This window comes from Sceloporus occidentalis, unplaced genomic scaffold (genome assembly GCF_023333645.1).
Source record: "Sceloporus occidentalis isolate IW3139 unplaced genomic scaffold, rSceOcc1.0.p SCAF_33, whole genome shotgun sequence".
Classification (NCBI taxonomy): domain Eukaryota; kingdom Metazoa; phylum Chordata; class Lepidosauria; order Squamata; family Phrynosomatidae; genus Sceloporus; species Sceloporus occidentalis.
The window spans coordinates 9,531,056-9,603,144 of NW_028317013.1; the positions used below are offsets into that span (position 1 = coordinate 9,531,056).

The following is a 72,089-nucleotide window of genomic DNA, read 5'->3' on the forward strand; positions in this document are numbered from 1 at the left end:
TGAGGGCCCAGAACAGAAAAAAATTTCTTATAATATAAAATGGTAAAACCATCCGGACCAGGGCTCTTGCCAGCGGGAGAAGACTTCACAACCTCGGCTACCTCAGCCAAGGAAAACGGTTGGTCAAGGAGAGCTCTGGCCTCGGGCGGTAAAGTAGTGGAAATAAATTCAGATAAATAAGCCGCAGTGGCCGCTTCCGACTCAGAGGAGGGAGATCCCGGACCCGGCAAATTATACAAGGAGGCATAGTACCGTCTGAAACAGTCGGCAATGTCCTCCGAACGAAAGCGAAGACGGCCAGCAGAGTCTCTAATACGCGGAACATAAGTTTGAGCTCGCTTCGCCCGCAGCGCCCGAGCCAGGAGCCTGCCAGGTTTGTCACCAAATTCGTAAAACTGACGCCGTACCAGAAGATAATTACGCCTAGTCCTATCATCCAGAAGCGCCGCCAATCTCGTACGCAATGTAGAGAGCTCCACCTGGGCGGAGGGGAGGAGGGTCAGCTTATGGCGGGCCTCCAGACGCGCAATTTGCTGCGTAAGGTTTAAAATAGTTGCCGCCCGGGACCGTTTAACTGAAGCACCCAACTTGATCAGATGACCTCGCAAAACTGCCTTATGGGCTTCCCATAGAATCGGCTTCGAAACGTCCGGGGTGGCATTCTCCGCGAAATATTGGTTAATATGAGAAGTCAATTGGGAAATGTGGTGAGGGTCGCTCAACAAATTCTCGTTGAGGCGCCAATGCCAAGAAGACCTAGGGAGACCAGAGAGGGCGAGCTTCAGAAAAATCGGGGCGTGGTCACTAATCGTTGCCACACCGATGCTAGCCGAACGCAGGACCGACAAATGAAAGTGAGACAGGAAAAAAGCGTCAATACGCGAATATTTACAGTGGCTAGGGGAAAAGTAGGTGTAATCCCGCACCGTAGGATGGAGGGCCCTCCATACATCAACCAGCTGGTTCAAGCGCAAATGGTGGGATACTTTACGGATCATAGAAAAGGGGATATGGGAACTCCCAGAGGAGGTATCCATCTTAGGGTCCAAAACCATATTAAAATCTCCCCCCAAGATGGTGATACCCTCCTGGAAATCAGCCAATTTAGATAGGGTCGAGACAACAAAGCGGGCTTGGTTACTATTAGGGGCATATATATTCGCCAAGGTGACTTTATGAGAGCCCACAAAGCCCTTAACAAACACAGCTCGCCCCTCGTCATCTTCCCACGTCGCAGAGGGACGAAAGCGGATACACTTATGTATGAGGATAGCTACCCCTTTGGTTTTAGAGGAAGGAGAGCTGGACAGAAAGGAGTGGGTAAAGTGCCTATTTAAAAGAGGAAATTCCCTGTTAGTAGAAAAATGCGTTTCCTGCACGAAGGCGATATGCGTCTTAAAGGAGTGAAAAAACGCTAAGAGTTTAGAACGCTGTTGAGGTTTATTAAGGCCCCTAATATTCAAGGAGACCAAGTTAAGAGACTGAGGAGCCATACAAAATAAGTAGAGAGCACCAGAAAGAGTACAACCTGTACCCGGGACCCTTGGGACATGCAAAAAACATAAGAAAACAAAACATAAACCAAACTGTGTGAAATGTGTGTAAGGTGTGGTGCGATGCAAGGGAAAACATCCCTAGTAATATTGCTGTAGCAATATGAAGGGTGAGCACGGGGACTGCAAGCAGGCCCAAATCAACTGTCCACCTACGGACAGGAAAGCTCTGGGGGGGGGTGCCAAAAAGAGCACAAAGGAAAGGACCGTATCGGTCACAAGGAACAAAGGTGGCGGGAGCCAAACCAAACGACCCCATCTACGGGACAGGAGCTAAATTAAATGAACCGCGCAGAGGAAGGGAGACCTAAGAGCTATAGCGTCCACTGACGGTCGCCAAAGGCAATAAGCGCTCAGCAGGTAAGTATTGCAATATATATGAAAGTAAAAGGCAAAAAAGGTGAGTAAAAAAAAAAAACAAAAAAAAAAAAACAAAAAAAAACCAAAAAAAAACAAAGTGAAGAGCAGCAGAGAAATCACAAGGCCATGAGACAGCAAACCCCACATAGAACAAGGGACCTGACAATGGCAAAAATACGGAGACTGCAGAGTCACGGCGCAACGGACAACAATAGTGTAATGTGGTGTACGAGGGACGGCGTGTGCACAGCGAAGAACCGGAACGAAACGGGCGGGCGCGAAAGAAAAAGAACTGAAAAAACAAAACAAAAATGCCGAAGTCCGAAAAGTCCGAAGAATAGCGTCCAAAGTTCTCCACCCGGAGGGGCGAACAGGAGCACAAACACCAATGCCCGCAACTCCACCAACTCACCACCCGAACCGGCGAAAAGTCTTAGGCAAGGGAGACCGCCGGCCAAGACGCAGGAACCAACGAGGGACGGAACGTCGCAAGCGGGGCCAATCCATCAGGCATCTCCCTCAGGCTGTGGCGCGGCAGACGCGGCCCGCCGAGACCTCTTCCTACGCTGCACCGGAGCCGTCCAGGACATAGCAGGGTTGGTGAGTTGTTTCGGAACCTCCAGAGAGAGTTCCCAATCCGGAAGGCGAATGGCTGGAAGGTCAAGGTGAGCAAGGAAGTCCTCCAAATCGCCGTGGTGCCTAAGGGTAAAGACATCCTTGTCCTTACGAGCAATAAGGACGAACGGGAAACCCCACTGGTAGGGGATACCCGCCTCCCGAAGCGCGGCAGTAACGGGTTTGAGGGCCCGGCGTTTCTGAAGGGTGATCGGGGACAAGTCCTGGAAAATCTTGACCTGTTCCCCCTCGTAATCCAAGTCGCCCGAGAGGCGACATGCCTTGAGCACAGCCTCCTTGACGGAATAGTCATGTAGACAGCAGACCACGTCCCTCGGTGGAGCCGAGGGAGGGCCTCTCGGACGAAGCGCCCGATGGGCTCGATCAAACTTTATCGGGGTATCGTCGGGCTGTTGAAGGAGCCGATTAAACAGGGTCTGTAGCGTCATACGGACATCATCGACCAACACTGATTCGGGTAGGCCCCGGACGCGCAAGTTGTTACGACGTCCCCTGTTATCCAGGTCTTCAAGCTGTCTGCGTAGGGCAAGGAAAAGTTCAGAGTGATCCCGGTGCATCGCGGATAAAGCATCCACCGTTTCACAGGTCTTAGCATGGTCCTCCTCCAGCGTTGCAACCCGATCACCAATATGCTGGACGTCTTGCTTAATCGCCGTAAGATCAGCACGAACTCCCTGCAAGGCCTGGTCCAGGGCGGCGTCAATCACGGAGACCAGATCTGCCTTCGTGGGAAGCTGCTTCAAAGCGTCCTGCCAGGTAAGTGACACCGCCGGAGGATCCGAAAGCGTGGTATCCTGGTCGAGCGAGGCGTCGTCAGAGCACTCGCTCGCGCGGCTCGATGGAGACGGCGCCATCTTGGACACATGGCCGCGAGTCTCGGAGTCTTGAGAGCCCCGAAAGAAGTGGCGTACCGACGACGCCGGAGGTCTCTCCCGAGTGCCAGGAGCTTTAGGGGTACCGGCAGAGCGATTCGACTTCCCCATGATCGCGGGAGCGTAAAAAAAGGCTAATAGTCCCGAGACGGTAGACGGAGCTGCGAACTTATGCAGCCATTTTGGTTCAGCGCCGGCCCCGCCCCCCCCCCGGGTGTTTAATAATACTTCTATTTACCCCTTAAATTTAAGTGGAAGGGTTTCCATCACCTTTTACCCACCATAACTTATGTAATGGTATTTCTTAGTTACCCCAAGCCTCATACTATTAAGCCAGTATCACAACCTCATGCTGACGAGTCCCATGAAGGATGAAACAGCTGTCCATGAGTGGTGATCTGGCTATTGTACCTCTTTCTGAGTTTTGTCTAAAGGCTGTCTTGTACAGCGGGCAATTACTTTCAAGGAATCCATGTATAAAGTGGATATAGAGGCAAAGGTGATAATTGTTAACCTTGTTTGCATGTGCCTACCCAGAATCCCTTGTGGTTGTGAAAGCACCATGAGATTTCTGAGGGAAAAACAAGCCTTCTGGCTTGTCTGGTGTGTGTAGATGGGTGTTTAATAATACTTCTATTTACCCCTTAAATTTAAGTGGAAGGGTTTCCATCACCTTTTACCCACCATAACTTATGTAATGGTGTATCTATATTAAAGACCCCTTTAGCATCCCATGCTTTGCACCAGTAGATTCTGTGAATCAGATGCTCACATTCCAGCTATTTAACACTTCTGACCTGTACAGAAGCCTTCTTGGCAATGCCAAAAGGAAGCTCCCTTGCTATATTGGAAAGAATAAGGATATATGTGGAAAACACATACATCCAGGGAGACAATCACTCTGCTGACAGCTAAGCAGCACCTGTATGGTCAACAATAAAGACTGGAGAATCTGCAACAGGTTCTGCAGCCACCTCAGTGACGTCTTTGTTGTTCTCCAACAGTGGGGACACCATCCCCCAATGTTGGAGGTCTCCCACACTAACCCTCCTGCCACAGTTCTTCAAGGTAGCGCATGCTCCACAGCGAACCTGCTACTTCCTCTGTTTAAGTGCTTTTTTGCAGTGCTGAGCGACAAGGTGACATCGTATCTAGTTGCTCAGCATCAATAGGCGCTGCACAGCTTGAGAAAGCAGAGGTCTGTATGGTCTAAGAGTCCAAGCAACGAGGATAAGGTCATCACACTTTACTGTGATGGTAGACTAAGCATTATTGTCTCTAAAACATGCACATAATGACCATAGACTTTTGTTGAAAAGGTTGTGAGATTGTAGGTCCCTATGACTGTGGTCTTGCCCCAACTATAAACTCTCTTGATTATTATTTATATTCCATTTAATCCCTTCAAGACCGGGACGTACCTGGTACTTCCGGGTCAAAGGTCACCAGCAGACCGGGACGTACCAGGTACGTTATTGATGATGCGCGATCCAGCGTCGCTATAAACGCTGGGATCGGGAGGGGCGGCTGCGACCCCTCAATTCCGTGCAGGTGATCACTTTGCAGCAAATCACGAGCACGGAATTAAAATATTTTTTTAAAAAAACTGCGGTCTTCAAGGGAAGACGCAGTTTGCCAACGCCAGTCCTGAAGGGGTTAAGAGAGTTTCTGTAGAAACTCTCTTAAAATAGCTTAAATGGCTTTAAATAAAGAATAGGTAAATTACGAAGCAATGTCTTTGCATTATGAAAATCTGTGTATGTATTATTGGTACTATTAGTGACTAATTATTTTTCTGACCTTAGTGTGATTATTACATTAGGCCTAAGTGCATTTTCCAGTGAGTACAAACTTCATAGCCATTTATCTTACAGTTATGCACTTACAAATAACATCATATATCTAAGTAGCTTCTAAGGCAGGGGTGTGCAAGTTTTTTCTGTAGTGGGCCACTTCATCAGAAATGTATGTGCGCATGGGCCGCACTAATTTTTCACTGACAGAAAATATTTCCTTTTAGCTTTTTAATGGATATTAATACAGGGTTAATTTGGCGATAATGAAAAAAGCAGTGGACAAACAGTTTTTTGATCAACCTTTATATATTCCATCAATATTAAATTACTTAAACAGTTAAACAAAGTCAGTCCACAAACCTATTTAAAACAAGTTTAGCCAAACAAAACTACACAAGGCTAGAGCACACTGTGGGTACAAACTGGATTTAGGATGGCGCACACTGGAGGCATGTCTGGATTAAGATACCCAAACACACACACCAGGGCAGGCTCTGCCACACCGACACCCAAACACATGTAACCCTGGTATCTATATACCAGCACTGGGCATGACTTGGGGCCAGTGGCAACTCTAGAAACAATATATAGGGGGGGGCACACGATACCACAGTCAAACTGGGGGGGCATTAATAATTTCCCTCACCGGCACCGCGACGGAGGTAGAGGCCTCGTAGAGGAGACCGAGGGGGGGGGCCGAGCGGTTGCTAGGCGCCCCTCTCTCTCCTCCACGTCAAAAAAGTCCCATTGCGGGCAATCCGTTGGGTGGTTCCAAATTCGGCGGGGAGCAAGGAATAACCTAGGGGGGGCAATTGCCCCCTCTTGCCCCCCTGTAGCGACGCCACTGCTTGGGGCAAATAGGAAGTGAAGACCTTCCCCCAGGCTGCTTGAGGAGTGTAGGGAGAAAGACTGAAGGTGGCTGCAGCTGGGTGAAAGGACCCCAAGAGATCTCTGTACCTTCCCTGCTGCTGAGGATCCCACAAGTCTCTGCTATTAGGAGCTGATTGATTCCTGTGCTGCCAGGTGTCTGAAGGCAGATGTGCTGCAGTGAGCTTGCCATGTGGTTCCAGTTGGATTACTGAATCCAGTATACAGCGGAAGGCCTACAGATATCAGAGGAATGTACTCAGGATTAGTTACAGGCACTGAGACCATGACTACCCATTTCAAGGGAAGTATTACCTCCATCAAGGGCCCCAACATCTATGTGCACCAATGTTACCCCAGGGGACTGACAAATATACAAGGTTGGGTTCCTAATTATTTGGGGAGACAAATGATTTGGACTGGGCTTGATAACTATATTTTGTTTGCTGTATACCTCTTGATATTATTGAAATACTCTTGGTTCCTTATCTAAACTAATACATGAGTACATCTGTTTGACAACTTTACATTCTTTGTGTTTGAGTTATATATGTGTCCTAGTAACTACACTCTAATTCCCTGGAGTAATTACTAGGTGGAGGCACCGCCAAACAGCCATATTAACCCCTAGCTGTCCACTATGCAGAGGCCAGGATCTCCTGTAGGCGCCAGCCAGGATGTACACACCATGATGGATGTCAGGCCCAAAGTAAAAAGTGTTACACACACACACACCAGGACAGGCTCTGCTACACGACACCCAAACACACACACAACCCAGGACAAGCTCTGCCACAACAACACCCAAACACACACCAGGACAGGCTCTGCCACACTGACACCCAAACACACACACTAGGACAGGCTCTGCCACACCGACCCCCAAACACACACACCAGGACAGACTCTGCCACAACGACACCCAAACACACGCCAAGACAGGCTCTGCCACACCGAACCCCAAACACACACACCAGGACAGACTCTGCCACACCGACACCCAAACACACACATCAGGACAGACTCTGCTACACCGACACCCAAACACACACACTAGGACAGGTCTGCCACACCGACCCCCAAACACACACACCAGGACAGGCTCTGACACACTTACACCAAAACACACACACCAGGACAGACGAGGCCACACTGACACAAACACCAGGACAGGCTCTGCCACACCGACACCCGCATCAGGATGGGTTAAGTTACACAAAGCATAAAAAATGCTTTCCACACTGCTTTGTTGTTTGTGTGTTTGCCCCATTGTGTATTGATGCCCCAGCCAGGCCCCCTTTAGTATTAATGTACCCCCCCACACCCTTGTATACTGCCCCATGTGTATTTGTGCCCCCAGCCAGCTCCCTTTGTGCATTTATGCCCCCACACCCTTGTGTATTGATTTGTATGTAATGCCCCAACCCCCCCCTTGTGTAGTGATGCCCTAACCCCTTTTTGTACTGGTTAATGTAATGCCCCCCATACCCATGTGTAAACAGCTACCTTGATGTGTGCTTATAACCCTCAGCCGCCCCCTTTTTTTATTATTTAATTGTTGCCCCAAGGCAGCCCCCCTTTGAGTATGGGTAACCTTCCATCTATCACCCTAAGTATTTTTAAAATACTTACTGTTTTACTTCCTTCCCCTGCAGACTGCTCTCCTCCAACATGCTCTTCTCCCCGTCATGAGGGAACTCTTCCCTGTGAGCCCGCCCCCTTGAGTGTCACATCGCATCCTCAAAGGGGTGGGGTGAAGAGCCTCACTGGAGGGGCATGGTGCCTGCACGCCGGCCGCTTCAAAAGCATAAAGCGGTCAGCATTGGTGGCTGGCCCACCGGGAAATCTCCTGGTTTCTCGAGGGCCAGTCTGGCCCTGCTCACCCGGGCTGCACCTTGAAGTCCGCATTTTGCGTTGGATGCCCCTGGTCTAAGGTAACTTACAAACTTATTACAGAGGGCTTATATACAGGAATATTCACACTTAATTTGGTTTTAACTGTCCAACACTTAATATATTCCTGAAAGTGGATATATGATAGATAACACTTATACTGGTATGCTCAAATTCATCTTCAAACCTGCGAGTCATAAAGACAAACTCCTTGAACAGGAACTGAGCTAGGTGAATGATCATGCTCTTATATAAAAAAGAACAAATACTTAATATTATTATTTAGGACAATTTGATAAAACCTAATAACATTAATAGACCTAATTATCAATAACTATTCTTGTTTTAATTTGGTACTAATGGAGGACCAACCTGGATAGATTTTCTTTATTTGAAAGGTTAAGTTAGTTTACCATAATGTATAGTTAATGCTATGAGTTGAAGTTTTTCTTCTCACTGACACTAACCTTACCTAGAACTCACATCAGAAGAAATGGGTATGTTTCAGTATGAAAAAGACAATACAATATTGGTTACTCAAACGTATTAAGAGGGCCACTACAAACCATCCCATGAAATCCAGAAATATAGGTGAACAGATGTCTGACAAGCTGGAAAGATTTTTATCAAGGAAATTTGCCTGTGTAGGACTGAGCTGTCAATCTGAACTATCAATTGTCTTTATGGAAACCCTTTATTTGGTGAAAACATGGTGCTCTAACATCTCCCTACTTATCCTTCAATTAAAAAAAAAACACAGTAAATAGAAACAAATGGAGAGAATGCTTTCTAATGTAAAAAAAAACAAAAAAAAACAACATAACATGCAAACAAAAGATTAGCAATCAATTAGGAGGTCCTGCTATCATATAGAGCTGATCTCTAGGGACATTACAATACAGGATTGGGAACAAAAGTGCAGCTTTCCCTTTTTAAACTATATGAGAAAAAGGTGTGTATATTATTAGTGAGGAAAATAGTTTGAAATCCTGATCTGCTTCAGCAGATGGGGGCACAAAGATTAGCGTCATCCTCACTGTTGTCAGTTGACCCAATGGAAAGAATTGAAACAAAGCAATATGGAAATATGTGGAAATCCACAAAAGCATGGGTGTGTAAGGCACAAAGAGGAAAAGGGTAGAACCACAGAGGGAAGACAACTAAAAGCCACAATGGAAGAGACAATAAGTGCTAAAATGAAACAGCAAATACATAAGAAGCATATTTGTTATTACTGATTATTTATTTAACAAACAAATAGATTGGTTAAAAAATGACTGGTTCCTAGTGAGGTAACAGTGAGGTGGGAAATAATTCCTATGAGGAAATGGCTTTTGCTATCTGTGAGTGGATAGACTGAACAGGTTGCCATTTAATGTGTGGTTGTTTCTTTGTCGAGCTAATACTAATAGTATGCCAGAAAAGTAACAGAAGCTAAATAAGAGCGGTAAGAGCTAAAAATGTGATTGATGTAATGTAAGCGATATAATTGACTCTTGTAAAGCTATAAAATAAATTATGAAAATGAAATTCAACTGTTATCTTATTAAGGAAATAACTGTCATTATGAAATACAGAATCACAGAAGTCAATGGAGTGGATTAACATGGATCCAAGCCACGTAAAAAACAAAGTTTTTTTTCCAACTTAATTGACTAACTTTTGTTATTTTGTTCTTACTTCATGAAAAAAGCTTAGTCTTGATTTTTATTTAATATGTTACTTAGAGTAATTATGCTCCAACAGTAACATATAATTTCACTATACTACTGCCTACTATATTCTTATGAAGATGATATAAAATGGAGGCTCTAAATTCAGACTTTCAGAACATTACTTATCTTTGAAGGCTTCTGAATATGTTTCCTTTGTTAAATCCTTTCTTAGGAGGATATAGCAAAGTTATTGGCAAGAGAAAACAAACAAAAGATAAAAAAACACATTTAAGTATGTTAACCCCTTCGAGACAAAGGCTGATTTTACTTTTTGTACCCTTCGTGACAATGGCCTTTTTAACATTTCTGCGCTGCTTGTGTTTAGCTGTAATTTTCTTCTTTCCCGTTTACTGAACCCACACACATTAGATATTGTTTTTTTCAGGACAAGAAGGGCTTTCTTTAGATGACATTGTTTTGATTGTATCATATTATTTACTATTAAAAAAATTATAAAATATGGTGAAAAATTTAGAAAAAAATGACTGTTTCTAACTTTTAGTTGAAAAATCTTTTACTCATCTATAAAAGGTAATGAAAAAACCTGCTAAATAGATTCTACTATTTGTCCTGAGTTTAGAAATACCCAATGTTTTTATGTTTTTTTGCTTTTTTCTACCCATTATGGGGCAATAAGTACAGGTAGCGTTTTGCTATTTCAAAGCCATTTTTTCCAAATCTGGTAATTCTTCCCCCCATGTGCCATTTCGGGTATCTTTGAACCCGGCCAATGCAATTTACCCCATCAAGTCATATATTTTTGAAAACTAGACAGCCCAGGGTATTCCAAATGCTAGTATTTTAACTCTTTCCATGCACCATATCTACCACCAGTCTTTGTCAAACTTTATGGTAGTCATTTTTTTGCATTTGTTTTGTCATACACATTTTACTTCAGGTATGAATTAAAATGTTCTAGTTTATGTCACTATCACAAAACACCCCAATATGTGTTCAGCAACATCTCCTGAGTACAGCGATACCTCACATGAATGATTTTGCCTGGCTGTTTGGGGGCAAAAGGGCCACATTTGGGGTATGCGCTTTTTTCAATGTTGAACTTTGGCATTTGGGATCCACTGCCCATGCCCTATTTGGTACATCTTTGAGCCGGGCCATTTCAGTGTGCCCAACAAAACCATATATTTTTCAAAACTAGACACCACAGGGTATTTTAAATGCTGGTATTTTAACTCTTTGCATGCACATATTTTACCACCAGCATTTTTTCAAAGTTTGCAGTAATATTTTTGTGTGTGTATTTTTCCCACACACACCTACTTTATGTATGAATTTACAGCTCCTGGTATATGCCGCTGTCACACGACACCCCATAATGTGTTCAGCAACATCTCCTGAGTGCAGTGATACCCCACATGCATGGGTGTGTCATTTTTTGGGGGAACTAAAAGGCCACATTTGGTACGTGTGCATTTTTCTAATTGGAAATTAGATGTGTGGCCATCCTTCCCCCCTTGTTAATTGGGACGTTGTTGAACCTGGCCCATTCAATTTACCCCATCAAATCATACATTTTTTAAAAGTAGACACCCCACGGGCATTTAATATGCCAGTATTTTAACTCTTTCCATGCGAGAATTGTTTTAAGCTAATATGCTAATTTTAGGACTTGCTCACAAAAATATATTTTTTATATATATATATATTTTTTTTGTCTTTTTAAAAAAAAAAATTTAACATTTTTTTTCAACTTGGAGGTTCCCCTGATAGTGACATCAGTGGGAAATGATTTTTACATTTTACTAGTTTTTTACTATTTTTTTTCTAATTATTATAAATTTTATTTTATTTTTTAATTTATTTTTACTAATCACACTGTGATTAGAAAGCTGGCTTCCATTGACTTGCATGGTGAATGCAGTACCTGTATTCAACCTGCAAGTGGAGCCAAAGTTCTCTAGATGGTCTGGACCATCTAGCGAACTTTTAAAATTTGTGGTTCCTGTTCCAGGTCGGCGGCCATCTTCCTTGATGGCGAAGATTGCCGGCAGCTGCGGCTGTGACCGCTCTCCGGAGCGGTCACAGCCCATCAAAAGGTTAGTGTTTGGTGTCGCTGGATGCCTCCTGATCGAGGCATTCCAGCGACACCATTTAAGTTTAGGAGGCGATCGTCGATCGCCTCCTAAACGCTTTTAAAACGGGCGTCCGTATGGCGGATGTTGACGCCCCGTGGAGGGGCCAGAGATGGCCCCTTTGTGCCGATCGCGGCGTTGCTGAATGCCTCGAGGTCGAGGCATTCAGCAACGCTTTTTGGGTGCAGAAAGCGATAGTAGATCGCTTTCTGCACCCGTTTAAAGACGTGCCGGTCCTGGCACGTCAATTGTCGTAAAGCACATGCTTTGCCGTGCCGTGCCAGGACCGGCAATTGTCATTAAGGGGTTAAACATTAAAGGATACAAGATTAGCGCATGCAAAGATTTTATATATTATGCGCTAGACGTGCAAATGGACCAAAAGGAATTCAGACAAATCCCTCGTTCCTACAATCCTGGAAGCTTCTCCATTTTGAGGAAATTCACCAGGAGGCCAGAATAATTAAGACAGATTTGTTAAAAAAGGAGGAGCAGCAACTATAGAAAGAAGAACAAGAAGATGCAAGAGATAAAGTTAAGCTGTGGGCAAGGAGACAGGGACACCAAAGCACTCAGCTGAGAAGGTAGGGAGGCATTCAAAGAGAGTGTGAGAGAGAATGAATAAGAGTGTCAAAGAGAGTGGGTAAGGGAGCATGAGTGAAATTCAAAAGAAAATTCTGAGCTCTTTACTTCATTTTCATTTGTCTTGTTCCCTCCTCGCTTTAAGAGATTTGTACGAATTGACAAAATTGGTAAAGTTTGCTAACCTCTTAAGGACCAGGCTGTTTTTTTTTACCTATTGTGTCTAAGTCTGTTTTACCATTTTTGCAGTGCTTGTGTCTAGTTGTAAATTTGTACCCACACAAGTTTCGGGATAAGAAGGGCTTTCTTTAGATATCATTTTTTTGACTAGATCATCTAATTTCCTATATAAAAAAAATATGGTGACATTTTTTTTAAAAAAGGACTTTTTCAGCCTTTTATTTGAAATACTTTTGCAAATGATAGGGCAAAGTAGTGTTTTGCTATTTCAAAACTGTTTTTTTTCAAATCTGGTAACCCTGTCCCCGTGTCCTCTTTAGGACATCTTTGCAGCCAGTCAATTCAATTATCCCCATCAAACCATATATTTTTGACACCCGAGAAAATATGAATTGCTGTTTTTTGTAAAGCTTTTTGTGTACTAATTCTACTAGCCTTTGTCAAACTTTGTTTATCTTGTTTTTTTTCCACACACATTGTAATTCAAGTAAAAATTCATATGCTCCTGTCATATGTCACTGTTAAACAACACCCCAGTGTATGTTCAGCAACATATCCTGAATACAGCATTGCCACCCATGCATCAGTTTGTCGGGTTGTTTGGGGACTAAAAGGCCACATTTGGAGGATGCGCATTTTTTTACTTAATTTTGACATCTGGTCAGTCTGTGCCCACCCCCTATTTAGCACATTTAGCACATCATTCAATTTACTCAAACCATACATATTTTTAAATAGATATCCTTTGGGTATTTCAGATGCTAGTATTTTAACTTCTTCCATGCTGTGATTTTTGGGACGATTCTACACTAGCACTTGCTCATAAAAAATAAACCTTTTCTTTCCTTCTTTTAATATTTTTGTACTTTTTTCTTTACATTGGATGGTTCCCTGATTGTGACATCACCAGCATCCCAGGCAAGTCCTTGGTCGTTAAGGGGTTAAAATTAATTTACCGTACAAGTCTAGTATCTGCTGGCCAGATCATGATAATAATAAATGTCTGGCATATATAAAACATATGTAACTTACTAGTTACCTTATTACTCATTTTCTTAAATATTTTTTTCTTGTATTATCCCCTTCAGGAGAGGGCTTTTTTACACTATAGGATCAGTGTTTTTCTTTAGGTGCTTTTCTTTTCTTTCTCATGTAGTGTACCCACACAAATACATTTTTAATGATATTTTTAAGTTATTTAAGGACATTTAAAAAAACAACAAAAAAAAACATTCTTTTAAAAACCTGTGCTGCAGCATGGAAATGCTTTTATTAATAATCCCCAAGAATGAAATGTTTCTTTACATAAAATGGAGTCGTGAAGGAATTCCTTTAAATTATTATTGTAAACATGCATAACAATTATGACTTTTATAAGTTATTTCAAATAACATATTTTCAGGTAAATACACAGAACTGGGTCACGTCTAGGAAAAGGTAAATTGGCCAAAGTGCAGCATACTAGGAGGTATAAACACTGATTGAAGAAGGTTGTAATCTATAACATCTGACACAGAACAAGAAAAGGTTCATATACCTTAAGGCCTTAATTAAAAAAAACACTGACCAAGCCCCATTGCAAAGACCAATTAGCCCAGAAGAGTAGAATATGATCATAAAGTAAAAAAATATGCTTATGATTTCATACTAGACATGAATACGTGTTCTATGATCTGACAGTGTGTTCTCGTTAATATTAATACATTTGATGGGAACTTGTTAGAGAGTGCCTGAGAAATAAACAAGGAAAGGTTATTTCGTATCTATAAGCTGGTAACAACTTGAGGGATCTAGTGAAACCAAACTTATTAACGTAAGAGGCACTGTAACAGTTCCATAGGAAATATTATCTGATGAGCCAAGGTTTGGTAATACATTTTACAAACTGAATCATTAATATTATCATAAACAATCTGAGCTCTGCACTCTCCTCCCCCATTACAACAAATGGGCAGCCTCCTAAAGACAACTTTTTTCTATAAAAGTCGTGAGGGAAAGTTCTCTGAGGAAACTTTGAATTTCTTTAATTCAATTTGGACAAGGCCTTTAACATCTGGAAATTCCTGCAGACTTCCATTAGACTAACTGGTAATTTTATAGCAAGACAGGAGGCTTCGTATTTTGCATTAACCTTCTTTACTGTTAACCTCCAGCAGCAAAACAGTTAACAGAGAAACAATAAAACAACCAATAGGAACACAGGAAACAGTCTATAAGTCTGCACAACTAGAAACTCCTCCTCTTTCTTTACTGCTTAACCTCCAGGTGAGAACATTCAATTATATTCTTATATTGTCTAGGTACTTTTTGGTATTTAATTTTATTCTATCTTTGTGTGTTTATTTTTTCCTTAGTACCTTTGCAGCTGTGGGTGGGTTTTATCCTACCTCCTTTTGCTGCCTTTCCCTGTGTCCCTACGGGTATCTCCGTGCCCTCACTTTGCGTGGTTATCTTTTTTCCTCCCATCCTTTACGCGGCCGTTTGCCGCGTTTTTCTGTTCGGCGACCTGCCGTGTGTATGTGCGGCAGCTTGCCGCGTTGATGCACGGCGGCCTGCCGCATTGACGTGTGGCGACCTGCCGCGTTTACTTTCACTGCCGCGTTACCTTGCGGCGGCCTGCCGCCTTCTGAGCGGCGGTCTCCCTCGGCCCGTCTTTTCCCGCGCGACGGCCTGTTCTGTGACCGCGTCGCGGCCTGTATTTTGCCGCTCTGCGGTCCGTTTGTTGCCTCGTCCGCAAGGTTTTTCGTTTTCCTTCGCCCGCGGCGTGGTGGTGGCCCCGGCGTTTTCCGGCGGTCTTCACCACGCGGCGCGCCGTCATTTTGTTGTTTGGGCCTTATCAGCCGCATGGCATGTTTTTTTCCTTTAGGTTGTTTTTTCTTTCTTTCTTTTAGGAGTATTTTTGTCATAAATCAAATTGGTATCTGATTCCAGGGTAACCCCCTGCTGCCCTCCCCATGGGTGAACCCCACTGCCTATCACTGTTTATGGCCCTGATTCTGAGTGCTTTGGGTGAACCCCCTTCAGCCCTTCTTTCTCTGGGGTGACCCCCTTGCTAAGCTTTGCTCCTAGGGTGACCCCTTCCAATCTCTGCTCGGGTAGCCCCCCTGCAGTTATCACGCGTGGTGAACCCCACTCCTCTGGGCACATTATTGAGATACTGCACCTACCTTAGGTTTGCATTTTACCGTACGGGTGAACCCCGGTTATTTGGCCTGTGTCTGGACTTTGCCCCTACTCACTCCTTGTTGTTTTGTGTTCCCATTAGACACACTTGGAGTACAATGGCCGAAGATTTCCAAAACCAACTTCCGGCGGCCGTTCAGGCTTGGCTCCGCTCCACACTGGCTGTGTCGCTCCCTGACGCCCTCGAGGAGCTCCAATCTGCGCACCCAGCTCCTCCTATCGTTTCTCCTACCGGGGTTGAGGAGACAGACGCGGGCGGTTCGTCTTTCCCCGCGGGCACAGCGGCTTCACAGAAGCGTACCTGGAGCGAGCTGCCTTCCACATCGGCTAAAGGAAAGGCTCCATTAAAAAAGTTCCGCAGTTCGGTCCTTCCCATGGTATCCCCAACTGAGGACCTCACAGACTACGAGGTTTTGGATGAGAACTGCGCTGGCTCTTCTGGTTTAGCCTCCCCTGCCCGGGAACAGGACTTCGCTCCCTATACTCCCAAGATCCCACTCAACCCGTCCAGCGCTCCCGACCAACCATTCGAAGTTACGGATGACCTCGGCACAACGTTGTTTGACCCCAGAGCCCTTCGCCACCCTCGTTCTTCAGAGTGGACTTTTTTGGCGCACATTGCCGAGTTTTTGCGGTTCTGGATCCGCCGTCCTCTGGACAAGGACGTACGTCAAAGGCTCCGCTCAGAGTGCCCTCGACCTACCCGAGGTCCTCAATACCCCCCGAGTTCGACCAGACTTTCGTGACTTTCCTTACTAAGAACGGTAAAGACCCTCGTAAGGGCATTGAGCTGGGCTTGCGCTCAGCGCAAGACAAACTTTTGGACGTCTCGGGCCCTTTGACAAAAGTCTTCCAAATGGCTGACGAAGCCATAACTGACGGCTCTCCTCTGGATCCCCAGTTGGTTCGTGACTGGACTCAGCGAGCCTTATGTCTTCTGGGCAACGCCAATTGCGCTATCTCCTCCGAACGACGCAAGGCGGCGTTATTTAAGCTGGGCGCCAAGTTGGCTGAATTGGCCCCTAAGGAACTGGGCGCTGAAGCCAAGGGTCTACTCTTTGGCGAAAAATTTATTAAAGACCTGAGCCAACACGTGAACTTGTTCACCTCCCTCACCAAGGCCCAGACTAACATGAGGGGTGTTTTTCAGTCAGGGAATCGTTTTTCCTCCAGGGCTGGCCGGCAGAGGGGTCGTGCCACCAGCAGAACGGCCTCATTTGGCTCTAGACCCCGGTTTCCGGACGCCTCCACCGCCTACCGCTCCCACTACCGGCTTTCATTCTCCAGAGGTGGCTCCAGGGGCAGAGGATTTTCGTCCACCAGAGGAAGATCAGCCTCAGGTAAGACTGTTTCAAATTCTTCCTCACATTCCTGTCGGGGGTCGGCTCGCCCTTTTTTTCCATGTCTGGTCTCGCCTTACGTCCGATCCTTGGGTCCTTCAGACTGTGGAGGGTTTCCGTCTAGAGTTTCTCTCTGTTCCTCGGCAAGCCTCTCTCCCTCCTCTCCCCAGGCTGTCTCGCGACGCCGCATCCCTGGTACACTCCGAACTCTCCTCCCTCCTAGAGAAGGGTGCCAAACCCTGTCGGCTTTATCAGCAACATTTTCTTGGTGATCAACCTCCGGGCCCTCAACAGGCACGTCGTGTACCATCACTTCAAAATGGAGGGTATGCATCTCCTCCGCGACCTTCTCAGGGAGAACGATTGGTTATCTCGCCTCGACCTCAAGGACGCTTACCTCACCGTCCCAGTCCATCGTGACGATCGGAGGTTTCTGCAGTTTTGCTGGCGCGGCCACCTCTGGCAGTTCACCTGCCTCCCTTTCAGCCTCAGCTCCGCGGTGCTTCACCAAGCTGTTGAAGCCAGTCATGGAGTTCCTTCGGGCTCGCGGTATTCGCTCCATCATTTATTTGGACGATATCCTCCTCATGGCCCAGGATATCGAGTCCCTGCGTCTGCTTCAGGACTTGGGTTTTGTCATCAACGAGGCCAAGTCGGTCTCAGTCCCAACGCAGACCGTTCAGTTCCTCAGTAGATTCGGTGGCGTCAGTCCTCAGGCTTCCCCGCGACAAGGTCTTGGTCATCAAGAAGGAGATTCGCAGGCTCCTTCGCGGTGGCTTGGTCTCGCTCAGGAACCTCGCCAGGGTTATTGGTCTGCTGTCTGCATCCATTCAGGCCATATTCCCGGCCCCTCTCCACTACAGAGCCCTTCAGCGTCTGAAGACGAGGCATCTTCGTGAGTCGGCCTCCTACTCACACGATGATCTCCCTGTCGGACGAGGCCCGGTTAGAACTCCATTGTTGGTTGGTCCACATGGACGCGTGGAACGGCCGTGCCATTTTCGGGTCAAGCCCAGATTTTGTCTTAGACTCCGATGCAAGCCTGTCTGGTTGGGGAGCAGTTTGCGGGGACGTGGCTACCGGGGGTCCTTGGACCACGGAGGAGCGTGATCTCCATATCAATTGCCTGGAGCTCATCGCTGGTTCGTTCGCGGTTCGCAGCTTCATGAAGGGCGTCACCCATTGTTCACTGGTGCTGCGCATGGACAACGTCTCCGCCGTCCGCTACATCAACAGCCTGGGGGGCTCGAGATCCAGGCTCCTCACAGAGCTCACCAAGGAGCTTTACCAGTTCTTCATGGACAATCATTTGTCCATACGGGCAGAGTATCTGCCCGGCAAAGAAAATCTTGTGGCAGATTGGTTCTCCCGACATTGGAGGGACGTGAGCGACTGGCGCCTTCTTCCGAGCGTGTTCCACTCCACCTTTGTCGAGGTCCTCTCCGTCTGGACCTGTTCGCGTCCAGGTCGAATCGTCAGACCGATGCGTTCTTCAGCTGGCTCCCAGATCCGCTGTCCTCGGCGGTGGATGCCTTCCTGCATTCGTGGCCTCTCCAGGGAGCGTATGCCTTTCCCCCATTCAACATGATCCTCCGGACTCTCCATTCCGTCAGTCGTCAGGGTGTCTCAATCCTCTTGATAGCACCCCTATGGAGGACTCGGCCGTTGTTCCCGTTGCTTCTGGAACTGTCGTGCGCGGATCCCCTGATCCTTCCCTCGACCTGGGATCTGCTTCGGGATCCGGAGGGGAACCCTCATCCTCTTATCCTCCAGGATCGTCTGACGCTGGTGGCTTGGTCAGTTTCCGGGGATCCAGGCATGTGCCGGGCTTATCGGAGTCAGCTAGAGACCTGCTCTGGGGCTCTTGGGCCCCAGGCACCAGGAGATCTTACCTCCAGGCTTGGAACGCCTGGAGTCACTGGTGTCTGGTTCGACACCTTGATCCCCTTATGGCACCTGTGACGGCGGTCCTTAACTTTTTGGCCCATCTTTTTTCCATGGGCAAGTCCTACCACACTATTAATTTGTTCCGTTCGGCCATTTCGGCTGCTCACGTTCCGGTGCAGGGCTTGGGTGTCGGTAAGGATCCGGTGGTCTGTCGTCTCCTACGGGGTGTTCGGCTCTCTAGACCCCCGAAGGCTCGTTATGAGTCCTTTTGGGATGTCTCCCCGGTACTCCATTTTTTTGGAAAATTGGCCGGACAACGATGGGTTGTCTTTCTGTCAGCTTTCCGCCGTGTTTCGTAGGACGAAGTCCAACTCCTCTTCGGTGTCTTACCCTTACTTTCCCGAGCGGCCACGCCTTTGTGTGGCCCGTTGTGTCCATTCTTATCTAGCCAGGTCGGCTCCGTTCCAGTCGTCCCTCTCAGGTCCGCTCTTCATCTCCTACGTGCGTCCCTTTCGCCCTGTCTCTGTCCCCACACTTTCCAGGTGGATTCGTTGGCTTCTCCTTTTGGCTGGCATTGAGGCCTCCTTTGGGGCGCACTCGGTTCGTGGCGCGGCCGCCTCCGCGGCGTTGTCGGCCGGCTGTTCCCTCTCGGACCTTTTGTCGGCGGCGGATTGGTCCAGGGAATCTACTTTCCGGACCTTTTATTTCCGGGCCCCGGCTCATGCTGCCTTGGCGTTGATTTAGGGGCGTTAAAACTGCAAAATACGAAGCCTCCTGTCTTGCTATAAAATTAGGGATTAATCTAGCCTTGGTGCAGTATTAATCTAAATTTTATTAAAGACAGGAGGTGAGTATTCCCCCCCTTCTCTTTGTTCTGTCCCTCCCTTCTTTGTTTTACTACGGTTGCATGTTTGGGAGGTTATCGGGGGGTTGTCTATTATTGCACTTGTGACTGTTGCTTTTGTGTCATGCTTCGCATGTATTTTGCATGGTACTGTCACGTTCTCTGTCTTTCAGGTCGTCCTCCGGTGGTGTGAAGTGTTGGTTCCATGGTGGTCCTTTTTCTGCTCTGTTCCTGATGGGATGTTGTTGCTGTCATTTTCAGCTTCGCAAAGAAAGAGGAGGAGTTTCTAGTTGTGTAGACTTTTATAGACTGTTTCCTGTGTTCCTATTGGTTGTTTTATTGTTTCTCTGTTAACTGTTTTGCTGCTGGAGGTTAACAGTAAAGAAGGTTAATGCAAAATACTCGCCTCCTGTCTTTAATAAAATTTAGATTAATACTGCACCAAGGCTAGATTAATCCCTAATTGAATAGGATTCTGTGTTTACTCCATGCTTATTTTTGAATTGGCTCCTACTTGTTCATTTGTATGTCTTCGTTTTTAGCATCTTTGAAAAAGCATTGTAACTATTTTTAATCAGGGTAAACAAAATCAGTTCTTTGTACTGTAAATTGAAATGTTAACATGTTTCTATTGTTTTCCTGGAACAATTGTTATATACTGGTTTGATTAAATAGTATAGCTACCAAAGCCTCCTTAGATATGTTTTAATATAAATATGTGATGGCATTGAGTTCATTTGGGGTTTTAGGTAGGGTGAGCACATCAGCTATGCTTTCCAGGACACATTTAATGTTTATATATTGTTGACCAGCACATGTAATGTACTGCCCTGCTGTATATGGGATGTATAACTAATAGAAAGGAATCAATTACCCAGTTATACATCTCCAATACTGCAGTATTTTAACTCTTCTGGTAAGCAATACATGAAAATTAAGTGTCCTGAAAAACAATGCCAGTGTGGTCACCTGAGCGGGATGGTGAACTCTTTGTAAAAATGTGTCCTGCAAGGAGAGTGTGACTGGTTAACAAGAGGACTGGTTAGTGTTAACACCATCATCTCCCCATGTCTGGCTGGTCTTTCACAGACCTGGTCTGAGCAGATCAATAACAAGGTGCACCCTACACTTAAGCAGGGTTTTCTGAAGAAACATACAAGATTTTTAATGTGATCCTAGTGGCGTAGTGATCTCTGTTACACCACTAAGTCATATTGAAACTGCATGGTTTCTTCACTAAAGAATGAGTTAAAAGGAGAGTTGCAATTTCAATTTATAGACTTCACTATCCACTTTTAACATCTATCCTGATTTTCCCAGCAAAATACCCTTGCATTATGCATAGTTCACTCGATGATTAATATTTTGAATGCTCAGGCCATTTAACAAAACCAACCAAGCTCTTCTTGTAAGAGAAGTTCATTATGGTTAGCCATTTATAAAGTGTAGTACTACGAGACAGTTCAAATGTTCATCTCTCCTGCAAACCCCTGTTCTGATATTTAAGTCCCTGTGTGAGTATCTTCTCTTGCTCCTTTGGACTGCAGTAAAACTATAGTGTTTCAATGTATATACATGTCTATACGCCCAATCAATAAGAGCACTTGATAGCACAGGGGGTTCTGACTGGTGCTTATGCACTGGAGCTAACTGGTAGTGAGTACACCACATGTTTGCAGGCTGCGGGACACGTGTCCGGCAGAACATACCGTATTTGCTCGATTATAAGACGAGGTTTTTTTCAGAGCAAATGCTCTGAAAAATACCCCTCGTTTTATAATCGAGGTCGTCTTCTAATCAGACCTCAAAATTTTTTTTTACATTTTAAAAGGCATATCATGGGGCAGAGTGGCATATAGGAGGGTATAAGACATTTCTGGAGGCAGAGTGGCATATAGAGGGTTAAAAGGCACATCATGGGGCAGAGTGGCAAATAGGGGATATAAGGCATTTCTGGGGGCAGAGTGGCAACCCTGGGGGCAGATGTGCATAACTGGGGGGGCAGGTTGGCAAATAAAAGGAAATTTTAAAAAATATATTTTTCTCAATCATAGCTTTTATTAAATATGAAAAAATTGTTTACATGAATTAATATTTACTAGTAAAACTTTTTTTCCTATAGGGTAGTCTTATATTCAGGCTTTTTGGTTTTTTCCTAAATTAATATTTAGATTTTGGGGGGTCGTCTTATAATCAGGGTCATCATATAATCGAGCAAATACGGTATATCCTACAAGCCATGCATGCATTATGTAGCATTCTGTAACAATTAACTAGGACCATTAATCTATTACATGAATTAAAGTGCATATGATGGCTGGTATTAAAGTATTCTGCAATTTCAGATTTTACCTCAAAGCTTTTAATACCATAAAACACATTTACTACAGGCAATGGAATTTAAAAAATGTATTTTATTGAGCATCACCCTTAGATAGAGGGTCGGTTCTAAACAGTAGGATTTACGGTGCCTATCTAGATTAAAAGAATACAAATAATACTTTTATATACCGTATAATACTTAATCACTGAGTTATTTTTTTAAACATAGGATGTAGATATAGCAATTAATTTTGAGGTGTCTGCTACATTATTCCTGTAAAAGGGGCTAATTGGTGCCCTAAGCAGATACTTAGACCAATTTCCCTTGTTCTTAGGCATTTTATTATGATTTTGATAATACAATGTGACGCATTTATACCCAGCAAACACTGTGAGCGTCTCCACACGGACATTTGGCAGGAATAACCATAGCCATAATAATCTTTTTAACACTTGTATGCATTCTTATTGAACATTTATTTCGGTTTCTGAAAAAACAAAAACCGTAAGAATTGGCAGCGCATACCGCTCTAAATTATTAGCAAGAGGTTCTGAGTTATGTATCCCAGATGAAAGGACTGCGCACGCCCGGTGAGTATAAAATAGCCTGTGACGTGAATCAGTCACGTTCAGAGGGGCCAGCTGTAGTCTGTATCTCCGCCTCCTGTGGGTGAGGCTGGCCTGTGATACGTTGTAACCAGAGGTGGGTTGGAGTGGAGTCATTGTGGTTTTTCAGCCCGGGGGCTGAGCGGAGCTGGTGGTATCGTGGCCGGTTGCTAAGCGTTCGTTTGTGAAGCTTTCTTTGGTAAGAGGTTTTCGCTTTGTTTGAGGAGATTAGAGTGGATCTGGTAATGCGCGGCATATGTTGGGATCCACCGTTCTTGGAGGACATGTAGGGGTTGCTGAGCTCCACGTGTGAGACGAGCCCACGTTTTTGCTTGAGAATGTGATGTAATTTATTCACCATAGGAAGCCGGGGCTTTAATTCGCTCTCCCCCGCTCTTTAAATCGTGTGGGTGAATGGGCGCCGTAAGCGGCTCTTTTAACCCTGTAAGCTTTGTTACAGGAGTTGCGTACTTAGAGATTACCTGGCGTGTATCACGTGTGTAGCGAGTGATTCACGTACCTTAATGCAACATGGATGGTACTAGTGATGGTTCTCTGTATTTCACCATTCAGTATGTGTTTTTATGTCTGCCAGGCTCCCATAAGGCGCATTTGCAACAGTGGGGTAGGAAGTATGTGACCTCTATCAGTACATTTTGGGCTGATCAGTGCTGAAGCTCTTAAACATGTATCTCATGTGATTCTTTTATATAGCGCCATCATATTCAGCAGCGCTGTACAATTTTTTAATTTGTTTTTTTGGGGGGGGGAGGCGTCCTGTAATCTCTAATGGCTGATCTAGAATAGTTTGCCTTGATTTGTAGCCCTATGCCCTTACTTTATACACGCCCCCCCCCCCGTGGTAGAGCAGATGTGCTCCATAGTAAGCGTATTCAGTGATATAACAGCCTGTGTAAATGCCCCACATGTTTCCATTTACTCCTTAGTTTCCAACTTCTGGCTCTGAAGGAGTTGTTTTGATGGGCTCTATCTATTCATTATATATGGTGTTCAAACATTACTTAAGTTTTAAAAGGTCTGTCTGATATGGGCAAAAAGCAAAGTCTTCAAGGGGATGTATTATGTTGCTGGTTGGGACTTCTCTGATTAAACTGTTAATGAGCGCAGCCTAATACAGTGTTAAAATGGGCTCACTTGACCTTGAAATCCGTCTTGATCTAATATCGTAGAAAATTAGACTTATATATAGAGCTCTGAATGTAGTGTTTCAATGTCTAAATGGTTTTGGGATTTGTTGATAATCTTCAGAAACTTAACATGTTATAATCGCGAGCATCTTTATCTCGGAAGGTCATCAACCTATGCTGAGTGTTCATAGAAATATCAGTCTGGCAAATACCCACGTGCCTGTTTTTTCTCTCCCTCCCGTTACACTGTAAAGTTCTAAGTGCATCTGTGAAACATCACAAAAAAAATTACACATACAGCTTTTCCTGGGCTGATTGGTTAATAAACCATTTTTAGTCTGACACTTTGGTGCTTCTGTTCTCTAATGGAAACCAGCATGACTGTACTGAGAAATCCTTAAACTGTCCCTCCAGAGCATAAAAGAAACTTGTTGGTTATCAGGCAAACATAAGATTTACACCCCCCCCCCCCCCCCCAGCATTTCATTGAATTGGTGTGTACGTGTTTCTGCATCACTACATTATGGAACAGCATCCAGGTAACATGGCAACACTGTCTATGGTGTGTGACGGTGTCTGATAAACCTGTTTTATCCGACCACTTCTTTCCATTACTATTTAAGAAGTTAACTGTAAGGATGTGTGACTCACAAACTCTTTCTATGCCGAATACATGTATTGCGTCATGTTTCTCATGCAGGAGGCAGCAATTTTTTATTTTTTATCTGATCCGTGGCCCAAGTTTGCAAAATGTACGTAACACCCCACATCTTCTGAAGCGGAAAGGGTTATTATTTGGGTTCCCCTTGTTCCTGTGATGTACAGTTGGTGCTTCCTGTAATATGTCTGAGCTGTAACGTTAATAAACATTTAAAAAGCACCAGCATGCATACTATTAAGACTTTTTAAAGTAGGTTCTTATTCATTTGCTAAATTGGCAGCCGAATTGCAAACTACCCGTGCTACGCTATTATATGTTTAGGGGTAACCTTGACAGTGGCCTCCTGCTGTTTAGGACAGAGTCTCAAGTCACCTTGTTGATTGACTATATTGTCCTAGATTCCTGAAATGCTTTCCATTTGTATCACATGCAAGACCTGATTTTGTGAGTCCATTATAATGCATACTGCTAACTGCTTTAGCAGCAGTTAATTCTATTGTAGCCGCCCTTTCAATAATTGTTAAGCAGACCAGAAATGTGACCAGCCAGTGGAGACTTCTTCGCCCCAAGCTTTCAAATCATCTGGAGACTGCAATTTTTCCAAAGTCATGCTGATGGTACAGAGGGGAGGGAACGTACCATCATGATGAATTTTTGTATTTTATTTTTTTCTTAGAATCCCGAAGCGTCTTCAGTGTTATTGCCAGCAGACTGGAAGGGTATCCTTTCATTTCCTTTTACCTCAGAATTGCTTTTGTACTGCATGTAAAGTGGCCATTTTAACATGTGGAGCTCCTCTAAGGAGTCTAAGGTAGATAAGTCTGCTTTGAAACTGATGTCTGCATCAAGCTGCATGACCAGATAGGGTAACTGCAGTAAAGGCCCTGTCAATGGCTTTCAGAAGGCAAGAGTGCTTGGGTTGACTAATAGTCTAGCAATAATGAATCCAGCTGTATCATTAACTCTGACTTCTGGAAACCTTTGTGGGTTATACCTCTTCACTATGAAGTGCCAGTGCTGGTTTCTCCATCAATATAAGAAGGCAAGTTTTTTGTTTGTTTTTTTTTGTCGCCCCCCCCCCTTCACCTTGTTGGAACGGCTAACCTGAGTCTGAGTTTATTCCAAAATACTATAGCAAAGCTGTATTTATTTACTTAGAATTGCTTGACAGGTGAAGAGTGTTAAATCGGAAAGAAATCTCAATAAAATTAGTTTTGGTTTGCTTTGTATATCTTGTGTCTATACGCATGCAGTGTATTGTTTATCAGCGGCTAGAAAAAAAGTTCCTTGGTCATCTTGGTGACGTTGTCCGTTGGTGTAATGTTTCTAAAAGATAAGACATGTTTTACATTTAAACAAGGGGCTGTTTAGTGATCCTCTGGAAACCATCTTTGTAACAGTCGAACAGTACAGCTGCAGTTACTATCGTCACTGGTTAACAAGTGTGTGTGTTGCACACTACATGGAGAAAAGTATTGGGACACCTGACTGCTACTCCAACAGGGACTTTTGTGACATGACATTCTAAATATATACATTAATATGTAGTTGGTCCTCGCTTTCCTGTTCTGGGAAGGCTTTCCACAAGATTTTGGAGTGGTTCTGTCTGAATTTTTGCCTTCTAAATTGCAAGGCTATATTGGAGCAGCACCCTGCTTGCTTGTTCTGTAAGTCAGTGTTATACTACTTCTCATCTTATGTCTACCCATTGTATACTGCTATGGAATATGATGGCGCTATATAAAACAAATTATAATTCATCCAGTAGGGCATTTGTGAGGTCAGGCACTGATGGACGATAAGGCCTGGCTCTCGATAGCTGTTCTAGTTCATCCCAAAGGTGTTTCGATGGGGTTGAGGTCAGGGCTCTGTGCTGGTCAGTCAAGTTCTTCCACACCACTCATCCAATCGTGTCTTTATGGACCTTGTTTTGTGCACTGGGGCATAGTCATGCTGGAATATAATATATAAGGGCCTCCTCAAACTGTTTCCAAAAAGTATAGCATTGTCCAAATGTCTCAGTATGCTTCCAACTTTTTTTTTTCCAAGTGTCACAATACTTTTGTACGTATGTGTGTGTGTGTTTTATGCTTGGGTTTAGGGAGGACAGATCTGTTTTTGTTTGTTTAAAATGCCTATTGAACCTTAGGGTCTTCAGGCATACTTATAAGTAAAATGAGTGGTCTTGTCTCACAATGTACTTTAAAAATGTGTGACCTATTAACTCTGCCTGTTATTCTTTGTCCTTCCTTTCCATTTGCTGACTTGCAGCGGTTCTGTGAAATAAGCTGAGCATGCAGCTCCAACTGCACTTTTGTCTTACCTTAAATATCCCATCCCTTTATTAGCTACTTTATACATAACTAGCATTTATGTTTGGCTATTTACAAACCTGTCCTTGTCACAAGACTTGCTGTTGACTTGAACAAGTACACAGATTGTTTCCCCCTCTACTCTGCTCTTTTGGGTGCCAGCCAAAACCTGTTTCAGCCAGAAGAAATGTGGGAGGTATCCAGCCTTACTCTCTAAAATATTAAGTTCTTTGTCATACATCCTTTTATTAATCAGAAAACTTTTTTGTTTCCATTGACTACCATTGCTTAAACTCTATTTTAGGTCTAAATTTGCCGGCTCAATGGCTTTTCTGGTTTGGTAACTGGACGTACCGTTCTTTATTACTAACAAAGGTTCCCGTACGCTGCAAATTCCCTGCAGGTTCATGAAACAGTTGGTTACTAATTGTGTGGGGTTTTTTTTTTTTTATTTATTTTTTTTTTTGGTAACTGTTTAGTTTTGTTGCTGACTGTTAAGAGCACTGATTAACACCCATAGTTGGCAGACTTTTTTTTTTTTTTTTTTTTAGTGTACTCTTTTAAAACATTGGTAAGCCCATCTTGCCAAAGGGACCTATGTATATGGCATGCCTGCCATCCATACTGGTACAGTTTGTGAACACTAGTTGTAAAGGTCAAGCAGGAATCCAGTTGTGGGACAGAGTAACATGGTGACCACTCTTGGCAGCTGCCGGCAGTAGTTCTGCCAGGTATCATGTCCAGGCCAGTAGTGTTGGGTCGGATGCCGGGAACACAGTCCAACATAGTACAGGGCTTGACAAATCCCAGGTCGCCATGGCGACAGAGAATTTTGTCCTGGCGCCTAGGTTTTGTCAGCCTCTTACATCCATAAAAAAAAAATGTGGATGTAAGAGGCTGAGTAACCACATGGGGCGCTGCTGCTTCTGTCTGCCCAGGAGTCTGGGCAGACAGCACAGCCACTCAGAGCCCGCCCCCGAGCCTGAGATCACTCCCACGGAGTGATCCTGATGGCTGAAACCGCGGTTGCTGCAAAACCAGCAATCGTGTTTTCAGCTGCCACAGGCAGCTTCAGGGAAGAGGGTTGTGTGTTGATTGGTTCCCCACACAAGTGTGGGGACCTGACCCAACACCCCCCTGCTGCCTGATCGCTCCATGAGAGCGACAGTGCAGCGTTAACCCCTTCAATGCCGCGATCGCGGCATTTAGGGGTTAATTCCCGTATTGTACAGGGCTCTGCTGCTCAGCAACAGCAAAAACGAGCCCCCACAAGCCCTTTGATGATCCCTGTAGGCATGGAAGCCTACAGCAGTCATCAATGACTCCCCTCCCTGCAATGGCTGGTCTATAGACCTGCAATTGAGTACCAGCTGCCAGAGGCAGCTTCAGGGACAGGGGAGAAGGTTCTTTGGTCTCCACATGAGTGTGGACACCAGCCCCAACACCCCCCCTGCTGCCTGATCGCTCCATGAGAGCGACAGTGCAGCGTTAACCCCTTCAATGCCACACTTGTGTATGACACATTCGTGGCATTGCAGAGGTTAACATTTTTCCCCACAAGCTTGTGGGGACTAAATATCAGTCAATGGAACATCAGCATCGAAAGAGTTAAAAAAAATAAAATTAAAAAAAATAAAAATAAAAAAATAAAAATAAAAATAAAAAAAAAACAAAAAAAAAAACCCAGCACTGACCTGAAAGTCCAGGGTGCTTCCAGGTCAAACGCTGTGAGTTTAGTAAGTGGGCTGATGATGATCGGATCACTCCTAACCAACTGTTAGTTTAAAAAAATCCTGTATCCTAACTTTTTTACCTGGTGCCTAGATTCACAACAAATTTGTCAAGCCCTGACATAGTAGATGGCAGCAGGCAATCTGCCACATAGTGGGCACACAAAGCGGTTTATACTGCTACCAAAACCTTATTAATGTGTTGGGAGGTGCAATTAAGCCTCCTCCCAATTAACCCCTGGACAGCAAGCTGCAACCAGACTGATGACGAGCCAGCAACCTCAAATATGTGCAAACGGCGAGAAGAAAAAATGTTGGTGCGTTAAGCTAGTCTCAGGCTCAAATAATACAAATGTATAATACGAGGCCTACCAGACAGTGTGAGCATGCTGCAAATATAGTGTGTTGGCTGTACGATGTATACAAAAAACAAAACACTGTCTGCGCTTCTCACCCTAATAAAGTTGGCAACAAATATATAAACATAATTGAGAGGTTTGGGTTATATGAATTGGCCAAAGCATAATTAAGCTCACCTGCCACATCAAGGAACACTCTCAATTGGGCTTTGTGTGCCCACTCTGTAGGAGGGGGAGAGTAGGTTCTCGCCCTTTTGAGTGTGCCTTGACGTGGCGGGTGAGCTTTAATTATGCTTTGGCCAATTCATATAACCAAAACCTCTCGTTTATATTATGTTTATATAATACAGCCAATCCTGCTGGAGTATTTCACTGTGTAGAGGCATCTGTATCTTGAGCTTTGCCGTAACATATATAGAAGTTTTCAACATTGTGCTTTGCATGGGACAGCCCACATTCAAAAATTTAGCCACATTATATGAACATGCTAGTTGAAAGCTGGCTAATAATTTGCTACCCTTTTAGAGTCTATTACGTCTATAACTGGCAGTTACAAGTTAATTACAGCAAACTTGAATAGCAACGATACACATCAAATCATTGGCTCGTCTTGGGCATTCTGCCTAGTGTCTGAATACTTGCTGTGGCTCATACTCTGTCTGTTGCTGACTCGTGTATGTGAATGCAGCTTTCTCTGTTTAGGAAGTTGTGGCTTCAACTGCCAGCTTTTTACTCCCCGTGCACGTCCGGCACGTACCACTGCAACAGTGGTGTCATTTAACAGCGCCAAAAAGCTACTTCTCTCTGTCCTAAGTAAATGGTTAAAGACCTCACTCATTGTAGACTCTGAAATGCTTTTCGACTAAATTCCTTGCGCTATTCTATTTCTATTTTAAGCATACCTGTCATTTGTGAAGTTACCATGTGTTTTCCTTAAGTATTCATTGTATCTATTCCCCAGGGTGTTGTTTTAAAGCTAGTTATGCACTTTGTACTAGAACAATGTTTGACTGGACAAACGTCACCCTTTGTGTTTGGGTTTTTTTTTTTTTTTCTGTCTGTCTTTATTATATAGTCAAGTGTTCTACTCCCTAAATGCTTGCCAAATACACTTTATCAGGACTTTTTTTTTTTTTTATTTATTTTTTTTTTTTTTTTTGTAATGGCAGCTTGCTTTTTAACCTGTTAGTATATGACCTCCTGAATATCATCAGGACGCCTATAATACCAATGACATAACTGCTGCCTCATTTAGAGCACATGACAACGTAATGTGATCTTCGGAAACGTGGTTGAGACACCGTGCCATCCAGCCATTTTTTTCCAGTATTCTAAATTGGGTTTCCCTGAAGTGACCTTGAACTTGTGCTTCAGAAGTGGCAGCCTATGCTGGTGATGGTACTTTGTTCTAATTCTGTTAAGCAACTATGGTCCTATTAATTCAAACTTGCACTGAACATAGTAGATAGATCAACGAATGCATATACTGTATTTGCTCGATTATAAAATGACCCCCCCCCTCCAAAAAAAAATTGAATATTAATTTAGGAAAAAGAGCCTTAATATAAGACTACCCTATAGGAAAAATGTTTTACCAGTAAATATTCATATAAACTATTTTATATTTAATTATGATTGAGATTTGCTCTGGGGAAAAAACCTTGTCTTATAATCGGGCAAATAAGGTAACAGTGTTTTTAGATTAAAGTAGGGATATGTACTATGCTAGAATCACACCTTGTTTGCACCAAGAGATTATTCCTCATTCCCTGGATTAAAAAATATCCAGTGCTAACATATTAAATCAAAATCTGTGCATTTTGTCCTTGACGCAATCTGGTGGAAGATTTATACTACAAGTTTGTTTTACAGTGTCTAAACTTAAAACACACCAACAAACTAACCTTTATCTTTTTTTTTTTCTTTTTTTCCCTCCTAAAAAAGGAGTCTTCAAGAACTCAAGAAAATGCCACCTGCAATTGGAGGTCCAGTGGGTTACACCCCACCCGAAGGCGGCTGGGGTTGGGTGGTGGTTGTAGGAGCATTTGTGTCCATTGGCTTCTCCTATGCATTCCCCAAATCAATCACAGTATTCTTCAAAGATATTGAAGTGATCTTTGGAGCGACAAGTAGTGAAGTGTCCTGGATATCTTCCATTATGCTGGCTGTGATGTATGCAGGAGGTAAGCCTTGTTGCTAGTATACCATTTTAATATTAAAAGCTTATGACTTAATCTGGTTTTCAATAACAGCCTGCATATGCCAGGTTTACGTAGAATTGTATTAAATGGCTTGTAAAAGTAAATTAAGGGATACCCGAACTCTCAATTTTCGGAAGATGAAAATTTAAAGATTGTAACCCAAGCAAGAGTACATGGAAATTAGTTTAATTCTTGCCAAATTATTCTAGGACAGTAGCTTTATCATTTTATTAACTTTGCATAATTCCTTTGACACTTGACGGAGTGTCTTCTGGCGCACACTGCAGAGATTCTAAAGCCCTCTCATCTTGCCTACACTGCCCCATAGCTTGTGTAACAAGCTTCCATGCTAGCAGCATGGGCTGTTATTCTGATCTTTGTTCAACCCAACATCATGGGTAATGCCCTGGTAACGCCTTTGCCGTGGCCTGACTGTCCATCCCTGTACAGTGATGTCAGATGGCAACATGAGATAAAGGTAAGAGCAGTATTCCTTTATGCAGGCAACATCAGTGTAACAAATGGTTTGCTGTACTGATCCATTCAGCCAAGTGAATGGCTTGCCCTTCATTAATATAATGTCTCGCAGCCACTGTTTCAGGAGGTTTTTTTGTGCAATGCAGGAATCTGATGCACACCAGTTGCCTGTTTATCATGTAAATATAGCCTTATTTAAAGGACTGTCGCCCTTTTTCAGGATAAGTAAGCTTGACTACCTTTGCAGCTGAGCACGTTAATGTGAAACAATGCTGTGGAGTAGGAAGACTCGAGCCATAAAGAACATGGTGTGTTCTCTAACCTTCTGTAGGGTGGTGTTTGTAGATGTAAACTGGCTTTGGCAGTGCTACACTTCCATCCTTGCTAAACGTTTCAAAAGTAAATAATTGCACACTTTTCTACTGGTAAGCTTATAATGGCAAACTAAATTTGCGGACAACAACTTTTTACATTGAAGAATATCCCCTAGTCAGTAAGTTAAAATGACTCTCACATTCTTCCAGCAATTGACCTTAGCATGCACCTTTTCATACGTGCTTAATTTGAAAGCAAAGTGGGTTTATTGGCCATGGCTAAGAAAAGTGTGTATCGACAGTGTTGCTATTTGTATTGTACCTAGAAAGAAGTGGTCACTGTAGCTTGGTATTATGATTTCACCTTTTAGTAATCATATCGTACTAGAAAAATAAGCATCAGTTGTTGATCCCTTTCCTTTGTTAGGCAAGTTCATGCTGCTTTCGTGGTATTGGTCCCAATCCATGACTAGCTGTGTTTAGCATTGGCTTTCCCTCCCCTTGGCAAAAATTGCACAGTTCAGCTCCTGTCAGATGGAAAGCTATTGGGTTGAAATCAGACCTCAAACTCTGATTATCTGTCTGACCTGAGTTGCCACTGATTATGCTGAGCTGTTTTGTTAACTGTGCATGATTAACAGACTGTTGCTTTTACTGCTGTGGGAGATCTTTAGAAGGCTGCTTTAAAGATAACAAAGCTCTATGTTCTCCATACTAATGAATAGTAGAGTGTCGCCGCAGCTGTGAAACACAACCTTTGACAATTGCATGAAAAAGGAATACAAAGAGTTCTTCAGGTACGAGTCCTATCCATTGAATGCAATCCAAAGCCCCACACAAAAATCAGACCAAAGTACTATTTCTTACATAGGAAATTGGCATCTTGGCCTACAAGACAAACGGCTCTTCTAAAGAGATATATATATATATATATATATATATATATATATATATATATTACTCAATTATAAGATGACCCCCCCCCCCCCCCATCTGAATATTAATTTAGGGGAAAAAATAGCCTGAATAAGACTATACTAGAAGACAGTTTCACTAGTAAATACTAATTTACATGTAAACTTTTTCATATTTACATATTTAATAAAAATGTTTTTTTTTCCTTTTCAGTTGCCAACCTGCCCACCAGTTATTCACATCTGCCCCCCAGAGATGACTTATTCCCCCTATATGCCATTTTGAGACCAATGGATGGGTCAAAAATTAACCTGGTTAACCTTAGTCTTAGACACTGAGAAATGGCAGACTGAGGCTCACAGTCTCATACAGAACAATCTCACTCTGGCTGCATCTGAGCATTTTACAAACAGTGTCACATAAAGCAGTCACAGTGAAATGAACTGATGCACTGCCGTTTGTGCTGCTATTTAGGCTGTCTTCTTAGTGTAGTTAAAATGTCAGCAGCGGCGATGGAATGACGAAACAAAGGAAAATTTTTGGTCTGATGTTGCATTTATTGATTTATTTGGACGAAATGGTAAAATGCATTCGTACGGAAACAAATGCACTTTAGAAGGCACCATGCAAAAAGCGCCAATAAATGAGTTAATATTTGGCTAAGAATCATAGTGGTGCTCCATGAACATCAGGCAGCAGTGTTTATTTGAAGCTGTTCTCAGACTTGGTGTAAAGAGTTAAGTCTCCCTAGTTACTGGTAGCACCTGGTCCTGATTGGTTGATTGGTAGCTTATGTGTGATCTAAAAAAATGTTTGGTTCACTTGTATACTTCCGGTGTATAGTAGAAACGGCATGATGTTAACTTTGCTGTTGGCAGAGTCGCTTAAAAGCCCTGTTCTTGATAATTTGGAAGATGTTTGAAGATGACTTTTTGTACTTTAACACTCAATGTAAAACGTTATATATATATATATATATATATTACACTCGCCAAATAGATGACTGTGTATTTGTAAGTCCACCAATACTACCGTCTGAAATGCTTTTCTTTCTCCCTAGGTCCTATAAGCAGTGTCTTGGTCAACAAGTATGGAAGTCGACCTATCATGATAGGTGGTGGCTGTCTTGCTGGAACTGGATTAATTGCAGCCTCCTTCTGTAACACTGTGACAGAGTTGTACTTCTGCATCGGTGTCATTGGAGGTAAGTTAATTTAATTTCCTAGTCATGTTATGGCTACATAAAACCTCTTCACATGACTCGCTGATATCTTGGTTTCATCATTTTATAGGATGCAATTGGCTGAAAGGCACAATATAATGTCCCTGACAATTCCACTATAGAAGAATGCATATTAAAGCACTCTGTGTTCTTAATTCAAGGGGGGGGGGGGGGGGGACACAGAAGAAGCTGCCTTGCTGCTGCAACAGCAGCTCTCCGCTATGATCTGATTGCTTTTGCCACTGATTGGCTGCTTGACGCAGCCAAAGTCTTCCCATTAAAATTGCAGAACTTTCCACACGTGCACTTTGGTCTCAGCAGGGTTTACAGAGCCAGTTCTGGAGCTGACTGGAGGCAAGTGTACAATGCTCAGGAAGATCTGTCCTGATAATAGCATCTCATGCATGCCACATACATAGAATCCACTTAAATGCATTTGACCCTTTCCCTGAGAGCTTGCCGTTAGTTTCCAGTAAAGAGTTTTAGAAAAACTTTGACTGCATTTATGATTGTTAACAAGGTGAAGAAAAGGCTCCAATTTAAAACATGTCCATTCATGACTTATGAAACATGTTTAAATGCATACATGTAATTTTTTTTTTCTCTTAAAATAGGGTTTGGACTTGCCTTCAACCTAAACCCAGCCTTGACAATGATTGGCAAATATTTCTTTAAAAAAAGACCGATTGCAAATGGACTGGCTATGGCAGGTAGCCCTGTATTTCTGTCCACATTGGCTCCTCTGAATCAATACTTCTATAGCATATTTGGTTGGAGAGGAAGCTTTTTGATCCTTGGGGGACTCTTGCTAAATTGCTGTGTTGCTGGGTCCTTGATGCGCCCTATCGGGCCAAAACCTGATCCAAAAAAGAAAGTGACCAAAGAGGTTTTGGAAGAAGCTGTAAAATGTACCTCTAAAGAAGATGGGGATGCAAACAAAAACCTTATTCAAGGCAAGGCAAAAACCAAGCCAACAGTCTTCCAGACTATCAACAGATTCTTAGATTTAACTCTTTTCCTTCATCGAGGCTTCTTAATATACTTATCTGGGCACATGATTATGTTCTTTGGACTTTTTGCCCCCTTAGTCTTCCTTAGTAATTATGCAAAGAGCAAGGGCATTTCCAATGAGTCGGCAGCCTTCTTGCTTTCCATCCTTGCCTTTGTTGATATGGTTGCAAGGCCGTCCATGGGCATGGTTGCAAACACCAAATGGGTAAGGCCAAAAATTCAGTATTTCTTCGCAGTATCGGTGCTGTACAATGGAGTTTGCCATCTATTGGCTCCTCTGTCAACCTCGTATGTTGGCTTTTGCATTTATGCTGGGTTTTTTGGCTTTGCCTTTGGTTGGCTCAGCTCTGTTCTCTTTGAAACCTTGATGGATCTGGTCGGAGCCCAGAGATTCTCCAGTGCAGTTGGATTGGTGACCATTGTGGAATGCTGCCCTGTGCTGCTGGGTCCACCGCTGCTAGGTAATGTAACCTTGTCTGTTTTTGTTTTGTGTTTTTGTTTTTTGTGTATAATTTTTATTTTACACATACACACATGTATGAATGGCTCAATATAAACTTGATAACCCTAGTGTTTAGCATAGAACTGACTAGGTTACATAGACAATCTTTTTGTCATATAGTGCATAACATAATTTTACATACAGACCTAAAAATAGACCAAGATTGTAGTGGGTATTTCCTTCTCTGGCCTAATAGAATTCAAATGATCTATCGGTGTGCTTTGATCTTGGATGATTATCTTAGAGACTGATGAGCAGTAAGGGCAAGAAAAACTCTAGTATATGGATTGAGTGTTGAGTTCAGGTACATCTCTTACCTGAAAGGCTGTAGTTGAATAACTTTAATGTTTTATCAATTATAAATTGAATTAATCCACCCATTCCCATAATTCCTGCTGTGAGATTTTAAAAATTCCACAAATGTATACTAGTTGAAAGACTGAATTTTTTTCTTAATGCAATTGTAGGTAAATTAAATGACATGTATGGCGACTACAAGTATACGTATCAAGCTTGTGGGATTGTACTGATCGTCGCTTCAGTCTACCTCTTCATCGGGATGACTATTCACTACAGACTTGTGGCGAAAGAGCAGAAAGCAGAAGACAAGAAAAAAAGCCAGGAAGCTAATGCCGATTCTGAGCACAAATCAAATAACGAACTTTCTGTCCTTCCTCAAAATTCTGATGAGGTCTTGAAAGAAGATGAGAGTCACATATGAGACTTTCTTCTTGGTTTTTAACTTGGACTGTGTGGGTTACTTCAGCAAATGACACTGATATCACGTTAGTCCCTCGTTTAGTATGTTTTTATTTGGTCTCACCCCCCCCAATTGTTGAAATTTTAGATAGCCGTTAAACATTTCATTAGATAGAAACTGAACTTTGCATTGCTTTTTATTTTTGTGTCCTTTTTAAATAGCTCATAATATAAACGAGGTGCCTTAATGCTTTTTTTTTTTTTTAAATCTGCTTTTATTTAAATATTCACTTTTTTTTCCTTCAGTGACATATGCTGGAAGACTTTATAGTGTGTGCCTCCTCTATCTTCCTAAGGAACAAGTGTGAAACTTAATTAACCCTTATAGGCAAGGCTTGGATTAGGTCTTCCAATAACTGTAACCAGATGAAAATCAGTGCTGCTACAGTATATCAAGTCTGGACTTAATGACAACCTGATATAGTCTGCTTTATTCACACACACCCAAAGCTTTGCAAAAAGTCATCTTGGGATCTATGGCTTGTGTTTAAATAATGAATAGCTGCATATGTGAGTTATCTTGAATAGTCCAAATGTGGTTTAAGTATACATTTCCAAGGATCATGTCTGCCACTACCACAATAGTATGTAACACTTAAATGCTTTGTATGGTGTGGAGAAGATGCAAGTTTTTCTGATCATGTGTGTAAATGTCTTTTGTTTTGCTGCCTATTTTTTAAGCAAGTATTTTTATTAGTAGAAGGCGGGTTTCACATAAATATATTTTTGGGATCATTCAATTTTGCACAGAAAAGTCTGAGTCAACGCAGTAATGTCATAGTTCCATAAACGCTGCTATCTTTGCTACCAGCTTAGCCATGTTACATGCTTCCACCACCCATTCCTTGCAAATGATGCAGTTGCATGGCAACTATGTTCCTGCTGACTAGTTAATATTTATACTTGGCACCACACCTGACCTTTTTATATGTAATACCTACGCCCTTCTCTTTAATCTCCTTGGCATCTTATTGACCAATGCCTACAATCCTGTTAATTGTATTATGTGGTAATACAGAGCATCTTAGATGTGATTGTCTTCCACACCTATGGAGGATTTTTATATTTTTAAAACACTTTGACATGGTCTTGTGAGGCTTATAATGGCTTTTGTCATAAGATTCTGTACAAGAACCCCCCCCCCCCACTGCCATATATTGACCTATTATCTGGATATTACCCAGAACCGCTTGAGTTACACTTGAAAGTAAGTAAATTTTATCTGTAAGGTAGTTTTTACAGTCCTAACTTTCCATATGTACCAATATACAGGTTTAAGATGAACAGTAACCAGTTTTTATTTATGCATACCTGCTTGTGCCTCTGTTTTGGTTTTATGGAATTATGAACATTTATTTGCTTTTGTGCATTATGTTCCATAGGGGAATAGACTAGGCATATTTTATTTTGCACCAGATCAAAGAGCTGATCTCTCCTTTCCTTCACCTGCTCTGTACATACAGTTTGCTTACCACTTAACTGCTCTGTTTTGAAATGTGTAAAGTGTATGTCATGAGCATCTTGTTTGTATTGGCTCTCCTTTGAAGGTTTAACCTACTAAGTGATTAAGCCCTGCGTGATGCCCATCCCCCTCTAGCATTCAGATTTGTTAGTGTCCACAGTTCTGTATTGTGGAATTGGTGAACTAGACTTCCTGATTCAGGGGTTAATGTGTTTAGACCCTGAAATAGTTTCTCTCTGAGACTTGCAGTTTGTTTCAGGTTGATTGGTAGTAACTTTGGTCTAAATATTTATCATGAGCAGTTGGAAAAAGATGTACTGTATGTAACATTTTCAAATAAAAACACTTATTTTATTTTGGTTGTGATGCTGAAGGATACAAATACACTGATTTTACTTGAATGCACAAGTATGACTTTTTCTCATGGAATCTTCCTTCAATAAAAATATTTCAAGATGGAAAAAATCTGAAGGGATAATACATTAAATTGCACTACATTATGGCATTGCCAAACATTGGGGCCCCTTGCGTTGTAAACCTCTAAAGTACAATACAGTGTGTATAATAAAATGGAATTCATTTTTTTATATTACAGAGTTGGGCTGACGGCTCTCCTTATCTAAATGATGTAGCGAAGTTGTTTTTGATCAAATGTGATGTCACTGTGAGTTGACTTTGTGTGAACCTAGAAATGATACAATTTATGGAGTAAGTCATTGACAAGGTGCAATGAATGTAGATGGCCTACTGGGTGAGAATCTGGTGTAAGCAACAGCGATCTTTGACACACTGAGTGAAGCATTCCTTCTGGCTGATGCAGGTGGGGAGTTACCCCCAAGACTCATGCCTTGTGTTGGAAATAGTTGTGGGTATCAGATGCCATGGCCACCAGCCTTCCTTGATGGCTTATTCCTGATGCAAGCAGCTGCTGAGTGATTTGCCCAAAAAGAGGCAGGAGAGGGCCAATGGTAAAAGTACACAAACTACTGTTTATTTAAAGAGAAAATAACAATTCTGTTTCAGTTGTTAGTACTCGTTCTGTTTATATTACAGGCATATTAAGGCATAAAATGAATCTTAATAGATATAAGTATACAATCAATGAAGCCTCGAAGGTGACCTCAGCCCATTGTAACACTCAAGCTTCTTAAAACCAATTTCAGTTGGCTAAGATCTAAACTATACTCATCGTATTGCTTATCTTTTATACCTGGTGCATGATGGCTTTGTGGGGGGTTTCCTTAATTGAATCATGCTCTTTAGCAATAACAAGCTTCCAACTTGTCTCCTTTCCTCACGTGCTCAATAAAATCCTCATGTTTTGTACTCCAAGTTCCATATAACCAAGCATGCACAGCTAGGAACAATATGCATGTTTTGCAAACCATAAGATTGGCCACACAAGCAGCACAGCCTCTTTAAAAGTACTGTTCAACTTAATAAAAATGCTTATATAACATAAATATATTAATGTTTTTGTAAATTGAATTTAAGTGGAACAGCACCTTTTATGAAGGGGTAGTGCAGCTTACTCATAATAGCCATCCCCCTCTATTCCCGAAATGATGAAAATGATTTTAATTTGTGAAGCCTTGCTAGTTAAGGGAGGTACTCCATACATTTTATATGTGCTTAAATGCATTCAAAGCTACATGGTCTCATGTGCGTTTTCCCCTCAGTCTGTCCCCAGCTATTTTCCCTGCAGGTAATTTCTTCCACTGAATACATGATGCACACTGTCAGGCTGCTCCAGTGTAAACTCTGCGAATGCTGTGGCTGTGTGTATGCCCTGAAAGTGCTCCCATCGATTCTCTTGTTTGCTTGACACCTACCAGACTTGGCAGTGGATTATAGTCTACTATAAAAACAGGATAATTCTTGTTTCATGCCCTGCATTTGCCACTTTGATCTTGATTTCCCAGTATGACTTGGTGCAGGAGCCTACATAGTTAAGTCTTCTGTTGCTTGCGCTGCCTGTTCTCCTTAACAAAAGGCAAGTAGGGTGTCGTGATTTCCACACGCAAAATGACCTTCATAGAGAGCAGTGTACTTCTACACCACTGGCTGTACTGACTTCTGTTTTACACCTAAGATTTCAAGGCCAAGCTTGTTGCCAAATGCAATACTGTAGAACAAATACTGTTCGGTGGGTCTGTGCCAATGACTGCCCAGTTCTGCTGTTTTTCTCTTTTTCTTTTTTCGTTCAACAATCAGAACACGGTATTTCAAAAGGACCTTTAGCATCAATTAAACTCATACATTTATATGAACTATTTTGAGACCTTAGCAAAAAATGCAAGAGCTTAATAAAGTGCTTGTAAACTGGCATACGGTTCCAAAACTTTATAAATGGCTAGATGCTTAACATTCTAAAAATGAGGCCATTTATATCTGCCCATGCTTTTTAAGGATTCTGCATAAAACACTTTGCAGAGCTGTTTCCTATTCCCCTTTTGATTTATAATACACCAGACTGCTCAGCTAGCTAGCGTTCTATTGCTAGGGACCGTTCCATCATGAGAACATAGGCATAGGGAATGCAAGCTTGCGTGTGCACATGCACAAGAACCAGCAGTGATGGCTGCTTGTCAAGAGTTGGTAATGTAAACGACCTGTGCACGCAGCTCATTTACCTAAATAAAAAAATGGCATGAGTTTGCTTCACTGATGCTCAAGGGCAAAGGGATGGTTATTGCTACACATGCATAGCTTCGGGGAAAGAGGGAAAATAAACATCCCAAGTTCATAAAGGGATTCAGTCGTACAGGAAGTAAAAAGACTTCAATGGATAGAGTACTTGGATAATATTTGATAATGCAAAGCTGATGTGCAAATTTGGAATGCTGTTTCAGCAATAATCATTGAGTAACGTGCAATAGTCTCTAGCCCTCAAACGAAAATTAAGTCTGTGCATTAAGTCTAAGTAGAGAGAGTGAATACCTATCAGCAAGGAGCTGTGTGGCACACAATGTTTTTTTCAGAGAAACATTTGTTTACTTACTATATACTACAATTGGGTTTGGTTACATAATATACTGATCGCCTTGTTATCATAGTACCTGTCAGTGGGTGGGATACATTAGGCAACAAGTGAACATTTCGTCCTCAAGGTTGATGTGTTAGAAACAGTAAAAACGGGCAAGTGTAAGAATCTGAGCGACTTTAAGGGCAACATTTTGATGGCTAGACAACTGGGTTAGAGCATCTACAAAACTGCAGCTCTTGTTGGGGGTGGATGGGTCGGTCTGCGGGGGTCAGTAACTATCAAACACTGTGCCACAAGTGTTTTCCTCCCTCGTGTAGTTCAGGTATAGATCAAATGAATAAGACACACAAACACTGTATTTGCAGGTATTAATAAATTACACATGAATCATAGCATTGCAGGTAAAGAACAACTAAATAATACACAAACCCAGCCCTGCAAGTATAGATCAAGTGTAAAGTCACAAGCAAACTAAGCATTTAATGCATAGATCAAATAAATAATGAATGGAAACTGTAAATTATAGACATAGATCACAGGTCACACACACCAGAGGCCAGTCCTAGCACCCAGATTGCATCCACGGGACCTGCCTAGCACCCAGACTGAATACATGTAACTTGCTATGTTTGTCCCCAAACAGCATGTCTGTGCCACACTTGCTCCCAAACAGCCTGCCTGCGGAATGCTTGTTCCAAACAGCCGCCTGTGCCATCTTTTCCCCCACACTATAATGCTACCACACATACTTATTCATTCACTCATTCAGCTACTCATTCACAAATACTCATCCATTTACTCATTGGCAGATGAGTCGTCCCACTTGTCTTTTACTCCCCAGGGGAAACTGGAACGCAGAAGGGTCACTTGGCGTAACATTACATGACATGACTCTGAGTTCCTGCATCCCCTGAGCAGAGTGGGAGCAACGCAGAGGTAAGCAGAAGACCTGTGCGTTCCTATAGAAGCGGACCTCAGTTTCGGCGGGCTTAAGGGACAGCTGCTATGGTCACCCAGGAATGACCGAGCCCGTGGCAGCTGATCTTTTTGCCCCACGTTAAAGATGGCCCTGGGAAATTGAGTACATATTGCTGGTTCTACCACATTCACATATCGCAGCATTCATTAGGTGTACTTTTAACTCTGGCAAGGTTCTGCCTAAACTTGCAAGCTAAAAATTTAGGTCTCTCAGCATGTGTGTATCTGTTGATTTCAGTTGGCACTGCTTTGTGAGATGACCTAAAAACCTGAACTTCAATAGTCGTAGTTATCTGCTTGAATGTGGTACACTATTTGGAATGAAGTCCATCGAAGAAATCTGTGAAAAGTCGGGAGGGCTCTTCCTAAACTCTTTTTAACCGGCATGAGGAGACAGAAGTGTATCGGGGTCGCATTGTGTGAGCAGCTGGAGAGGAAGGCGCAGGAGCGGTGAGAGGTAAGCGGGGGCGGGTGGGATGTATATGCGTGCATGTATGTATGTGAGCACGGATGTAGTACTTGTGTGTGTAAGCATGAAATTCTACTTCTGTGTGTGAGCAAGGAAGTGTACGTGGGTGTGTTTGTGGGCATGCATGTGTTCTTGTATGTGTAGGTGTTTGGTGTTTGTGAACATGTATTTGTAAGTGGGATGAGATGGAGTGTGTGTTACTGCGTATGAGTAAGTGTGTGTAAAGTGTGTTTAAATTTCTTGTATGTTGGAAGGGGGGCAAGGGTCAAAGAAGGCACAGCCAAGTTGTTTGGGGGCAATGATGGCACGGACAGTGTGCTATTTGTATAGAAGAAGTTGTACTTACTTGTATTTTGCTATTTCCTAAGGTTTTTCAATATAGCTGTCTGAGTGCTGTGTATTCTATTACTTAGCAGAAAGAATTAAAAGTGTGCATGCCAGATTAGTGCCGTCATAGAGATAATACGAAGGTGTGGGGGTTTTAAAATGTCTAATATTCTCACTAGTACAATGTATAGGTGAAAAGGTGCCCTCTACAAAGTGACACCTTGTTATTTGATCAATGACAGGTACACTTTCTGATAAATGTTTTCATGAACAGGATAATCATTATTTTTTATTTCATGTAGCATTCTCTATACGTACATTCTTGTACCACAATAGAATCTGCTGGTGCTTATAAATTATATATGACATTAGTAAATACTGTATTTGCTCGATTATAAGACGACCCCCCAAAATCTGAATATTAATTTATGAAAAAAAGAAAAAGCCTGAATATAAGACGACCCTATAGGAAAAAAGTTTTACCAGTAAATGTTAATTCATGTAAACTATGTGAACAATTGTTTGTTAATAAAAGCTATGATTGACAAAAATATTTTGTTTTTGTTTTTATTTCCTTTTTTTCAACCTGCCCCCCCCCCCCAGTTATCGCGTAGAGCTCTACACGCTGCCCGGACTAAGCACCGGGGACTCAGAAGCACCGGTAAGTTGGGGGGGGCATCGCTGCGGGGGATCTGGATCTTAGTCTCATAGTCAGACCTATTTGAGGTCTGATTATAAGACGACTCCGATTATAAGACAAGGGGTTTTTTTCAGAGCATTTGCTCTGGAAAAAACCTCGTCTTATAATCGGGGAAATACGGTAATACTATCCAGCCCCTTTAAAATGTCACAGTAGACACATTTTTACATCTGAATCAATAGATACAGAAATACTGTATAAATATGTTAGATTGTGGATCTTCAATGGCAAATGATATGTAGATGGTACAATATACACTCACTGGCCACTTTATTAGGTACACCTTGCTAGTACCTGGTTAGACCCCCTTCTGCTTTCAGAACTGCCTTCATTCTTCATTGCATACTTCCCACAAGCTGCTGGAAACATTCCTCAGAGATTTTGGTCCATATGGAAGTCATGGCATCAAGTCCAGTTGCTGCAGATTTGTCAGCTGCACATCCACAATGTGAATCTCTTGTTCCACCACACCCCAAAGGCATGGGGGGACGGGGGGGAGAGATCCCCCCCCAGTAACTCATGTGGGGGGGGCAACAATTAAGAAATCCCCCCCAGGACCGTAGGAACCCCCCAATAGAAACGCCACAGGAGGAGAGGGGTGCCGAGCGGTCGTTTTCAGCAACCGCTCTGCGTCCTTCTGTCTCCTCTGCTCCCTACCGCCACCCGCCTCAACGCTGCCCTGACTGCAGCGGTGGGAGCGTGAGGCGTCTGTCTCGGTGCCGGCACTTCACGCTGAGCGCCGGCATATGGCGTAGATAGTGTGAGAAGGGGGGAGAGGGGGTAGATAGTGTGAAAAGGGTGGGGGGGTAGATAGCGTGAGCTGTTCTTAGCGGACAGGAGTGGCACCCAGTGTGGTCTTCTGCTCGTTCTCCTCAGCAAGGCATTGTCATCCACACAACTGCCGCTCACTGGATATTTTCTCTTTTTCAGGCCATTCTCTGTTAACCCTAGAGAGTTGTGAGTGAAAATCTCAGCAGATCAGCAGTTTCTGAAATACCAACAACCATGCCACGTTCAAAGCCACTTAAACCCCCTTTCTTCCCCATTTTGATGCTTGGTTTGAACTTCAGCAAGTTGTCTTGACTATGTCTACATGCCTAAATGCATTGAGTCACTGCCATGTTATTGGATGATTAGCTATTTGTGTTAACAAGCAATTTAACAGTAGTGCCTAATAAAGTGGCCAGTGAGTGTGTGTGTATATATATATATATATATATACATATATATATATATATATATATATATACATACATACATACACACATATATATACACATATATATATATACATACATACATACACACATATATATACTAGACTTGTGCATTCGTCTTCGTGCGAACATGAAAACGAGCACGAAGAGGCCGTTTTTTTGTTCGTTCCGAAGGAACGTAGAACAGAATACAGTGCCGGCAAACCGTAGGCGAAGACGAAGACTCACAATCACGAAGAATCGAAGATTCTTCGTGATCGTCTTCGTTTTTGCCGCGCAACCGCCAAAATTTCAAACAGGAGTGAGCTGATCCTCGTCTGTCCAATCAGCTCACTCTTGTGACGTAACGCTAAGGGTCTCGTCCAATGCCTGTGCTGCTGTTTTTTGAATTCTGAAGGCGCCTTTATAAGACCAGAGCTTGCCTGAGAGATCCATTCATTTTTCGCTGTGACTGCTTTGGCAACACTGCTGTGCTGCATCCGAGCGTTACAGAGAGAGATTGTTCTGTTCTGTGTGAGACTGGTAAGCCTTAGCCTGCCATTTCTCACTGTGTACTTCATCCTCACTTCAGTGCTACTTAATTAATATATTTAATAATAATAATTTGATTAATTTATTTTTTTTTAAATTAATTTGTCATCAACTTTAGTGTAAGTGCTGTTGAGTTGACAGTGCACCCAGTGCCTCAGTGGCACTGGGGTGCCCTTGCCCTGGGCTGGCACTAGTGCCTATTGCCTGTCCTGCTTAAATAAATTAAATAGAATTTATAAATTACAATTTAATAGAATCTATAATTTAATAGTTCATTATAATATTATATATATATATATATATATTTGTCAGTCATATATATATATACTATAGTATACTAGTGTAGAGTGTACTGTAGACATTCATCTACTAGTGTCTAATTTAAAATCAGTAATATTAATTAATATAATTAATAATTGAATTCATTATAAAATTATATATATATTTGTCAGTTATAGTTAGTAATAGTATACTAGTGTAGAGTGTACTGTAGACATTCAGAACATCTACTAGTGTCTAATCTAAAATCAGTAATATCAATAATTCTCTAATTCTTTCTTATCTTAATAGTTAATTAAATTAGCTATAAATAAAAGTAATAATATTAATTAATTACTACTAGCGTATAGTTCAGCTAATCTTATTAGTACTGGTGCTGCAGCTCTATAGTTTGTGCTTTGTTTTAGCAACAGTAAGAGACCAAGTCAATTTTTCTTAATTAATCTTTCATTTTATTTCATTTGTTTTGCTCACCTCAGTCCATCAGTGAAGTGAACTTGTTGGGCTAGTGAGTGCAGCCGCATAAGTGCTGTGTTTTTTTTTGATCAGCAAGCAGTGACGTTAACTGTTTTGCAAAGATTTTCTCATTTATTTTACATTTTATTTCAATTTTATTAAAAGTACCCTTAGTGTTTTGCTCACCTCAGTCCATCAGTGAAGTGAACTTGTTGGGCTAGTGAGTGCAGCCGCATAAGTGCTGTGTTTTTTTTTGATCAGCAAGCAGTGACGTTAACTGTTTTGCAAAGATTTTCTCATTTATTTTACATTTTATTTCAATTTTATTAAAAGTACCCTTAGTGTTTTGCTCACCTCAGTCCATCAGTGAAGTGAACTTGTTGGGCTAGTGAGTGCAGCAAGCAGTGAAGATAACTGTTTTGCTGTGACATTTTATTTTATTTCTAATTCTTTTCAAGAAAAATTGACTGTGACGAGCTGTACTAAGCAAAGCTTCAAGCTACTAGCTGTAGTACTAAAATAATTCTAATCTTCTTTAATCTTAATCTATAATATATTATAAATAATAATATTCTAATTCATAATCTATAATATAAGTAATTCTAATTCTAAATTCTAATTCATAATCTATATTCTTCTATCTATAATACATAATATATAAGTAAATTAGTTCTAATCTATTAATATTATATAACTTAATATTAATTAATAAATCATATACTGAATCTGATTTAACCTCACTTTAGCTTAGTGGGTTTGAGAGCGTCTGCCTAGAGGTAGACTTATAGTAAGGAAATATAGCTTTAGGCTAGCATAGTGGTAGGCTAAGCTCTTAGGCCCGTGTAAATTCAAATTAAAAATAAAATACTGCTAGTTATTAAATAGTTAATCTTGAGTTAATAATTTCAATAACTTTAGGATTTTGGCAGATTGCACACAGCACAGTGCAGTAGTGCATAGTTTTACTTTTTAAGCAGTAGCACTGAAGAGAACTTCCTCTAATTTTTTTGTCTTTAATTCGTTTTTCCTTTTTTTTATTTTTTTATTTTTATTTTTTTTTTTATAGTTTTTTAAACACTACACTACACTACACTACACTACACTACACACACAACACAAAATTTGAAATGGATCCTCCTTTTGGGACTAAGGAGGGACAAGCTCCATCTACCACCACCACCACCACCACCAGCACCACCACCAGCACCACCACCAGCTCTAAGATGCAGCCTTTGCGTCAGTCTAGTCGGCCAAGTAGGCCAAGCTCTCGCTTATCATTTGGGGAAGCATTGCTTGAAGGATCATCAAGTAAAGGAAAGGCACCAAAAGCAGGCAGTAGTAGTGCGGCTAGGCCCACAAGCTCTATGGTTTTTTACGGAAAGCCTAAAGCACCAGAAGCACGTTCAAAGTTAAAGGGTAGCACAAGTAGTACCAGCCCAGTGACTAAAAAGAAGTGCCTTTTGCCCCAAGCAGCATCTTCCCCATCCACCAGCAGCATGCAAGGTACCAAGCAGAGCCAAATTAGCAGCAAGACTCAGAGGGGTCCCAAACCAAAGCGATCTCATTCCTTTGTAGGGAAAACCACCACCACCACCACCCCCGCCTCTACCACCACTAGTGCTGCGCCTACTGTTCCCACTGGTACCCGCCACGCCATGTCCTCCTAGTACCTCTAGCAAGCCACCAAGTCCTTACAAAATTTTTGTAAAGACAGTTAGAGAGAGGGCTACACATAGTGGAACTCCACCTAGCGAGGTAGCAGAGGAGCCTGAGACTGAGAGGCCAAGTGCAGAGTCTATTCTTCCTGCTCGCACTACTACTAGTCACGAGTCTCACGACGATATCAGTCTTAGCTCCAGCCTAGCAGGAATTCCATTCGATCTGGCTAATGAAGAGCTAGACTATGAGCCAGAGGAAGTAGAGGAGATGAGTGGTCAGGAATCAGATTCCTCAGGGAGCAGTGTCCAAATGACTAGTGCACAATTTTCCCCTGAGCCTCCACCTTCTCCGCTACGATCATCACCATCACCACCACCAGCAGCAGCAGCAAAACCTAGCAAATCTAAAGCAATTAGCAGTCCCACTATGGCCAGTACTGTTACCACCAGTCCCACCACCACTAGTTCTGCCTCTGTTCATCCACCCCGAGCAGTAAGAGCAGCACCCAAGGCACACTCCAAGGCTATGCGCGCCCCAATTTGGGAGCACTTTGAAAATGTTGAAGAAGGGCGCTATGGAAAGTGCAAACATTGTGGGAAGCTAATAAGCAGAGGGAAAGTGTCTGGCCATTTTACCAGTGCTAGCATGAAGCATCACCTCAGCACTCAACACAACGCTGTGCTATTGGGGAAAGATGCAGAGGTAAAACTTAGTGCAGGCAGCATAGCTGGTGGCCGTGGAAAAACCCCAACAGCTTCTTCTTCTGAGCCAATAGCAGCAGCAGCAGCAGCAGCAGCAACTAGTGCTGGCAGCCAGAGACCAAGGCAGGTTGGAGCACTGCATGCCCAGCCCACCCTGGAAGAATTTGGGGCATTCCACTCCAAGAGAACGATGCCCAAACAGCAGGCCAATAAAGTAACGCGACTTATTGGTCAGTTCATTGCTGTTGGAGGGGCATCCTTCTCCATGATTGAAGGGGAGCCTTTCAAACAATTGATGGCGGCTGTGGCTCCACAATACACAGTTCCGTCACGTTCCACTTTCAGCAGGAACATTGTCCCCTCGCTGTATCGGTCCTGTGTTGCAGCAGTGAAAGAGGAGCTTTCCAAGGCTGCTGGTCAGTGTGTTCATTTCACTACAGATTTGTGGAGTGCACCTAGCGCCCAGCATGCCTTTCTTTCTTTGACAGCACACTGGTGGCAGCCCGGTGTGTCTAAGGAAGTTGCTGCAGCAGGCTACCGATCATTCCTTCTCCATGCAGAAGTGATGGATGAAAAGCACACTTCCCAAAATATTCTGCATGCGATTAGGAAAATGTTTAGCCTTTGGGTGGGAGCAGAGGCGGGCACCAATGTTGAAGTTGGTTTTGTGGTAACTGACGGAGGTGCCAATATGGTGAAAGCGCTGCGAGATGGTCATATTGTTGGTGTGCGCTGTGCAGCCCACATCATCCATCTTGTAGTGAAGGCAGCAATGTCAGAAGGAACTAATGTGGCAGCAGTAGTTCTGTCCCGCTGCAGAAAGATCGCTGGGCACTTTCACCATAGTGTTAAGGCTAGCCAACTTTTGAGGGAAGAGCAAGAGAGGTCAGGTCTTCCCGTACACTGCCTACGTCAGGATGTCAGTACACGGTGGAACTCCACGTTAGACATGCTAGAGAGGATTTTGGAGCAGCAGAGGGCAATCCATAATCTTGCCTCAGAGCACAATATTGGGATTACCTCTCCATTGAATAGGGAGGATTGGACAGTGATCGCCCAGCTAGTGGCAGTCCTTAAACCATTCAGGGATGCCACAGAAAATTTAAGCTCAAACACTGCCAGTCTGGCCCAGGTAATCCCAGTGTTCTCCCATCTAGGCAGCAAGATGGATGTGTTCCTTGGAAACCGTGAGGCTGTTCAAGGTGGCACTCTACATCCTGACGTAGCAGCCATAGTCAGGAAGCTGAAGGATCTGCTAAAAGTACACCTTCGCAAGCGAATGGAAGAGAGTCCCGAAATGATGCTAGCGTGCCTTTGTGATCCAAGAATTAAGGGAAAGCTAGCTTTGAAATTCAATGTTCTCAGTAGCTACCGGGAGCAATTGGTCAACAAGGTGCGTGACTGGCAGCGTAAAATGGGAATGCTGTCCGAGGAGGGTGAGGTGCAGGAGGAGGAAGAGATGATGTGGTCTGCTACCCCTAGCAGCAGCATCAGCAGCAGTGCCACAAGCAGCACAACACAGCTGAGTGGAGCAGCTGCGTTTTGGGAAGAGGCACTTGGCAGTATAGTTGGACCATCTGACAGAGCTAGCAGCAGAAAGGAGAGTAGTGCTGCTGAAATGGTCAAACTTTACCTCTGTGAAGTTCCTTCTGCTCCTAATGTTGATCCTCTTAGCTACTGGGATGAAAAGAAGAGTGTGTGGCCTGCACTCTCATGGGTTGCGCAGCAGCTTCTATCATGTCCGCCAACCACTGTTCAAAGTGAGCACGTGTTTTCTATGACTGGAAACATACTGAGTCCACAGCGCTCACGCATGGCACCTCATCTGATGGAGCAGATTGCCTTTCTTAAATTCAATCTGCCCAAATTGGGTTACCCAGCTCTTAGCTTGGAAAGTTAAATTTTTTCTCTCTAATGTTTAAGGTAGTTTCTCCCCCTGGTTGCACTTGCTGCGGTGTGGCAATGCCTGCTACCTCCGCTGGTGTAGCCAATTTACGCTAGGGCCTAGTGTCTGAGCTCTGTAAGTCCGCTCCCAAACGCCTAGGACTGACAGTCTTTGGATGCTTTGCCCTGGGGTGAAACAGGTGAGTGGGTCGTCAATTGCCCACTCATTCACCTTTTTCCGTTTCCAACGCTGCTGCTGGTGGTGGTGCCAGTATCTTTTGCCAGTTCGCTTCCTGGCTGAAATCATGCCTCAGATGTCCCTAATGGAAAGGGTAGTTTCTCCCCCCTGGTTGCACTTGCTGCGGTGTGGCAACGCCTGCTACCTCCGCCGGTGTAGCTAGCTTATGCTAGGGCCTTGTGTCTGAGTTCTGTAGGTCTGCTCCCAAACGCCAAGGACTGACAGTGCTTGGATGCTTTGCCCTGGGGTGAAACAGGTGAGCGGGTCGTCAATTGCCCACTCATTCGCCTTTCCCAATTCTGCTGCTGCTGGTGGTGGTGCCAGTGTCTCTCTTCAATGCCAGTTCGCTTCCTGGCTAGTGTCATGCCTCGAATGTCCCTGATGGTAAGGGTAGTTTCTCCCCCCTGGTTGCACTTGTTGCGGTGTGGCAACGCCTGCTACCTCCGCCGGTGTAGCCAGCTTACGCTAGGGCCTTGTGTCTGAGTTCTGGAAGTCCGCTCCCAAACGCCAAGGACTGACAGTTTTTGGATGCTTTGCCCTGGGGTGAAACAGGTGAGCGGGTCGTCAATTGCCCACTCATTCGCCTTTTCCAATGCTGCTGCTGCTGCTGCTGGTGGTGGTGCCAGTGTCTCTTCTCTGCCAGTTCGCTTCCTGGCTAGTGTCATGCCTCAAATGTCCCTTATGGTAAGGGCAGTTTCTCCCCCCTGGTTGCACTTGCTGCGGTGTGGCAACGCCTGCTACCTCCGCCAATGTAGCCAGCTTACGCTAGGGCCTTGTGTCTGAGCTCTGGAAGTCCGCTCCCAAACGCCAAGGACTGACAGTGTTTGGATGCTTTGCTCTGGGGTGAAACAGGTGAGTGGGTCGCCAATTGCCCACTCATTCGCCTTTCCCAATTCTGCTGCTGCTGCTGCTGGTGGTGGTGCCAGTGTCTCTTCGATGCCAGTTCGCTTCCTGGCTAGTGTCATGAATCAAATGTCCCTAATGGTAAGGGCAGTTTCTCCCCCCTGGCTGCCTCTGTCTGCGGTGTGGCAACGCCTGCTACCTCCGCCGGAGTGGCCAGCTTACGCTAGGGCCTTGTGTCTGAGCTCTGGAAGTCTGCTGCCAAACGTCTAAGACTGACAGTGTTTGGGTGCTTTGCCCTGGGGTGAAACAGGTGAGTGGGTCGCCAATTGCCCACTCATTCGCCTTTCCCAATTCTGCTGCTGCTGCTGGTGGTGGTGCCAGTGTCTCTTCGATGCCAGTTCGCTTCCTGGCTAGTGTCATGAATCAAATGTCCCTAATGGTAAGGGCAGTTTCTCCCCCCTGGCTGCCTCTGTCTGCGGTGTGGCAACGCCTGCTACCTCCGCCGGAGTGGCCAGCTTACGCTAGGGCCTTGTGTCTGAGCTCTGGAAGTCTGCTGCCAAACGTCTAAGACTGACAGTGTTTGGGTGCTTTGCCCTGGGGTGAAACAGGTGAGTGGGTCGCCAATTGCCCACTCATTCGCCTTTCCCATTTTTCAATGCTGCTGCTGGTGGTGGTGGTGGTGCCAGCATCTCTTCTCTGCCAGTTCGCTTCCTGGCTAGAGTCATGCCCAAAATGTCCCTAATTGTAAGGGCAGTTTCTCCCCCCTGGCTGCCTCTGTCTGCGGTGTGGCAACGCCTGCTACCTCCGCCGGAGTGGCCAGCTTACGCTAGGGCCTTGTGTCTGAGCTCTGGAAGTCTGCTGCCAAACGTCTAAGACTGACAGTGTTTGGGTGCTTTGCCCTGGGGTGAAACAGGTGAGTGGGTCGCCAATTGCCCACTCATTCGCCTTTTCAATGCTGCTGCTGGTGGTGGTGCCAGCATCTCTTCTCTGCCAGTTCGCTTCCTGGCTAGAGTCATGCCCAAAATGTCCCTAATGGTAAGGGCAGTTTCTCCCCCCTGGCTGCCTCTGTTTGCGGTGTGGCAACGCCTGCTACCTCCGCCGGAGTGGCCAGCTTACGCTAGGGCCTTGTGTCTGAGCTCTGGAAGTCTGCTGCCAAACGTCTAAGACTGACAGTGTTTGGGTGCTTTGCCCTGGGGTGAAACAGGTGAGTGGGTCGCCAATTGCCCACTCATTCGCCTTTTCAATGCTGCTGCTGGTGGTGGTGCCAGCATCTCTTCTCTGCCAGTTCGCTTCCTGGCTAGTGTCATGCCTCAAATGTCCCTAATTGTAAGGGCAGTTTCTCCCCCCTGGCTGCCTCTGTCTGCGGTGTGGCAACGCCTGCTACCTCCGCCGGAGTGGCCAGCTTACGCTAGGGCCTTGTGTCTGAGCTCTGGAAGTCTGCTGCCAAACGTCTAAGACTGACAGTGTTTGGGTGCTTTGCCCTGGGGTGAAACAGGTGAGCGGGTCGCCAATTGCCCTCTCATTCGCCTTTCCAATTTTTCAATGCTGCTGGTGGTGGTGGTGGTGGTGCCAGCATCTCTTCTCTGCCAGTTCGCTTCCTGGCTAGAGTCATGCCCAAAATGTCCCTAATTGTAAGGGCAGTTTCTCCCCCCTGGCTGCCTCTGTCTGCGGTGTGGCAACGCCTGCTACCTCCGCCGGAGTGGCCAGCTTACGCTAGGGCCTTGTGTCTGAGCTCTGGAAGTCTGCTGCCAAACGTCTAAGACTGACAGTGTTTGGGTGCTTTGCCCTGGGGTGAAACAGGTGAGTGGGTCGCCAATTGCCCACTCATTCGCCTTTTCAATGCTGCTGCTGGTGGTGGTGCCAGCATCTCTTCTCTGCCAGTTCGCTTCCTGGCTAGAGTCATGCCCAAAATGTCCCTAATGGTAAGGGCAGTTTCTCCCCCCTGGCTGCCTCTGTTTGCGGTGTGGCAACGCCTGCTACCTCCGCCGGAGTGGCCAGCTTACGCTAGGGCCTTGTGTCTGAGCTCTGGAAGTCTGCTGCCAAACGTCTAAGACTGACAGTGTTTGGGTGCTTTGCCCTGGGGTGAAACAGGTGAGCGGGTCGCCAATTGCCCACTCATTTGCCTTTCCCATTTCCTTTTCCATTTCATTATTTTCCTTCTGATACACAACCAACCAAACATAACACACACAATAACACATATAACACATATAACACACAGTGACATCACACATAACACACATACACACACACTTACAATGCACAAAACACAAGGACCTTTTCCTTGTTATTTGCCCTGGCCTTCACTCACTAATAGCATTACATTAACACTATAACTCACACTTCACCCTATAACATTTTTCCATCCACATACCTGCCAACAGACCCAACTTTTTCAGGGACAGTCCTGCTTTTTTCCAGTCCTGTCCCATCTAATTTAGCTAAACTAGGTATGCAAAATGCAAATACACATAGGTAGTTATAGCTCGGTAGGTAACGCTACTATAAACATTTAATAAATATAATCAAGTACTAAATAATAAATCTAACTTTAAAATACATTTAAATAAACCCCTATTTTTTTTAAAAAAAAAACATTAAAATTAAATTATTATTATTTAGACATAATCCATCTTTAACCAAACCAGTGCACTGCTACTAATCTTAAACATAACCGTACATTAACCCTAAGCTATTTTTTAGTTCTTGTCCAACATTTTTCCATCAGCATACCTGCCAACACACCCAAGATTTTGGTGGACAGTCCTGCTATTTTCCAGTCCTGTCCAATAAGTAAGTTGGGTTGTTGCAAAGTATGCCATTGTAAATAGGTAGCAAATGTTAGGCATGTAAAGTGGTCCAAAATCAATTTAAAAATGTAAAATATTCCCTATTCTTTTATTAAACATCTATGGACAGTACACCTCGGTATGTGTGTGCAACTCTATTGGTCGTTTCGGCAGGGGGCTCGCCTGCCATCAACGAATGAAGTGCATTCTGCAGTTCTGCAATTCACTCGTTGATGCCAGACCAGCCCCCTGCCGAAACGACCAATAGAGCTGCACACACGTACCTTCACGGCAGCTGCTGCTGCTGTGATGTGTTATTAACCCCGTATTAACCCCTGCTAGGCAACCAGGAGGAAAACGAAGATTAAACGAGCACGAAGAATGTCCGCGAATATTCGCCCGAAGAGAAGACAGGAACGGGCGAATATTCGCGGAATACGAAGATTTTTTTTCCCCCGAAGACGAGCACGAAGACGAACACGAAGAGCCCCCTGGTGCCCAAGTCTAATATATACACATACATATATATACATACACACAGACACATAGATACACACTAATTCACATATGCACACATACAGATAAAATACATTTATTTTTTAATATATATATTAACTTCTATTAGCAGGTATGAGCAGATTCAGAGAATGAACTCCTCCATTACACACAGTCACACAAACAAACACAGTGTCAGGGACTGGGTCCATACAGACGACTGTAATGACCTAGAGCGCCCAAAGATTGTGTTCAGGAGTTATTGTGAAGTAGCGGAGTCGGACAGGGCTTGGTGCAGGCCGACTGCACTCTCCCGAGTGGGCATTTAGGGTTGTGCGGCCACATTCCAGGCCCCTGACATAGCAGCTGATGTTGTCCAGGGGGGCAGAGCTAGGGACAAGGAATGGGAGACCAAGCAAGAAACATAGCTAGACAATACATACATAGTACAGGACATAACAAAGGAAAGGGAACAAGGCAAGGAACACAGGGGATGGAGTGAGGAGCCGAGATCCTCAGACACTTCTCCTTTGAGCAAGGATAGGACATCTTAACTGGGACATGGGGAGAGGAGAGAGGTACCGAAATCCTCAGATGATTCAGGGAATAGAGGGCAAAGGCACATAAGAGACAGACAAACTTGAATACAGGAACTAGTCTATGACTATATGATAACAATTGGAGATTCCATCACATCATATGGCCATAGTATGCTTAGCCCACCACTACGCCAAAGTACTCCAATATACTGAATTACTAATAAACTGAAACTAAACATTGAATCTAAACATAGAACCAAGACATACCTTTAGACTGCAGACTGAGACAAACATAACAAATGGGTGGGGCACACCTTATAAAGCAAACAGGAGCTGAAACCAAGAGCAGAACTGGAATCAAGGAATCAGAAGCACAGAGCAGAGCATATGGAAATCCAGGAATGGATTACAGCAAAGGGGGAACTGTAGCGAGACAGGGAAGATTAGAGAAATGCAGCTCCGCAGCCTGGATGGACCCTGACACACACAGTAACACAAACAGACAAATCCAGTCACATACACACAGTCATACCTGATGCTGGCTGCAGCTTACACTGACCTTGGTGTGAAGGAGGGCCTCAGTTCTACTGATTGCCTGAGAGTTCAAAAGTCTCTCCTGATTGGCTAAACCACCTTCACTCAGACTTCTATTGCAGGACTGTCACCCTATTTCACCATGAGTGCTGCTTGCCTGACTCTCTTCATGCTGGTTGAAATAATTGATTAGAAAGGGCCCTTCCAACTGGTGCAGATCAGAAGGGCCTTTTCAGAACAATTTTGAAGCAGTATGAAGAGAGACAGGAACAAGTAGTTGCAGAGGTTACCTGGGCTCCCTAGAGATGCAGTTGCAACTGTTGCAACCCCTGTAGTTATGCCATTGGATGAGAGACAGGCACAGACAAGACAGACACAGACAGGACAGAGACAGTCAGGACAAACATCATCAGGTAAGGTTACACAAAGCCTTCAATAACCCTCCTCCAAAAACTCCTCCCACAAATCCTACAACTGCCCTAGCCTAGCCCTGCTCAGCACTCTTTCAGGGTCCACTATAGCCCATTCTGGTACCTGTGGGCTTCATGAGAGTTGGAGTGTGACAGTTAGCTTAGCAAAGACTGAAATGAATGCTCATTGCTCATTTGAAATACCTTGGGGTGTCTAGTTTTGAAAAATATATGGTTTGATGGTGGTAAATTGAACTGACTGGCATCAAAGCAGTCTCATATAGCACATGGGGGCAGGATTACCAGATATGAAAAAATGGTTTTGATATACCAAAATGCTACTTGATTTATTGCCCTATAACTTGCAAAAAACTATTCCTATTGGCTATTCCTAAGCTCGCAGAAATCAGAGTAAAAGATTTTTCAAATAAAACAGAGAAAATTTGCTTTTTCATTATAGAAAATTATATGATACAATCAAAATAATGGTATCTAAAGAAATCCCTTTTCGTTCTAGAAAAAACAAACCCTGATATATATTATTATTATCTTTTATTTTATTTATATAGAGCTAACAATTTACTCTATATAACAATTTATCACTAAATGGGAGAGAAGAAAATTACAGCTAAACATAAGCACTGAAAAAATGTTAAAACAGCCTTGATCCAGAAGGGTACAAAAAGAAAAAACAGCCTGGTCCTTAAGGGACTAAATAAAGTAACTTAATTTGTATTTTTGTTTCTATTGCTCATTATTCTAATGGCAAGGACTAGGTGGGGATTCGGCAAGAGGTGGGGATTCAGCAAACATTCAGTGAAAGGGACTAGATTTCTTTTAATCTTATTCTTCTGTTTACTGATAGAGGTAGAGTGGCATTTACTGTGAAAATATAACAACAGTGATGAGAGTTGTTTTATTTTTGCTTTAAAATAATCTCATAGCAACTAAACTATAACTGCACTGTATCAAGGCAGTGGGTCTGCATTCTACGTGTCAGACTCATGACTATGGTTTGTTCATGAGACAGTAGGGCCAGCTAAGACTGGTTCTTGCAGCAAGAAGGCTTTTCTGGGTTACTTCCAGCTGAATGTTCATGGGACCCACGCATGATTTTCCTACTAAGTGAGCCAGGCTGCAGGGGTTCTCCCCACAATACTGATCAAAGCATCTGTCTGGTAAAACTAATTAAGCAATGTGTAACACCAAAACAAGACAATGAGGTTTCTTTAAACCTTAAGTGAATACATGTGTACAAAGAAAAATATATATCTAGTTTGCTTTGTAATTACTGATTGGTTGTATTATTTAAATATTTTCATACCTGAGATCTTTCAGGTTATTACGTAATAGATTGTAAGCTCACAAGAGCAGTTACCTCTTTTCTTTCTGTACGTGTGTCTCTTAGTGTTTATTAATATTATTGTCAATTGTATATATTTTCAGTTTTAATGTTGTGAATTTTGGCCATCCTGACCCTAACGCAAGAACAAGGACTATCAGCAATGAATTTCTATGTTTCTATGCTAATTCCCTATAAGCTACAACTTTAGATGCTCCGAAGTGGACTGTCATTTTGAGCATCTCAAAATTTAGATCCCATACCATGTCTTTCTTTCTCCTCTTTCTCCTCCTGCTCAGCTACTGTCTTTTTTCTACAGACATTCCACTAAATTGGGATTGTAGCTTATGGGGAAAAAATGATTTATTGGCTACACTGTCCAGAAACTTGGCAAATATTTAGCCCTGAACAGGGCCGGACTGGCCCACCGGGATACCGGTCCGTGGGCTGGGCGGCCGGCAGACTAACCCTGAAGACAGCCGCTGAGCGGCTGCAAATGGCATTGAAGGCCTCCCTCGGAGCCAGGGGCAGGCTGGGCAGGGGGGCGATTGCCCCCCAGGCTGCCCGAAATCTAATCAAAGCGGCCGCTGGGTGCTGATGCGGCCGGCCGGCATCAGCACCCAGCAGCCGTGTGCGATGGCCATCTAGTGATGGGAGCAGCGTGAGGGGTGAAAGCTCCGCCCCCTCGCACTGACCTTTCACCCCTCACGCTGCTCCCATCACTATGCGGCCATCAGACTGCTGGGAATGTAATCTAAACGGCCGATGCGTGCTGATGCCGCCGGCCGGCTCTGCTTTAATACTTTTTTTTTAACTTTATATGGCAAGCCGATCCAGCTTACCATATAAATAAAAAAAAAGTGTTAAAGTAGCTCCGGCCGGCGGCATCAGCACGCATCGGCCGTTTAGATTACATTCCCAGCAGTCTGATGGCTGCATAGTGATGGGAGCAGCGTGAGGGGTGAAAGCTCCGCCCCCTCGCACTTACCTTTCACCCCTCAGCTGCTGCAGCACCGGATGTCAGGTCAGTGACATCCTGTCAGCATAGAGGAGAACAGTGTGCAGCTACCAGAGGACGGAAGTCAAGAGAAGTAGAAGGTCAGTAAACCAATGTATTTTTTGTACTGTATAATATTTTTTTGTATTTGTTAAAAACAAAAAAAATCAGCATGTGTGTGTATGTAAGTGTGTCCCCCTATATGCCACTCTGCTTCCAGAAATGCCTTATAACCCCCTATATGCCACTCTGTCCCATGATATGCCTTTTAACCCCCTATATGGCAGAGTGGCATATAGGGGGTTAGAAGGCATATCATGGGACAGAGTGGCATATAGGGGGTATAAGGCATTTCTGGAGGCAGAGTGGCATATAGGGGGTTAGAAGGCATATCAGGGGGGCAGAGTGGCAAGCCTGGGGGCAGATGTGCATAACTCGGGGGTAGGTTGTCAAATGAAAGGAAATAAAAACCAAACATGTCTCAATCATAGCTTTTATTAAATATGGAAAAAAATAGTCTACATGAATTAATAAAGAAATAAAAGTTTCTTACCAGAATATCGTGAAGAATAATGTGATCAGTGTTTTGTTCCACTGAATAAAATGGAACTTTTTCATCTAAAAATGTTCGCAGTAGCAAATGTTTTGATCCCGTTATGTGTAATGTATTTAATTTATTAGGGCCTTTTAACACTTTTGCTTTCTGGCATTTTAATACAAATAATGAGGTAAAAAGAATGGTGAATAGTGTGACGCGGGTATGTATAAGGGGTGCGTGTGAGTATAAGAGCTTGACCGTGAGATAAACTATATGGGGCTGGTCTCCAAATTTTTCCAGGGCTGCTTTTCAGTCCCAGTCTGGCCCTGGCCCTGAAAGGCACACTAAACAGTAAACTATAATTGCACATATCCAGATAACAATGGGCAGCTTCATTGTGAATTAATATGTGTAAATGAGTGAGTTAATGTGTATTTGTAAATGAATATGTGTGAATGAGTGAATTAATGATTATTTGTCAATGAGTAAATATTCTAGTATTTCTGAATAAATATCTGTGAATGAGTGGGTATGTGTATAACATCATGGATGTGCAAGTGGGGGCAAAGATGGCACAGACGGGCTGTTTTGGGGCAAAAATGGCACGGTGAGGTTGTTTGGAGCAAGTATGGCACAGACATGCTGTTTGGGGACAAAGATGGCAAGTTCTATGTGTCAAATCGGTGTGCTAAGCAGGTCAGGTCTTATGTGTGCAATCTAGGTGCCAGGGCTGGCCTTTGGGGTTTGTAACCTGTCATCTATGTCTGCAATTTATGGTTTCCATGCATTATTTATTTGATCTATACCTTCAATGTTGAGTTTTCTTGCTATTTTTCAGTTGATCTATACATGCAAGGCTGGGGTTGTGTGCTATTTAGTTGCTCCGTACCTGCAATGCTGTGCAAGTGTTAATTATTAATTAATTATTAGGTATTAATTATTAATTATTAATACCTGCAAATACAGAGTTGGTATATACCAACTCTGATATATACCTGTGATTCTATGTGTTTATTTGATCTATACCTAAACTGCATGAAGGAGAGAAAGAAAGGTGTGGTACAGTGAAGGAGGGCACAAAAGGACTCTGGGGGTGATTGCAGGGTAGGGGACACCATGGGCCAACCCTGATCATGCAGTCCGTTTCAGGTCGCCCGCACCATTTATTTGCTATGTGATCTGCATTGTATTGTGCTCATCCCCTGCCCTGCATGTGTGGCGTGAGAACATCTCATGCAGAGTCACACGATTGTATGCCAGGGAGTGTGGGGTGTAGGGACCAAGTAAGTGCTTTCCCAGGGTCCAGTTAATATTAAAAGCGGCCATGTAGCTCAACAAGAAGTATGGTGCTTATTGATTAGTTTTTGGATTTAATCAGGCAGTGGGCTGTCCCTTTAAATTGTTTATGAAAGCATGTCTGTGAATCTGTATGGGCCAGGAAGGCTATAATTTAAAAATTTGTATAAAACTACATACTGCAGGAAGATATAACACTAACTTGAACTAACTTTTAGAATTTTCGTGAATGTGGCTTAATACTCACCTGACATTTAATCTATCAATCGGTTCAATTATATCCCAATTATACAGTAAGCTAGGAGCTGTATAAAAAAAAGTATATGTTTCTTCATGTAAACACCACCTCAGAAGAAAAACAAAATAAAAGAAGGTTTGTGAGAACGAAGGGTTAGTGAGTGCAGTATTTTATGGTAGAGTCCTTTCCTAATATAGAGTTATACATAGTAAGAAAAGACTATGTTTAAGGGGAAATATGTGGATCCTTACCACCAGTGAAATTCTGCCCTACATGAATACACATTTGTCTTGGCCCAAGAGCATCCAGACTTCAGAATGTAAAGTATTGCCTTTAACCCCCAGAAATTTCTATCAACATAGACACTTAATGATAGTAATCAAGTATCACTGTGTGGGAAATGTTTATTACCAATATAACAAATATAAGTACATATGACAAAAATAATACACATTGAAAAATGCTGATTGATGTTATAGCTGTAATTTGAAAAGCCATTATATTTTGAAAGCACCAAATTTTAAACTTTGTTAAACTACTTCTTAGAATAGGTGTGAATCAACCATTTAAAAGAACAATGATGTCAGTTGTTTTGGACACCACTTTCTTATTTTTATAAACAAAAATGAGCTCCCTTTGCATCCCTGAGCAGTTTAATATGAGGGCAGCTAGACCCTTCGCTTTTCTAGGGCACTTAGGGTTGAATCATAAACCTAGCTACTCGAATAAACATTCTCCCCCCTATCGCGTGAACAGAAATCCAGAACTGTTGACTGACAAACAGTGTATCTCATTGAAAAACTGACCAGATTTCATTAAACATGGACCTACCCCTTTAAAACTGGAAACTGGTTATCTATGAAATTAGCATGCCGCATAAGTGTCTTTGACCAATGCAGCCAACCGTTTGTGAATGTGATACAGTGAAAGAAAATGAATGAACTCCATTGTACAATGAGATTTACACACTGCTGATCAAAGATTGCCTTAAAACATATACCGTAGATATTCTTGTTATCCATATTTAAATTGCTGATCTGACAACTCATTTGTGAGATATTGTGAAAAACCAAATAGTATGTTTTAACCCAATTACTTCTGTAGTTATTTTGTATTAAACTACACTACTGTAGCACTGAGAATAGCTCTGAAAGAACTGTGAAGAACATTTTTTTCTTCTTTTCACACTGGAGAGAACAGAGTCTCTGTGCTTATAGACCTAAGTAGCAATGGGTGGGAGCCAAGCATGAATCAGTATTACAGCTGGTTCCCTAGAATAAAGCCGAACAACTTAGTGTTGCAAGACTTCACTCAGACCATAAACACTTTCGTTGCCATATAGCATAAATGATAAAAAGGCTTGTACACCTTTAGTGAGCAGACACTCAATGATAATGCTTAAATTACCGTATTTGCTCGACAAGGTTTTTTCAGAGCAAATGCTTATATTCGAGGTTGTCTTATAATCAGACTACAAATAGAGATCTGACTACAAGACTAAGATCCATATCCCGCGCAGCGCTGCAGGAGACCTGGATATTCCTCTCTGGCAGCCGGTGGACATCTGCGCGATGAGGGAATAAGGCATATCTGGGGGGCAGACTGGTAAGTAGGGGGTATAAGGCATATCAGGGAGGCAGCATGGCAATTAGGGGGTATAAGGCAAATCTGGGGGCAGAGTGGCATATAGGGGGTATAAGGCATTTGGGGGGGCAGAGTGGCATATAGGGGGCAAAGTGACATAGCATGGAGGCAGAGTAAAAAGCCAAGGGGCAGGTTGGCAAATAAAAGGAAATAAAAACAAAAAATGCATTTTTCTCAAGCATAGTTTTTATTAAATATGAAAAATAGTTTACATGAATTATTATTTACTAATAAAACTTTTTTCTTATATGGTAGTCTTATATTAAAGCTTTCTTTTTTTCTAAATTAATATTGAAATTTTGGGGGTCGTCTTATAATCGAGCAAATACGGTACTTCAGACCTACAGAAATGACTGCTAACTCCAGGCCTCAAGGGTACGAAACAGGCTTAAATATTCCTTTTGAACATACGCTGATGTCTCTTTTTTATATTATTACGTCCTACTTAGTTAAATAAATGGATGTTAATAGGTCACAATTTCACAATGTTTTCTGTAAAACAAAAATATTCCCTTTGGTCTCTTGTATTGCTGGGAGGTATTATTGTACAATCAAGTCGTTAAAGAAACAGAAATCACAATAATTAAACATCATATTGGAATTAGAGGTAATAGAAAATATTAACAAACAGACCAATCCATATGTGTAATTTCTCAGTTCAGTTCTCTTCTAACACTAAGAATTTTTTTTTAATTCAGGATGTCCATACAATGTTCTAGATTAGAAAGTCACCAAAGAGTTACAATCCAGAGAGCTGGTAAATTGTTTCAATTTCTACAAAATGTTTTACAATGCCAGCTAAAACATCTAGACAGAAAATCCATTCTGTTTGGAAAATAAGCTATTCCTATAACAGTATCACAGTTTTGCTTTAACTGTATAAATGCGTAATAATTACTACATTTACATCCTTGGTTACTGTCTACCGCCATTCCTGCTCTTTAAGTAATAAATGTACCTAAAATATAAATGCACAAGTAACATCCTGTTTAAAAAGATAAAAATACAATAGGATTACTGTTTATTGGTAAATCATTTTCAGTGTGTTTTCTTGCCATTTATTTCTGTTAAAATTTGAAACCATTAGTGGCCTTTGCAGTAACAAAAGGGAGACATGGAAGGAAAATGTTAGTGGCTAATTAAGGATGGAATGCACAGGCTGCTTTAATCAGGCTCTATGGCTGGATCGGAAATATTCAAGCAGACAAATCTGATTTGGTGCTTCTTGTTCTGGTAATCGTATTACTGTGAAAGAGGTGTGAATTTATTATAGGCTTGCCCTACATTGGTCAGAAGAGCCTGTGTCTGAAGTTTTCCAGTTTAACATTTTGCTACCTAGGCAGGCATTTATTTTTATACAGAAATGAATATAGCTGTATCAGCTGGAAAAAATGGGGTCTTTAGTCAAGGCATTTGACACAGAAAAAAAAGTAAAGTTATATAAGCTTGCAGGACTTTAAAAGCCTCTTCTTCAGATGGAATAGAAAAGGGACATTTTAGGTCCAGAAAGTTTATGTATATTTTCCTGGCATATAGTGGCAGTACAGAGGGGTGTTGTTCTTCCTGGGGACAAGGACCTAAAATAGAAAGTTTTACCCCCCCCCTTCCAACTCCTCCTCCTTACCACATAAGAGACCACCTGTCCACATACCTCCAGTTCTTCCTTGTCCCTTGTCAGGGACTGACTTTTTTCATATGGTAGAACACATGGGTTGTGTCCAGGGGGACCCCTCCTCTGATTGCTCCCTGGGTGGTGAGCAGAGCGAGGTAGTAACATCCGCATCCGCCGACGTTACAGAACTTTAGAACCGCTTAATTTTTATGCCGGCAGAGCAAAAGGGCATACTCCTCTCCTGAATCTGAGTTGTCCTCTGGAGAGGTTTATGGTTCTACTAATTCAGTTTCCTCTAGTAATGATTCAGAGGATGATACCATCTCTCCTCCACAGGAACTTCGTTAATTTTGCAAAGAGGTCTCTTACAGGACGCAGACCTGGAAAAACGCCCTAAAGGTCTTCTTATGTTGCCTAAGCTCCAGGATCTCATGTATAGAGAATGGCACAATCCGGGCAAGAGAACATTTAATTCAAAGCAATTTAAGCAGCTTTTTAGGCTTCAGGATGAAGAGAAATAGGAAGATATCCCCAAAGTAGATGAACAGATCGCCCAGCTCGCTAAGAGAACTACTATTCCCATTGGTGAAGTGTCGGGTCTCAAAGACCTTATGGATAAGAGGGCAGAGACTTCCTGTAGACGTATGTTCCAATTGTCTGGATTCCAGTGCAAGGTAGCGCTATCTAGCTCTTCAGTGGCAAAAGCACAGAGCATCTGGTTACAGGCCTTAGAGGACAACATGTCTGACAATACTGATGCTGATGATTTATCTAAATTGTTTAAGAATCTGAGGCTTGCGAACAGCTTTCTGGTGGAAGCTACCGAGGAAATATCTCTGCCCCAAATGTGGGTGTATATGTCGGCGTTATGTGATTTGCCCTTTGAAAGGAACAAGCTGTTTGGTTCCCCATTAGAGGAACTTATCAAGCATATGTCGGATACTAAATACCATCCTTTAAGGCGCAGATTTTTTGTAGACAGGTCCAAGACAGGAAATTTCAGGAACGTCCTAAGAAACCAAAGCCTAGGAAATTCTGAGGGTGTTGGAGGTCGGCTGCAATGGTTCCTACCAAAATGGAAACAGACTACAAGCAACACCTGGATCCTGAAGATCATTGCAGATGGATACAGGATCAACTTCCTCAGCTTTCCAAGTCCTCAGTTCCTGATTTCATCTTACCCTTCACCCATAAAACACTCGGCTCTGTTATCAGAATGTCTCACTCTTCTCAAAAAAGGTGTCATAGAACCAATACCAAAACATCAAGAATTTCAGGGTGTCAACTCCCGGCTGTCTCAAAACCAGATGGGTCCTTCCGTCCAGTTTCAGATTTAAAAAGAGTCAATGCCTGTATTCCATACTGACACTTCAGAATGGAATCTATCCTCACAGTCACCCACTTGCTAAGAAAAGGATATTACATGACCATAGACCTAAAGGATGCCATTTTTCCTATTGCTATGACATCCAGAATATTCCTCAGGTTCGCTATAAGGAACGGGCCAAAAATTTGTCACTTCCAGTTCACGTCTCTCCCTTTTGGCCTTTCGTCAGCTCCGAGAATTTTCACAAAGATCTTAACTCCTATAGCCGCAGCTCTGCGAGAGAACAGAGTCATGGTCGTTCCTTACCTGGACGATTGGCTCATCAAAGCCAGCTTGGCCCGAGATCTTCTCTCACACCTCCGTTTTATGATCTGATTCTTGGAAGAACACAGCTGGATCATAAACCAAAAGAAATCCATTTTAATTCCAACCACAAAGATCCAGTTTTGGGACTGATATTGGACTCCAACTCTTTACGTCTCTATCTCCCACATTCAAAGATCAAAAGTGTAAGAAAACAAGTTTCCACTTTGCAACAAGACCTCACCTGTTCTTTCAAAAAGGCTATGAGCGTCTTGGGCACTCTGAGAGCTTGTATCCCAGCAGTAAGTTGGTCCAGGGCACATGTAAGACGTTGGAACGTCCTGCAGAATTGGTCCAGGAAAGAGGAAGATCTGGATGTCAACTTCACAGTGTCTGAGCATGTCTTAACTCAGCTGAATTGGTGGAGGAATGCAGGTCAACTCACCAGGGGTCGTTGTTTTATCCAACATCAGTGGATCACTCTTACCACGGATGCCTCAAAAATAGGCTGGGGAGCTCATTTAGGTTGCCTCTTCCGACAGGGCAAGTGGTCATTAATCGATCAGACCCAATCCTCAAATTTTCTGGAACTAAAAGCGGTGTTGCTAGCTCTAAGAGAATTTGGTCCATGATTACAGGGAAAGGCAGTAAGAATTCAATCCGACAATGCCACCACGGTCTCATACATCAACAGACAGGGTAGTACCTGGATTCCAAAACTTCAAGCCCTTTCGGAAAAAATCATGTCATGGGCTCAAAGGAACCTGGAAGATTTAGCGGCTATGCATATCAGAGGAGAGGACAACGGTATTTCAGATGGCCTCAGCAGGTCCCGTTGGTCCCAAGCAAATTGGTCCCTAGACGAGAGAATCTTCTCTATCCTAGTGCTGAAATTCGGCCTTCCAGAGATCAACCTTATGGCTACCAGACGAAACAGCAAACCTCCAGTTTTCTTATCTCTGTACAAGCAGGACAGTCCTCTAGTGTTGGACAGCATATCAGTGGCATGGAAGTTCGGGATGGCTTATGTGTTTCCTCCGGTGGCCATGATACCTTGTGTCCTCCTCAAAATTCGAGCAGACAAAGCCAGGATATTGGCAATTATCCTGTATTGGCCGAATCGGAGTTGGTTTTCAGAGTTTCTAAGTATGGCGATTTCAGTTTGGGAGCTGCCGGTGTCAACCCATCTAATATAAAACAGGAACCTGTCCATGGAAGCCCTTCAGATGTTCAGATTGACGGCTTGGCTGTTGCAAAGGTAATCCTTCAAGACAGGGGACTGTCCCGTTATATGGCTGATATCCTCCTGAATTCAGTTCGAAGGTCCACCTCTACTATTTATTTGCGGGTTTGGAATAAATTCCTCTACTGTTGCTACAACAAGGATTTGAATTGTTCTTCACCTTCCACAATTTCCTTTTGTAGATTTCTTGCAAGAAGGTTTTTCAGCGGGTCCTATTGTCTCGACCCTTAACCCCTTCGTGACAAAGGCTGATTTTACTTTTTGTACCCTTCGTGACAATGGCCGTTTTAACATTTCTGCGCTGCTCGTGTTTAGCTGTAATTTTCTTCTTTCCCGTTTACTGAACCCACACACATTAGATATAGTTTTTTTCAGGACAAGAAGGGCTTTCTTTAGATGACATTGTTTTGATTGTATCATATTATTTACTATTAAAAAAAGTATAAAATATGGTGAAACATTTAGAAAAAAATGACTGTTTCTAACTTTTAGTTGAAAAATCTTTTACTCATCTATAAAAGGTAATAAAAAAACCTGCTAAATAGATTCTACTATTTGTCCTGAGTTTAGAAATACCCAATGTTTTTATGTTTTTTTGCTTTTTTCTGCACGTTATGGAGCAATAAGTACAGGTAGCGTTTTGCTATTTCAAAGCCATTTTTTCCAAATCTGGTAATTCTTCCCCCCATGTGCCATTTCGGGTATCTTTGAAGCCGGCCAATGCAATTTACCCCATCAAGTCATATATTTTTTAAAACTAGACAGCCCAGGGTATTCCAAATGCTAGTATTTTAACCCTTTCCAAGCACTTATTCTACCATCAGCCTTTGTCAAACTTTATGGTAGTAATTTTTTTGCATTTGTTTTTTCATACACATTTTACTTCAGGTATGAATAAACAGGTTCTGGTATATGTCACTATCATAAAACACCCCAATATGTGTTCAGCATCTCCTGAGCGCAGTGATACCCCACATGAATGATTTTGCCTGGCTGTTTGGGGGCAAAAGGGCCACATTTTGGGCATGCACATTTTTCAATGTTGAACTTTGGCATTTGGGGATCCACTGCCCATGCCCTATTTGGTGCATCTTTGAGCCGGGCCATTTCAGTGTGCCCAACAAAACCATATATTTTTGAAAACTAGACACCACAGGGTATTTTAAATGCTGGTATTTTAACTCTTTGCATGCACACATTTTACCACCAGCATTTTTTCAAAGTTTGCAGTAGTATTTTTGTGTGTGTATTTTTCCCCCACACACCTACTTTATGTATGAATTTACAGCTCCTGGTATATGCCGCTGTCACACGACAATATGTGTTCAGCAACATCTGAGTACAGTGATACCCTACATGCATGTTGAACCCGGCCCATTCAATTTACCCCATCAAATCATACATTTTTTAAAAGTAGACACCCCATGGGCATTTAATATGCCAGTATTTTAACTCTTTCCATGCGAGAATTGTTTTAAGCTAATATGCTAATTTTAGGACTTGCTCACAAAAATATATTTTTTATATATATATATATTTTTTGCCTTTTTTTTAATTTTTTTTTAACATTTTTTTCAACTTGAAGGTTCCCCTGATAGTGACATCAGTGGGAAATTATTTTTACATTTTACTGGTTTTTTACTATTTTTTTCTAATTATTATTAATTTTATTTTATTTTTAATTTATTTTTACTAATCACACTGTGATTAGAAAGCTGAGCTCCATTGACTTGCATGGTTGAATGCAGTACCTGTATTCAACCTGCAAGTGGAGCCAGAGTTCTCTAGAGGGTCTGGAGACCATCTAGCGAACTTTTTCGTCTTTATTGTTTTTTGTCCCGGGCCGCCGCCATCTTGCTGATGGCGAAGATCACCGGCAGCTGCGGCTGTGACCGCTCTACGGAGCGGTTACAGTCCATCCCATTTAAGTTTTTTAAAACGCCCCGGGGAGGGGCCAGAGATGGCCCCTTTGTGCCGATCATGGTGTTGCTGAATGCCTCGAGGTCGAGGCATTACAGCAACGCCGTTTCGGTGCAGAAAGCGAAAATAGATCGCTTTCTGCACCCGTTTAAAGACGTGCCGGTCCTGGCACGTCAATTGTCGTTAACGACTTGAATTTCGGTGACGTGCCCGGACCGGCAATTGTCATCTTCTTCTGTCGGATTTGGCCTCACATGTTCTCATCAGACGTTTCTTTAAGGCTCACCATTCAGTGGCCCCCCAGACGTTCTCATTTTCCTGCCTGGGATTTTACCTTGGTCTTCCAAGCTCTTTATTCTGAACCCTTCGAACCTCTAGAAGAAGTCCCTCTTAAGTTTTTATCTCTTAAGTGTTCTTAGTGGCTGTTTCTTCGGCGAGGAGGGTTAGTAAACTTCAGGCTCTTTCCGCGGCTTCTGAATTTACTATTTTTCATCAAGATAAGGTTGTCTTATACGTCAAGCCCTCTTTTTTGCCTAAGGTCATCTCTAAGTCCAACGTCAACCAACCGTTAATATTTCTTTCCTTTTTTCCATCACCAACAACTCCAGAGGAAAATCTATGGCACAAACTGGGCGTCCGAAGAGCTCTACGGATCTATATAGATCGTACCTCACCTCTCCACTCAACGGATCAGTTATTTGTCAATTTCTTCAGTAGCTCAACAGGCAGCCACGCAGCCTCTAAGCATACTATATCTAGATGGCTTTCGGAGGCTATTCGTCTGGCTTACTCTCTCAGCGGTCAGGTTCTCATGTCTCTTGTTACAGCTCACTAGAGCTATGGCAACATCCTGGGCTGAAAGGTCTTCCGCATCCCCTGAAGAGATATGTAAAGCTGCCACTTGGTCCTCATTCAACACATTTGTCCGACATTACCGGCTAGACATCTTCTCCTCTGATGCAGATTTCAGGCATAAGGTGCTCCAGTCACTGGCCTCTTAATACTGTTCCCCACCCAAGGGGCATCTTGCTACATCCCCTCTGTACTGCCACTATATGCCTGGAAAAACTTACATTTTACTCACCGTAAATTCTTTCTTCCTTATTATAGTAGCAGTACGAATTCCCGTCCCTTGTGTTGTTTATATTAAATAGTTTTGCAATCAATCTTGTGTTCTTGGTACTTAATGGAGGTATGTGGACAGGCGGTCTCTTATGTGGTAAGGAGGAGGAGTTGGAAAGGGGGGGCTAACCCTTTCTATTTCAGGTCCTTGTCCCTAGGAAGACCAACACCCTTCTGTACTGCCACTATATTAAGGAAAAAATAATTTACGGTGAGTAAAATTTCCGTTTTTATCAATCAACTCCAGCTACAACATAAATTTTATAGAGTAAAACTGAAGGTTATACATCCTTAATATATATTATTTTATACAACTCAAGTATAGTATAACTGCATTTTACAGATTAGTGAACTTCTGTGATATTCTGTGCCTAAGTATCAGACGCGGTAAAACATGGCTCTTGAACAATTTGTAGGAATCTGTTGGAAAAGATAACAAAGCAGAAATTGCACTGATTATACTGAACACATTAAACATACCATGATCAGATTATTTTACCCTAAGGCATAAAATATAATGTGTGGAGTTAATCCAACCTAATTCAATTATTCAAAATAAAAACTCCAAAAGAATTAAGGAGAAAAAAAGGGGTTGCTCCAAGTGCCCACTCAAGATCCAAGCAAGGCTATACATATACAAGAAATATGTAAAACATTCCACAATAATAAAAATATTATTATTAATAAAAAAATATATAGATATTAATACAATAATATAATTTTTTTTTTCATATAATTACTTACTTGTATACAGGTGACATGGTATTTTATTTACCAAAAACTGACAGCAATTGATTATGAGCCTTTTATGATTCCAATACAAACTTTATATAAATACAGGATCTCACAAAAGTGAGTATACCCCTCACATTTTTGTAAATATTTTATTATATCTTTTCATGTGAACACTGAAGAAATGACACTCTGCTACAATGTAAAGTAGTGAGTGTACAGCCTGAATAACAGTGTACATTTGCTGTCCCCTCAAAATAACTCAACACAGCCATTAATGTCTAAACCTTGGCAACAAAAGTGAGTACACCCCTTCAGTGTTGTCACATGAAAAGATATACTAAAATATTTAAAACAATGTGAGGGGTGTACGAGAGAGAGAGAGAGAGAGAGAGAGAGAGAGAGAACATTTTTCCATGAACATATCCTTGGAATACTGTAGTTCACATTCCACCTAAGAATAGAGTTACATGAATGGCTGGTTGGTATTTCTCCAATTGTATATGTTACATAATCCATGATTTTATGAGTTTGTATTACCTAAGTAATTTACCTAAATTTTGTTCAACAATCAGTTCTTACAGAGGCTGAACATTTTTGGAAGCAAACAGAAGCAATATTAACAACATGACAATATGTATTTGTACCCTAAATGATTTGTAACATACATAGAACTGAATCAAAAAGCTCTTATGTGTTTTTAATCATTTGAGATAAACTTGAGTGAATTACATTATTATCTTTTATTTATATAGCGCCAACAGTTTATGCAGCGCTTAATACAATACATAAATTCAAGGGCTATGACAAGACAAGAATTGACAGACTAAAACAAACCGATACATTCGGTAGAGAGAGCCCTGCTCGCAAGCTTACAATCTAGAAATGAACTTATTGCGCCCAGGTGCATAGGTCCACTAAGCCTTAGCTTAAGCCAGTAGATCTAGGAGAAGGGCCACTTTACTATAGGTTTATCAGACAACTGGAATAGTGGTCTTCCTAGTATACCATAGCATTCAATAGGCCCCTTAGATCTCAAATATAGTTGTGTAAAAAAGAAAGTACACCCTCTGTATACTCTATGGTTTTACATATCAAGACATAATAACAATCATCTATTCCTTAGCAAGTCTAATAATATTAAAAGTCTATTAATATTAGGCTCATACAATCATAAAACAACACATGGCATATTACACCGTGTCATGGTTTGTTCGCCAAAAATAAAACCAAAATGGAGAAGCCATGTGTGAAAAACTAAGTACACCTTATGATTCAATAGTCACCTTTAGCACCAATTACTGTATGACTTTATCAGTGTCCCACAAAGTTGTGGAGGATTTTTGGCCCACTCTTCTTTACAACGTTGCTTCAGTTCATTGATGTTTGTGGGTATTTGTTTATGTACACTTCTCTTAGGGTCCCACAACAGCATTTAAATCGGGTTAAGGTCAGGACTTTGACAAGGCCATAGCAACAAAAAACAAAGATAACTCCAGCTCACCATTTAGATGTTTTACAGAGACGCTTCAAATTGCAGGGAGCACGGGATAGAAGGCCGAGCCATATCCTCGGTTAATCCAAATGACAGTTTAGATAGAAGATCCAGCTCCACAAATAAGGGTTAAAAATTCAAAATTTAATTAGACCAGTTAAAACATGATAGACAAAAAAAGAGAAAAAAAGAGAGATGTGCTCAAGTGATTGAGAAAAAATACGCCAACGCGTTTCAAACCTTACGGTTCTTAATCAAGCCATAGCAACACCTTGATTTTTTTCTTTTTCAGAAATTTTGTTGTAGAGTTGCCAGTGTGCTTGGGGTTATTGTCCTGTTGCTTGACCCAGTTTTGGCCAAGCTTTTCCTGATGGACAGATGACTCTCATATTTGACTCTAGAATACATTGGTCTACAAGGTTCCCAGGTCCTGAGACCTGTGC

At 42.7% G+C, this 72,089-nt stretch overlaps 1 protein-coding gene across 1 annotated transcript; it reads left to right on the forward strand.

The window, feature by feature from the left end:
- Nucleotides 1-30,905: 30,905 nt before the first annotated feature.
- On the forward strand, nt 30,906-36,302 carry LOC149298414 (monocarboxylate transporter 1-like). Its single transcript, XM_089487534.1, has 4 exons — nt 30,906-31,122; nt 33,907-34,050; nt 34,683-35,540; nt 36,049-36,302. Exons 1-4 carry the CDS (start codon nt 30,906-30,908, stop codon nt 36,300-36,302), a joined length of 1,473 nt encoding a protein of 490 aa, XP_089343660.1.
- Nucleotides 36,303-72,089: the final 35,787 nt, after the last annotated feature.

What these genes read in the sequence shown, in the direction of transcription:
- LOC149298414 (XM_089487534.1), top strand. Translation starts at nt 30,906, where the DNA reads ATGCCACCTGCAATTGGAGGTCCAGTGGGTTACACCCCACCCGAAGGC. An exon ending in GGCTGTGATGTATGCAGGAG is followed by an intron (nt 31,123 to 33,906) that starts GTAAGCCTTGTT and finishes CTTTCTCCCTAG; the next exon opens with GTCCTATAAGCAGTGTCTTG. An exon ending in GCTGGGTCCACCGCTGCTAG is followed by an intron (nt 35,541 to 36,048) that starts GTAATGTAACCT and finishes ATGCAATTGTAG; the next exon opens with GTAAATTAAATGACATGTAT.